This window comes from Rhopalosiphum maidis, chromosome 2 (genome assembly GCF_003676215.2).
Source record: "Rhopalosiphum maidis isolate BTI-1 chromosome 2, ASM367621v3, whole genome shotgun sequence".
NCBI lineage: Eukaryota > Metazoa > Arthropoda > Insecta > Hemiptera > Aphididae > Rhopalosiphum > Rhopalosiphum maidis.
Window position 1 is genome coordinate 90,751,185 of NC_040878.1, and position 57,606 is coordinate 90,808,790.

General features: G+C 25.0%; 3 protein-coding genes across 3 annotated transcripts in view; 2 read left to right on the forward strand and 1 right to left on the reverse strand.

The window, feature by feature from the left end:
- LOC113554460 overlaps positions 1 to 771 on the reverse strand; it is a 10,966-nt gene extending 10,195 nt beyond the window's left edge. Inside the window, exon 1 of the mRNA XM_026958330.1 lies at positions 506 to 771. Within this exon, the coding sequence (XP_026814131.1) occupies positions 506 to 771 (266 nt within the window). The remainder of the gene's footprint in view (positions 1 to 505) is intronic.
- A 3,407-nt stretch (positions 772 to 4,178) lies between these two features.
- LOC113554391 lies at positions 4,179 to 5,737 on the forward strand. Its single transcript, XM_026958213.1, has 2 exons — positions 4,179 to 4,350; positions 5,073 to 5,737. The coding sequence occupies exons 1-2, from the start codon at positions 4,179 to 4,181 to the stop codon at positions 5,735 to 5,737; spliced, it is 837 nt and encodes a 278-aa protein (XP_026814014.1).
- A 6,276-nt stretch (positions 5,738 to 12,013) lies between these two features.
- On the forward strand, positions 12,014 to 55,238 carry LOC113554086 (corticotropin-releasing factor-binding protein). The gene is made up of 7 exons (XM_026957773.1): positions 12,014 to 12,134; positions 44,063 to 44,138; positions 44,341 to 44,501; positions 48,130 to 48,340; positions 53,844 to 54,025; positions 54,287 to 54,389; positions 54,871 to 55,238. The coding sequence occupies exons 1-7, from the start codon at positions 12,069 to 12,071 to the stop codon at positions 55,005 to 55,007; spliced, it is 936 nt and encodes a 311-aa protein (XP_026813574.1). The 5' UTR covers positions 12,014 to 12,068; the 3' UTR covers positions 55,008 to 55,238.
- Positions 55,239 to 57,606: the final 2,368 nt, after the last annotated feature.

The window sequence follows — 57,606 nt, forward strand, 5'->3', positions numbered from 1 at the left end:
CTATATAAGTAAAAAAATAGAGAATTTATTATTCCGTCAGTAGCAGATTTATAACTCGTTGCTATACTCAGACGTGTGACGTTATTACGCAGTATTGATTACTTAGTTTTGCCAAAAATAGCAATTTGTTGAGAACTCTAACATGATACTAATTTTATCAAAAACCACATAAACATAAAAAAAGAAATACAACGTATCTACAATACAATTTGTGTTGAATTTCTAATCCATAGAAATGTCCTGAATGGAACTTTTGTAGACCTTTTAGTTGCCAAGAAAAGAAATCTTTTTCTTTGTTATGGGAGTGGTTGTATTGATTACTACGAAATTAGTTAAAACATATTTTAACTACTTCAGTGCCGTTGTGAGGTCTATGGTAGTATAATACTAGTATATAGTGTAATTAACTATTTAACTGTATAAGTACACGCGTTGTTATTATTATAATATATTATCAAGTATAGGTAGGTTATATATAATCACACAGGGTGATTAATAAACTTACTTGGACGATCTGTCGGTCGTTGTGGTGGTTTTGACCAGACGCACGCCGTCGGCTATTTGCAAACGGTTTGATTGTTCCAACATCCTAAAGGTCCTGGCTATATTTTCAGCCATACAATGTGACCACTTGACTGCACCGCAATCATGTAACCAATTTGATCGTTGAATTGACATCTGATCAAGCTGTCCAGTGGCTGTTGCCACTTCTGCTGCCATTGCTGCCACCGACGCCACTAGCAGTATAGTAGTTGCTTGTAACGAATTCATCTTTCGTGTACGGTCACTGTGCTTCAACCGGCCGTATTTAAATAGTATGCACATGATGATAGACGATGATCGCGATTTTAATGCGAATAATCACCGCCGTGACGAACGCAGTTTATTTAATTTACTTTCCATAATCGTTGTGTCTATGCATACTACTTTATAATTAGTAGCTACTAAACCTAACCTAACCGGGTTGAAGATTTTTCCCATTATCGTTTCCGGTTCGATTGTTTATCAGCCCGTGGAAAATTATTGACTGAGTTCAAGTATTTTATATGCGGACTTTGTGTCACACACACACCGTATTTACGAACCAATATTATATATATATATATTTGTTATTACTGTTATCAGCACAATTATCACCGTTCGGTTACAATTGTCTAGAAAATAATACATTGGTAAAAATCAGAAGACTTGAGGGGCATAGCTAAAAAACAACTGAAATATTTTCCTACATGAATATTTTCCAAAATGTATACTGAAAAAGTACTACCTACACAGAATATGTTTTTAGTAAAAGTGATAAATATTTGTTCAAAAATATTATTTATTGTACCTAACCTCACGGTTAAGTAGAGTATTTTTTATTTTATCATTTATTTGTAATAATTAAAAATCCAATAAAAAAGATTTTTGATGAGCTTAATGTTTTTAATCATAAAAAGTCAATAAAAAAATTATTTAAAAGAATATAACACAAACATTATTTTTATTCGTCGAAATAAAAATGTTCTTTGTTTTCGTAACGAATAGAATAAAGTTACATTTTTTTTTTTTTAGTGTTTTAACGAATTAACTAGCTTGTCATTTTATTTTATCGATTTATAAATAAGCAACATCGAAAAGCACAGTTTTCAAGCTCCAATTTCTCTTTTTTACACATAAATTAAGAATCTATTAAACTGTAGAATATAAAACTAATAAAATGTACCTAATCATTATTATAATATTATCTATATTGCCCAATTAAAAATTGACATACTTAAATACCTATAGAGATTACTTAACAAAGTTATAAAATTATCAACAGTGTGGTATTAAGTATTGGCTACTATAGTAACCTTTATACCATAATAATATAATATACGAAATAATAGATTTAATTATATAATTTAATGTAAATAGAATATCATCATATAATATTTTGTAGAAAAAATTGATGATAGTATTTACTACTTATATTTGTTAACGAAAAACGTGACTAACGGATTACCACGGCAGGGATAAAAGGTACTCAGATTCTGTAATGGTGCTTACCGTATAAAGTGTAATATTATAAAACCTAAACTAAAAAGTAATAAATATTATTAAATTATACATTAATTTAAATTACATTTATGTTGACTGTTTTCAAAATGATTTTATCAAATGTTTGATTAATGTAATTCTATTTATTATATTATTTGTTTTTAATTGTTCAGGCTCTAAGTGAAACTTCAATTATTTGGTAGTATAATCCAGTGTTTCACAACTACTGTTCCATGGAACCTAAGGGTTTTGTCAGTCGGTGTCAAGGGTTCCGTAAGAAATTTGGGAAAATATATATTAATTAATAATATTTTCGATTTGAATTATGATTTGAACATAGAAAAGCTACACAAATTATATAGAGTTCCACAAAACGTTCAAGCTCTTGCAAAGGTTCCGTGAGTAAAAGAAGTTGGAAAACACTGGACTATAATTTATAAGGGTTCAATCTGTTATGATCCCTAGTAATTACACTTAAGTATATTGTTATTAAGTTGCTAAACATGGAAGATATATTATATTTTTGCTATAGTTCTGGCTATTTTCATAAGTAACATTTAAATTATTAAATTAATAAAAATTTCATGTCATTTTTATTCAACTCACAATTAAGTTATAAATTCTAAAACTATTTGTAATAAAGATAAAAAGTGTAACATAATTATATTATAATGTCGAGATTCAGGCGATGTCATCATTGTACGAGGGCTAAAGTCACTTGATAACATGTCGTTGTTTTTTGTCACGCGGAAAAAAAATTAGATCGGGTTGACAAAGAGAATGGTCGGCTATCAGGCAGCACCAAGTCTGAATAGTTGATAGTTTCTAATAATATTAAAAAAAAAATACACATACTTTAGATATATTACTATTCATATTATTTTTATTTTTGTTTTGTCTAAAACCAGGAATAATATAGTATTTGGGTACAACAATGTAGTGAGAATTTTTTTTTATTAACATATTTATCGCAAAATGTATTACTATTAGATCAACTTTGGACGGCACCGTCATATGCCGTCGTAGTATATACGAGTAGTAAAGACATTGAATAGTACAGAGAAATTTAATAAAACTAGTAATATTAATTATTATACTTGGAGATTTCAGTATATCATTTATTTTAGTATACTTACTACGTAGTTAACATTCATCCTTTTGAATTTACTGTTACAGTAAACTATGTGGATCCACTAGACCAGTGGCGTATTTAGGAGGGGGATATGGGGGGATAGATTCTACCTTGGTATTTATTTACTAGTAGATTTAATAATTTCATACGTATACTACAGAAATACAGAATTATATTATTGAAAGCGCTACATTTTATTATAATACTGTAGTGTAGTAGCTGCATTGAGGAGGCCCTGAGACTCTTAAGTTCGGAGCACTGGCTGGTACATTATTTTTTACTGTTTTTGTCCTAGATATAAATTTGTATATTTATCAATAGATACCACATATTGCATTCTCGTGGTTTTTTCCATTTTATAAAAAAATGAATTACCTATGAATAATAAATCTCCAAAACAAAATAATATAGATTTATATATTTATGTATAGGTACTTATTGATAACAAGTATAAAGTAATACTTTATATAAATGTTTAACATTTTTGAGAAATTGTGGTGATGATAAGTGTACCCCTCCTGTCCAGAAAATTATATGTTTGCCATCATATAACCCTCCCTAAACAAAATCTTAAATACGCCAGTACACTAGACTGGTTACACCAATCGTAGTTTTTATAGTATTGTGGTGCCTTACTACGATTCTATTCATTATTTTTATTATAAATTTAATGAAAATAATAGTATTATAGTTTACATAATATATATAGATATTCGTATTTGTATATTATACAAAATATAATATAATATGTAGCGATAGAAAAAAGTAAAAATGTACAAATAATTTATTCAGAAGATTGTGGGTGTAAAAACTATATAAATCTCGTGGTCACAATCGTATATTATATATTTCTTAATAATAGAACATTCAAATATATTATTTAATATTTAATACTTAAACTAAATAATTAAAATTTTTGGATCGACTAAAACCTCCTATACACTTTCTTGAGTATAGTTTTGATTGAATATTATATTTGTTATACTAATATATTAAAATTGTATTGTTTTTTTACAGTTGTAAAATGTTTTCTCTAGCTAAATTAGCGTACTGCGTTTGCGACGACGATGATAGAACATTTTATAATAATTTAGAGACATTAATAATCGATATTCAACCTTGCTGTATCGATGTATTGAGATACCTAAAGAATGAGACAAGATCAAATGTTATGGATGTTGATTTTTACTCTGACGGTAAATTCAAAGACAACGTAGGTAAACGATATGGACTGAACGAATATAAAGGCTAACAAACTTTTATAAGTCACCCTATTTACTCTTATTTATATAAAATCCAACCATTTTTACTTATTTTTCGTATAAAATTTAAATACCACCCTAGTAAATCCCTTAATCCGATCCTGCACATACGATATCGATTGATCGTTGTGGCAAATATTAATAATGCTCGTGAAGGGGATGAGGATTTTGAGCTTCACAAGTATTTATACAAATAATAGTCGAAGAACTTTGGAAGGCTTTTCCTAAATATTTTATTTAATATATTTATTATAACACCTCAATATTATTTACGACTGATAATAATCCCTTTGAGAGGATTCTAATACTGGCAAATGAGTCAGGACTTGATTTCTTTTATTTCCAAATATACATTCTATATTACGAATTAACCGGTTATATAGTTTGTTAAATTTTCATTGAATTTTAGGTTCATAGATATATTGTTAATGTAGTTATTATTAAAAAAATATTTTATTGCAATATTTGCTGTTTTATCTTTTTTATTGGGTATATCTATAGTATTCTATATTTGATCTAATGTTGATGTTTATCTTAATAAAATAAATGAATTAATAGTCGAATGTCATTAATACATAATACTACTTCATATTGCAAATTTCTGTCGATCTCGTTTCAAGCTATATCGTCCAACAGCGATCACAAATATGGTACAGCCGACTCAATGAATGAAAAGGCCGCTGCCAGTGGACATTTGGAGTGCTTGGCGTTCGCCGAAAGCCGCGGGTTTCCATGGACGCAAACCATATGTGCTCAGGCGGCTGCTAATGGACGGCTCGAGTGCCTTAAGTACGCACGCGACCAGGGCTGTCCGTGGGATGTGTTGGTGTGTGAGTACGCCGCAGCCAACGGCCATTTGGAGTGCCTGCGGTATGCGCGGGAACAGGGCTGTCCGTGGGATGAGATCGTGTGCGAGAAAGCGGCTGGCCGTGGCCAACTCGAGTGTCTGGTGTACCTCCAGGATAATGGGTGTCCATGGGACGCGTCCACGTGTGAGGCGGCCGCGGCCGGTGGGCACATTGACGTTCTGCGGTATGCACGTGACCACGGCTGCCCATGGGACTCATTCACGTGCCGAGAAGCTGCAGCCAATGGCCACCTAACGTGCTTGGCATATGCCCACGAAAACGGCTGTCTATGGGATAGCACGACGTGCGAAGCGGCCGCAGCTGGTGGCCATCTTCATTGTCTGATGTACGCTCACGATAACGGTTGCTTGTGGGACATAACTACGTGTGACGAGGCCGCGTCAAACGGACACGACTCATGTCTGGAATATGCACTAGAAAACGGTTGCCAGTGGGATGGATGCATTCCATGAATAATATGAATAACATGAATACCACCATTGTTAGATTATATTTTATTATAATTTATTATTATCGTGAGTACCCAGGTACGATAGCTTATAATTTATTGAGAAACAAATACTATGTGTAAAAATTCTTAATAATTGTATTTGTTTATTAGGTATTTTTAGTCATTTCGCTGGGCTCTTTGTCTTCAGAAAATCTCGTTATTATCATTGTACCAGTGATGTGTGGAACTTGAAGTTTTCTGTGATTACGAATTGATTAATCTGGTCATGAACTCTGAAAATATTCTAGACAATAGTTTAGAATTTGGATTTTGATAGAAGTGTGAAACTATTTATTATTATAAATAATAATGTTAAATTTTGGTTATCGTAACTACTATTCGACTAATTTATTACTTAATTTTAAATTTAAATCCATAAAGCTTAAAAAAGTCATAAAATTTAAACTATTAACTATTAATAAAAATGCTTTTTTTTATTTGATATCATATGTGGTGTATAAATAATGAAATTATTCAAATTTTGTCTTAATTAATTATAACTGTTTTGCCTGTCCTACCATTTGCCCCTTTGAATCTTAAATATGTCACTAATTAAATTAATTATTTTATACTTTTCTTTTTTACTCGTGTAACAAATATCCTATATTTCTATGGTTTAAATTAAATTATTTTTGATTTAAATATAAGGTTTATTTAAAATGTAAAATGTATACTAATGAATTATCCTGTTTCTTATTATAGATGAACATACTGCTCACAGTGTTTTTTAAAACATTTAATATTTATAATTCTACTCGTTTCAAATCATATAAATTTCTAATAGTTTATTCAATGAAATAAATTTAAATGTAAAAATTATAAGAATCGAAATGTCCACATTACGATTATGTTATGTAGACTTAAAATAGTAAAATATCGATTATGTTATACGTTTTTATATCGTTCCGATGACCACGCTTTCACACTCATTGTGTATATAATATTTATATATGGGTTAGATCTAAGATCACAGGTTTTGGGTAGCAGATATTCGTTTACAGCGAGGGTATTACACGAGTATATTAAATATTAATACTTGACCATGGACAGTTATTCCATTCGATAATCTGCATTGGGTTATATCTTCTTTAAGTGTGAAAAAGCTATTTAGCTGGAGAAAAAGTGGCTGAAATAAAAAGAATGGTGATGTTTGCGGTGATGATACCAATTTGCATAGGATATAGAGGTTATAATATATGACACTGACCTATGTCACATTGTGGAGTAAAGAGTACGGGCTTACATAATACACACATGGCTCGAGTGGCTGCCGAGCTTCCCAATATTAACTAGGAATTGGTCATGTCTCCGTGACAAAGTGATAAGTGGTACAGTCCCAGAGCTGTTTGGTTCGTTTGCCGTTTTCTTCCTTAAGTTGAAAGGACACAATTAGCTATCGTGTCATACACATGGATATTATCAATGATGTTCTATAATAAAATTGAGAGGTCAGGAAGTGTAGGTGCGTAACGCGCGTCAAGGGCACTGTGGTACAAACCAAGTATACACTGACGTGATAGGTACTTTTTCGCATCGTTTCGACTATAAGTTAGTACCTTTAATTCAGCATTGGTTTCGCTTGAGTTGAAGGGAGTAGGAAAAGCTGAACTTACGAGTAAAATAGTTCACGATAAACGGTGATCGTGGTGCACATGGTTCGTGGAGGGATGGGTACAGTTATTATAACCATGATAATAAGTATTACAATATATATGGCAACTATATGCTATCAACTTTGTAAATGAAAACCCTGAAGTATTTTTTTTTTTTTAAATGTCAATTAAATACTAAATAGGCGACTATATTTTTAATATTAAGCACGATATGAGTTCGATTGCCGAACATTTGACTATCTAAAGTTCATGACAATATTATTATTGCATAAATATATACTAAATGCACCATTAAGTAAATAATATTAGTTACAATTATTATTGAATAAATTTGCACTACATATAATATAAAAAGTGATGTATTTTATTAACCCGGTTGTATTTAGTATATTATTTATATTATTATAAATAAGCTACACCCCCTGCAAGATCTAAGACATGTGATTTGTTATATTATATTATGAAAACTTACTAATCCTTAAATCCACTATTTATTTACTAACACTATTAACTTGTCTACTAAATTAAAGTATACTTACATATTTTACTTACTAAAATTACTAGTATAAGCATATAAAAAAGACCGTTTAATAAATGTTGTAAGCAATGGTATGATTTTTGGATACAAAAAATATATTTAATCACATTGTGGAAGTTTAAAATAATATTGTGAAAAAAGAAAGCGTCCGCAATCATGTTTCACTTATCAGACCATCACACACCCTTTTCCCCTTTGTAAGTACTACTGGATTCATCTACAGTGACGACCACAATGAATGATGATTGTGGCGGTTTTGAACCTCCACGTAGTCACTCGACTAGCTCTCGGAGCTAATACAAGGTACGTGATTGTAGGGGTAACGTCAACCTTTTCTATCAAAGCTTAAGATTAATAAAAAAAAAATAAAAACACACACATAATATATGTATATATAAATAAATGTAATTTAATGTAAATAATTTTTTCAATAATTTAAAAGAACCTATCTATACTGAAAAAAAATAGAAACATCAAAAAATTTAACTATTAGAAACTTTAATATCTTTAAATAAATACATATTTTATGAAATAAATAATTAACTTAACATTACTAACATTAAATAAAAGTACACTTGCTAATATTATTTCTAGATTTATAATAAATGAGAATCGTCTCTTCTAGTTAATACTTTTTAGTATACTATCATTTTGTGGAAAATGTGCGTAATTTTGCGAATTAATAAAAATGTTAAAATAAGTAAAATTATTTTTTAAAAAAAATAGTCGATAATCATTGAAAATTAGTCACCAAAATGATCGTATACTAAAAAGTTATGTACTAAAGTACAATGTTATTTTTAAGTTGAATTTATTATATTTTATTTATTATTATATCTACTTTTTTTTCCAGAAACATTTTGAAAATCACCTTTGTTTAATATTCTTTATTTTATAAAAATATAGATACGCTATTTAAAATAATATTGAAAATTGTGTTTCTTGAATTTTCAATTTTTGCGGAATTTCACCAACATGCCAATCTGTTTTTTAATTTGTTAAAAAGCTGATTGTCCGTAAAAACTGAAAATTAATCCACAAAATAACGCAAATTTTCCGCAAAATGATAGTATACTAAAAAGTAATGCGTATAGTTTTTTAAATTTGTGCAGTTTTTTTGATTTGTTAAAAACTTAGGTGTCCGCAAATATTCAAAATTAATCCGCAAAATTACGCTGATTATCTGCAAAAAGCTCGACGAAGCATGGCTAACTTCTTTTTGGTGATAATTAGGGTAGAGGCGATTTTCAAATTTCAAAATTCGTGTTTACAAATACTTACAAATTGCATATGACAATTTGGCACAGTCAAAGTTCAAAAAGCTCGACAAAGAACGGTCAACTTTCTTTTGGGAATATCTTTTGGGGATATGTAAGGGAGGGGACGACTTACAAATTTCAAATTCGTCCTCACAAATACTTACAAATTGTGCATGACGATTTGGCATAGTCAAAAACTTTGAAATGATGAAACGGCTAAGTTTCGTGAAATTTAGCCGTGATTTTAACTTTTGTGGATAATTGAAAACGGCTGAAATTACAAATTTCTAATTTGTGCTTACAAATACTTACAAATAACTTACAAATTATTGAGAAAATTCGGAAAAAAAATTTTCACATTGGGTGGCTAACTTTATGGAGTTGGAATAATGACTTTGATTTCTAATTGATAGCCTTTACTTTTAGGGAAAATGTATTATTTATTTATATTACTATTAAATAATAGTATAACATTTGTATACTTACTCTATGACAGAGATAGCGACACACAACACACACACACACACACTCTTTTAGTGATACACGTGATTATAAAAAAACAATATCATTCGTAGGAATTGTAAGTTTAATAAAAAAAAAGTTACCTAATTATTTAACACGTAGGGAAAATAATTTTTTTTATTTGACACACCGCACGATTACAAAAATATTCGCCATCTTTGATCCATGGTACACACTGTAAATTTAATTAATTGTTTGTCAATATTATCGTAGATATATTATATTATATTGTATAATAAATATTATAATAGTTAAAAATAGGGTAATTAGGTTTGTGAAATGAATAATTTAAAATAAGGCTAGATAGTTGATATGAATTCTGTACATAATGTTGGATATTTAGTTTCAATTCCATACGATAAACATTTTTTGAATTATAAAAAATCTCACAGAAAATGTTAGTTTTCATTTAAATATTTAATTTTAAATTTATATAAAAATAATTAAACTTAACTGCAAAAATCTTCATATTTATATAAAAATGGCGACGCTAAAATGGTTTGAATTGTAAATAATCGGACAGAGTGCGCAAGAGATTTGAAGAAAACGGTAAACGCCCATCATTTTTGTGATAATCGACGAAAAATATTATGGTTAATATTTTATATAGGTAAAGCATAAACTATTAATGCATGAACATCAGTTACTTCGATCATGGTAAACAGTTAGCCGCCGAAATAGTGGTATAAATTCATTGACCGTGGTCCATAATCTATATTTTATATTCCATTTGTCAATATATTATAATGGTGTAAATATTTTTGTCATGGGTCAGTAATTAGTTTTAGAAAACATGGTAGTCATAGCCATTTTATACACATCCATCATGCAGTTCGATCTGATATTAATATTTATTAAATAATTTTTATGCCGTCTTTCACAAGTGCATATATATTATGTAATATACCATAATGGGGGTGTGCAGTGCTTGGAAATTCCAGTAGAAGAGACTCGTATGTAAGCATATTATAAATGCGATTTTCAACGTTTCGTTATAATATCTGATCACTTATATCCCGAGGATGATGGGCAAAGGTGGTACATTAAGGTGAGACGCACATTATTTCACCTTTTATCCATATGTGTTTTACAGAACCTAATTAAAAGAAGTACAAATGTTTAATGTACCACCAAATATTCCACGATTTAAAGAAATGTTCTTATGTTTCTACGACTGTTATTAGCATTATTTATAATTTGTTATATTTAAAATTTATATTTTAATATTATTTAATAAATGTCTGCATAAATACTTAGCTGAATTTGCAATTTTGAATTTAAATCTCGATTAAGTAATTACATCATTTGCTATATATTATGATGGTTTTTAGAATAATTTAAAAATATAATTAAGAATATGATAATGATAAATAATACTTATTATTATGGATTACCGTATTTTTGTTTATTGCATTACCTACATATTATTTATATATAATATTTTACACATTATAGGTTTGTAAAATCCAAGTAAAATCTTTATGAAGTAGTCGCGTAATCAATTCTTCGTAAACTAAGCAGTAAGCAATACTATTCTAACGTGTAATATTATTTACAAAAATATTATCAGCGAAATTCGTGAAATTGGTGCATTATTGTTATTAATCAATTACTCTTACAGAAACTGTTAGTTTACGTGTTATTGTGGTGATACTATAATATAATATCATAATACTATATAGTTAACAAATAATATAAATTTGTTTAGTAAAAAAACCACTACATATGAGTATATGACCGCGAGTGAAACACCAAACATTGTTTATTTAATATATTTTACTACTCAGTGATTACCTATCTTATACTAATTAAAGTCAAATACTTAGGCGCATTCAAAGTGTTCACATCTCGGTGATAACATATTTTTCTAAACCTTCCTTATATATTATAATTTATATACTCAGATAATTTCACATATTAATAATTAAATATAATTATAAAATTAGACAAGTGTCTATATTTCAAAGTCTCGATTTAAAAAACTATTTTCTCCTTAGCTTCAACAAATACATTCCTGAGTTGGTATATATATATGTACATATAGGAATGTATTAAATACAAATAATAACACGTCGTAAATTTAATAATAATGTACGATAGTAATATATAAATAATAATATACTAATATAGATAATTTTATATTATTGTAATATTATTGTGTGTAGTACTATCGTTGCAACTAGGTTCTGCGCCCGCTTGCGGTCACCTCCTTTGCGTCATCCAAGAGGGGTTGCTGCTTGGGGGTGGATGGTGGTGGTGGTGTCGGTTGTATAAAAGGGTAGTCGGCATTTGGACACTGTCATTTGTACTGAAACCACGTATCGCGGGACACGCCGTCGGGAACCACACGTTTTTATCACCATGAACCATCTGTTGCTGATCGTTGCCGTCCCAGTACTCGCTACCGCATTCGCCGCTCACGTTCAAGTACGTGTATTAATAATAGTATGATAAAATGATAAAATGAAATTTGAAAAAGAAGCTGTAATATTATATTTGTTTGTTTTTTCATTATAACGTGGTGTGAAAATTATCGATCTTTATTTATTTTTTGTCATTAAAATCATGATGTTATTTTGGTCATATTAAAAAATATAAAACATATAACAGGGATTTATCGCGATTATTGTTTTCATATTATTATCTATAAGGCTTCATTTTCAATTGAATCTTATAAAATGTATTATATACCTATATAATAATTCACCAGCTTAATTTAATATTTTCCGATTTTAAAGGTATGACAACATAATTAAATAATTTACTTAAAATTTATAATACAATAAATAAATAAATAATGATTAATGGCATATACAAATGTATGTTATATGGAATATAGACTACTTAATATTTAATTTAAGTATTGGATTTACATAAATAATACGATTTTGCAGATAGTTTTGTTAAACTTTTTAAATTATTTCATGGACGTTTTAGGTGTTAAAATATTTTATTTTATTAACAATTTTGAGTAACCTTATATTATATGTTTTGGTTATAGAAGGAATAGAGAAAGTATTTGATTTTATAGTTTAAATTGCAGAAACATGTCCAATTGTACATATCAATAAAGTGTTAATGAAAAATAAAATATTAACTATTAGTGCTTTAAAATGTTATTTTAAGTAAAGTAGTTTTATTTATTTCTTAGTAAATGTTCTAAATTAATTTTAAGTAATTAAAAATTACACAAAATAATATATTTATGTTGATTATTTTTAGCATAAGATTGTAAGTTCAATAAGTTTATTTCTATATAACAGAAAATTACATTTTCACTTTTGAAAAATTGGTCTTTAAAACCTAATATAAAATAAATCATATTATTGCAGATTATTTTATGTTTTTAACTTTTTTTTTTTTTTTTGAGTCCAATCAGGATTATTAAAATGGTAAAAATTGATCAATGTCTTACCGTATAGATTTAAAATTAGCTTAATGAGGAACCTAATTATACTACGCGTTATCTAAATTAGTTTTAATTTATGATTTTTGAAATATTCTTTAAATTTTCTTAATAAATAATTACGTACGGCGTTAAAATCTAATATTAATGCTATTTTTAATTATTAATAATGTTTTGTTCTATTTGTAATACAGTAGGTTTAACTAATTTTAACAACAATGTCACAGAATATAATATTACATTGTATTACAAAAATTATTAAAATTATTATGCAATGTATTGTTATGATTAACATATAGCCAATACCATTATACATTAGAATGAAGTTAATAAATTCATACCATACATTGCTTGAAATTAGAGTAAAAATTTTGAAAATTTATTTGAGTATAAAAAATAATAATATACTTTATAACGAGAACAATTTTCTAGTTCTTACCATTAATCTTTTTTAAATTACAACATTGTATTTTCTTAAAGTGTTATTTGTTTGAATATCTAATAATATTATAGTTTGGACTTCAAAAACTTATAAAATATTTTTTTTGCTGAATTAGTTTTTCGTAATATTTTTTTCCTAATTATTTTTAAAAATACGAAGAATTTTATACTTTTAAATTCACTAGATCGAATTAGCTACCCCGGAAAGTATAAGAAATTTATTTTTCCAAAAAAAGCTTAAATATGAGAAAGTATAATTATTTCCCAAGTCTTCAAGGTATTTAGTTTAGATAAATAATAATAATATCCATTTAACCATATTATTTGTTAAAATCATTTTTTAGGCAATTAAAATTTTATCACTAAACTTTCTTTTATTATGTTATTATTTAATTGTTGACATAAATTTTAATACATTATTGATGTGTAGGTCTATATCGTTATAAAAAGGTGAAAAGCATTTATTAGGTTTACATTTATTATAGTGTTCATTGGATGATAATGTAAGATGCATATCTATTTAATTTGCTATCAAATATAAAAAGTTAATAATAAAATACAAATTTATTTTTAAATTATGATTGATTTTAAAAAAAAATGTTTTTAATTTTTAGTTCAATTCAAGTATAGAAAACAATTTGATTCATTGATGTGTTCAGCGTGCAGTTAAGAGGGCGTCACACCCGCATGTGTTGCTTCGTCTTACAAGTACGTAACATAGCAAATTTACACTCTACAAAATTAGAGTGAATCAACCTATTATGAAACTTGATGATAAGAAAATTATCTGTGTTTGTGTGTTGGTTTTTTACGATAGTTAAATTTTTTAGCAAGTTATGCGTATATAACATAACGTAAATTAAAAATGCTCGTAACTCACTTAAAAACTTAATAATCGTAAAAACCAACACACAAATACAGATAATGTTCTTACCATCAAGTTTCATAATAGATCGGTTCACTCTAATTTTTAAACTAAAGGAGCTAAACGTGATCTGCTGGTTATAAATTTGCTATGTTACATTCTTGTAAGACGGAGATAACACATGCGGGTGTTGCGGCCTCTTAATGCTAGTTTCATTGTCTATAATATGTGCGGACTTGTGGTGCTGAATTACTGACTACTTATAATTTATTTGACTGTTGTAGTAGTCAACTGTTGAAGCTAGGTACCTATATAAAATAACTAATAGGGGCACATAGATTATTTAAAATAGCCCATATAATAATATTATACTATAAAAGTAGATATGTTTATTGTATGTATTATATTACATCGCTATCAATTTGTTTTGTAAATTACTAATAAATAATAACTAATAATCAGACTAATTAGTATTTTTGAAAAAGTACTTTTATAAGTATTATAATATAGATAAAGACATTTTTTGGATGTATTCAATTATTTTCTTATACTTACTTTTAGCTTTACTTTAACAAGTTTTGTACAATTGATGCGGTACATACACTACGTATAACATATATATCTATGTAAAGAATATACTGAATTATATTGCGATTGAAAATTAACTGATAAGGGGAGAGATGACGGATTTCCAAGCACTCCTTCAAACCAGAAATTGTAAGATTTATTACTATGGCAAAATAATAATCTGAAGAATAATTAGTCCTTTTGAAAACTTGTTTGACGCACATCTTTAATAATAAATTGTAAAGATAAATAAAATAAATAGTCACATTTATACAACATGATATATTATTATATTATAACAAATTTATCAGGAAAAATATAATCATATTATTCAAAAGTGCTGATTGTATTATGGTGCAAATCAGAAACATAATATAACACGGTTGATAAAATATAAATGTAATATAATATTATGCTATATAAATTTTACAATAAGTACATCTTATACGTTTTTTCAAACTATTAACAAAATGTATTTGTCTTGTAATGGATGGACTATTGAAAAGTATTTAAAATACTAGCTATTTCAATTATTAATTATAAATGAAAATGTACAGGTAGGATATAAGTATCTCCTTATTTCTTCTAAGTTAATTTTAATTTCTTTCAGTGGTAATCACATCGTATTTTATGAGACATTTTCTAATCAAAAAACATAATTTTGTCGTGTAACGTTAAAAAGAAATCATACAGGCAGTGGCGTAAATTGGGTCCAATTTCTGGTGGTGCAGTGGCTTTTTCTCAACTTATAATTGTTTCCAACACACCAATAATCCAACTTCCTAAGTAAAATCCTTCCCCATAAACTATAATATATTTTTCCATAATATATTTCTTTAAATAATAAATATATTTTTAATTATTTTAGCAGTAAAGCCTTTATTATTATAATACAATAAATTCCCGTTACAACGAATACTAATACAACAAAAAATCCCGTTATAACGAAAGTCATAGAAATCCTCTGCCGAAAAGCGGGGTTTATAAAGAGCTTATTCGAATATTTGTTACAACGAAATTTCCGTTATAACGAAAATAAATTCGGTCCCCCGGAGTTCGTTGTAACGGAATTTTACTGTATTAATAAAAAAAGTCAAAAATGTTTTTTATTTATTTTAAGTTGAGACGACGTCCTCTTTCCACAGATTATAGATATTATTCTTTTCTTCGAGCTGCAAAGTAGCTAAACTGCTAAACTACTAAGCCTTTCTTGTCTCATAGTTGTTCTAAGATAACTTTTTAACCTCTTTACACAAGAAAAAGATCTTTCGCAACCTGCTGTATTAGTAGGTATTGTTTAAAATATTTTTAATGTCTCTAAAATTAATAGAAACTTTTTTGAATGTAATTTTGTTTTATGTATTCTATTTTGATTCTAATTTGTCAGGTACTGAATTATTGCCATATTTTTGATTTTACTATTTTAGAAGATAGATAGAATAATAATTTAACTGATAATGTCTAATCCCTAATACATACACGAAAATTACAATTTTGTACCTGTTTATATATTATTATACATTTTAATGATTTGCTGGTGGTGCAAAAACATACCTTTGTACCACCACATTTAAAATGTGGTTGTGCCAGTGCTGAATTTGCACCACCCAGTTTACGCCACTGCATACAGGGTTTGACTTGTAATTTGTCACTCCTGCAAAACATATTTATCATGTATACATTTTCATCTTAATAAATATTGTGTTTTTATTTCTTAATCATTATAATATTATAACTGAAAAAAAAGATTTAAGTTTATAAAAGAAAGTTAAAAAAAAATTAAAATTTTCGCATACAGTAAATATTTTTACACTGTGATTGATCTATAATATTAAATAGTAAAATAAGGTATTTTATACTTAATATTGCCGGTCAAACATTGTATGATTACCGCAATAAGAAATGAAAATGGACTATGAAAGTACTTGCACTAATTTATTTTTTATTAAATTAATAAATAAATTAAGATAATTGTTAATAAACAATTATTATCGATGTACCGGATACCTATTAGTAATAAAAAAAAAATCAATAATTGTACTTTATGTAAGATTTGAAAAACTTTTTTTTTAATTTGAAATATTATATTGATTAAGTATATATAAAAGTAATTTTTATTGTAATGCTCCAATAGGTAAATTTAAAATAAAGCTTTTGTGTTTATTTTGTTTGATCTTAGTTTGAATTCCAATTATTTAACTTAGTATCTCTAAAATTAATTATCTTGTTGTTACCTATTGTAAATGACGGGAGATAAAACAAAAATAAGAATTTCAAGATTGCAAGTACACAATATAACAATATTTAATAAAAATAAAATAAGCTATTATGGTATCTTAAATATATATTGAACATTTATAATAATAGCCTCATGTAAATTATCTTTATGATTAAGGGTTTCAAAGTTTGAAGGTATTTAAGATAATTACTAAATATATGTAAGAGCATTTAGTTTACACATATTTAAAGAATATAAATAATAATGAATTACTTTATCAGATTTGTAGTTAATTCAATTATTTAAACTTTTAAATTTCTATAAAAAAAAAAAAAAACAGAATATTTGAATTTAACTGATAATGTTTTTAAAATTAAAATATTGTCTCTGTGAATCTCTTTTTTAGTGGTTAGTTAAATGTATTCAAAATGTAAATATAATCTCTCAGAAAGTTAAGAATTGGATAAAAGGTACTTCATAGAAGTGCAAACAATGTTAAGGAATTTCAGCCATTGAGACTTTGACTGATCTACACTTAGAAGTGTTTTGCCAATATAATTATTTACTATTGCATTAAAATGTATTACAACACTTTAATATTTTATTTTATTTTTATTTTATTTCATTATTATATTTACGCCTAACGGCAATTACAAAATATATCAATATGTGCAGTATATACATTAGAAGTGATTAAAAATAAATATTTATTTAGATTATCAAAGTATACAATACACGATTATATTTTTCAAGTTTTTTTAAGTTGTTTAAAAATAAATACAATTATATTATTAGTATGATTTTTAAAATTTTTTTTTTTTGTTATTAGTTTATTACATAGAATGAAATATTACATACTTGTAAATTTATTACATATTCTACCCCTAAATTCAAATCTATTTGCTTATTGTTTATTATCAAAACGCTTTTACGCCTATAAAAAGTTTTTCCAAACTTAAAATTTATTTTTTTTTTGTGTGTAACTTACAATTTTCTTGCAACTATCCAATCTGAATAGAGCTTACACATAAAACTTTTTTTAAAGCTTTAATCGCTTTAAAAAGAGTTTTTCGAAAAACAATCATCACTATTAAACCAATAGTTTTAATCGTAATCTCAAATATTGTTGAGCATATAATATATGGCATGGTTTTCTTACGAATATGTGTAAAATACAAATATTTTCTCGAATTGAATATAAACGCGTTAAAAATAACACAGACGTTAAGATGCCTTTAACTATATAAAATATATACATATTTCTTTTGTGAAAAAGTAAATCTAATAACTTTTTGTTGCAAGAAATAGACAGTATTTAGACTTAAATTTGATTAAAAAAATTGTGTAATCAAGTTATATTTTATCCAAGTGTTTTAAACAAATGAAAAAATTATTTGTATGCAACATATAGGTATTTCTCTTTGTCCTTATATTTAAGCTAATTTATTCTGCAATGGCTATAACGCCTCAGCCACTACTGTTAATAAACCATTATTTGTGAATATCATAGTATTATTATATGAATAGGTAACTACATCTAGATTGTTATGTGTTTATTTTTTTATTTGTTATTTGTTTTAAATAAGAAAAACAATTTAAATTAGTATTGTGAGATGTGTCCCTAAAATATTTCGTAATAATATTTATGAATTAAATAATTAGGTTAGGTTAGGTAAATACACCATAAACATATTATAAAAAATACTGATTTGGCTTCACGTAAAAAAAATTGTATTATTCTTACTATAACGTGTTAATTTAATGCCGTTTATAAGATATAATTTTTCTTTTGTTAGTTTTAATATAATTATTGCTACAATAACCGGAAACAATACGTTGTTAAAATAGACGTTATAAAAATGATTTTATTATATGGAGATCTTTTGTTTATGTTGAGAAACTTTTCAAATTAATAAAGTAAATAAGAAACACACGTCATGTCTTACGCATTACGCTAACAAAAGGGCAAACCAGAAATTCTTACAATTCTCAGTAAAATATTTACCTGGGGTATGAATATTTTGCTTATTATTAAAAAATAATTCTAGTGAAATATAATATGTTGTAAAAATAGTATCATTAATTTAAACATTTTATTGTATCAAAATTATTTAGCATTATGCATAATATTAAATTTAATTAAAATGTTAGCATTTAATAATCATTTGATATAGTAAAGAATTTAATTTTAAGTGATAGGAATCTAAAATAAATCAAAAAATATAGTTTATTAAAATAATATATCCATCGTCATTTTTGATTTTATTAACTTGATTAGTTCCGCTTATTTTTTATTCCAACGAATTACCAATTGTTAAGCCAAAATTAAAAATAATAAATACATTCCTAATCCTTCTATACTGCTACACTTTTTGAATTATTTAAATGGTTTGAGTTAATGTTCTATTATTGTGTGTTAAAGCGTTGAACTTACCTTAGATGTGAACGTTTATAAATATTATCATAAGTGCTCATAATTGGATTTATCTATAGTAGTTCAACATATTATACGATCTGTCATGAGCATGTTTCTCAGCAGTATTGAATAAATAATTTTATTGATATTTGTATATAGGTTGTTATTATTTTATTTTAATCAAAAATAAGCCTAAAATTATAGTATTGAAATTCGCGGAATTATAAAATAAATGAAAAATGGACATTCAAAAAAAAAAAAAGAAAATAATAATAATAAAAATGCGTTTGAAGTAATTGTCAAATAATGTAGCAGCTAATCAATATCCTTGTATCACTCGTTTACGCTTTGAAGACTGTAGTATGTTGTGTGTGTACATAATACTAGGTATATTATAATAAATGTATAATGTATATCCAGTAATCTTTTATATTACTATAATTTATTATTATTGACCCTTATTGGGGTTATTTTCGAAGATTATTATTAATTAATTATTCTGGATTTGGTTTTTTCATTAGTATTGTGGTAATGTGGAATCATTTATCCTTGTTGTTTCTAGCACTTTCCAAGTAACACATTTTTCTATTTGTAGAGAATAGTAAGTTATTGGGATCTTTAAATGGTAAACCTATTTAACTATAATTTTAAAATTAATACTGATCATATTCAAATATGTTTGTAAATATTTATGTATACATGTATGTAAGTAATAGTTGATACGAGTATATAGTAGATTTATAATTTTTCAAAGTTTATATTGTCTGAACATACCTAAAACATTGATGTACTATTCTATGGCTAATTCTAATAAGGTTTAATGTATAAACATAATACATTACGTTATGTATGATTTTATGTTATTTTATATATCTCTACTTGTGCCCATATTTATAAATATGACTATTTGTGAAATTTGTATGCCCACTTAATTTGTTTCAAAGAAAATTAAATATTTTCTATTTTTTTTTCACAATTATAGTTGATTGTATATAACAAATATTGATGACGGTATTTTGAAGAGAGCAATTCGATTAATGAACGTTGGGTTGTTCCTGGGAAACCTGAATGTTTGCTGACCAAAACGATCGTGTTTACTAGTTGAGCTATAATTATTTTAAATTTAACTCATCCGGCTAAACAATGAGTTTTCTCGTCACATCTATTAACAGTTTTAATTGAATTGACATTTTTTTTTTATATATAATCGTAATAATTATTTTATGACTATAAAGTATAATAATAATGTAACATACGTACTTGAAAGCTATAAGAAATTAAATAAATTATGTGAATAACAATTAATTTTATGTGACAGTTATTTTTTATGTACATGCCACATAATATAGACAATATAGTAGATACATACTAATACTACACATATAAATATTAATATTTAATAATATTGATAACAATATCATAAATAGTATTTAATTACAGTTACACCTGTGCCAATATAAGATAGTATAATACGCATCCTAATTAATTTGGTAAATTATAAAAATGTTGTGTAATATTTAGGAAAAATATCAGTTACATATTATTTTAATATAATATAGAGTAACTAAATGGCTTATATTTAAATTTAAATGTAAATAAAATGTATATTTTTGTTGTTTGTTCTTTTAAACAATAAGCTTGTTCTTGTCCGCTAATTATTGTTTTAAAGAATCTTATTTTTTAACACCTATTATTGTACTTTAGTAGGGAACAATAGTTTTAGTTTTTAGTTTCATTTATAAACATAATTTAACATTAATAAAATATAGACTTATAATAAAATATATTTTTTAAGAACATATTTTTTTTTATTAAATCAATCATTCAGAGAAATTATTTTTCATTTTTAACGGACAACGATCCAAATTAATCTTTTATGTATTATTTTCAAAAGATCGGACTTTAAAAATATAATGAATATTATACTGTAGTTTCTTATTTAAATTGATTTAAGATTTTCAATGAATAAATTGAGTAGCATCCATAACTATAGTTGAATATTTGATAAAGTAGGTATTGTTAAAATTACTAAAAAGGCTATTTAATTTATTCAAGAAAACATTACTTTTATTAAGATATAACACAATGAGTAATTTATACTTATTCGCTATATAAAATTATTATTTTTACTAAATGTATTATATTAATATTCATAATATACTTAGTATACTTTATTTCTTTTATTTTGTTTAAAATTATTTATACTTTTATATAATATTTTAGTATAAATAGCACAATAAACAATTAGTATTTATTGTGATATTAAAAAATTGTATATTTCCGAAATGTTTGAGTTTAAATAAAAATATTTATTTGTTTTTAAAAATAATTAAAACTATACTACTTTGTTCTTTAAAATTTAAAAGGGAATAAATATTAAAATACTTTATTCGTGCACTAGACTCTAAACGCTCGTATAAGAGTTTTTTTATGATTTTGAATTTTTTTCATCAAAGTGATTGCTCCATAAGTCCATTAATCTTTTAAAATTATTTTTTCTGATTTAGCTTTAGTGTTTGTGTCTATATTTACCGTGTATTTTAAAACTTAAAATATTTAAAACATTTTGGTCAGAAGATTAAAAAATAAATACACCATTATAAGAATATTACTTAATACACAAATTGTATTGTGTTTAAACTTTATTGTTAATTTTTGAATACTTTATATTATGAGATAACCTAATAAACACAGATTAAATAACAATATATTCGTAGGTAACCATTTATAATATTTGTACAAGTATATTTAAATTGTATACTATTTTTCTACCATATCTACCAATTTGATGGTATTTTCGATGCCTCATCAACTTATTAATTTTATACCATTGTGTAATATTTTTATGTATATGTAATATTATACATAATACATAAACACGTAGATTTTAGGTATAAAATTCAAGTATAGGAAACATAGGAAACTACTGATTTTGAGATGAATTACAATGTTCAACCAATAACAATCTATTTTATCAACATATCGGATAATATTTGTGGCTTAAAAATGTTAATATATACGTGATGACGTTTCATAACGTTAATCTCGATCAATACCTACCTTTCTCCCTAATTATTATTCTTTTTTTTATTATTCGTTTTATGAATAATATTATTATTATATCGCTAGATGGTACCTACTTCACTATATTAGTTTGTTGAAGATTTAAAAATCAATGCTAATGTTTTATTTATAAATTGTATAAGTTTATATATAAATTAACATATTAACTTTTTTATTTTTTAGTGAAATCAGACATATAAATAAACTTTGAATGTTTTTAATCGATACGAAAAAAAACTAATAAACTTGGCCGATATGCACTCAGTTTACAAAAAAAAAAAAAAATCAAGATAAAAAATAACGGTTGTGGAAGAAATTTTAGTTGCAAATCGCAGTAAAGAATATTCTATAAAAAATAATATAAAATCTGCATGGTATATTTTTATTTTGACCTGTGTATTAACACTTGTAAGTTATAAGAAACGCTAAACCTATTTACAAAACTTTGTTCTGTTCGATGTTATATATTATTATGGTATTTTTAGTGTTCTAACGCTACAAAATGCGTGGACCGTCTGGTATTAAATGGAATATGGGTACTTTCATGTCCCGAGATGTATTAACACACACACACACACACAATTATACTAATGTACATGCATAATAAGCTACAAGTATAGGGATTTTAAAGGTACAGTCCATTGCTTGAATTCTGTTATGTTATATATTTTATTAATTGGGATAAATAAGATCCTGCTGCCATTTGTCATTTAATACATAATATTCTAATATACTGTAGAGGTAGTTTAAAATTGAATTATTTCTAGTATCATGTCGAAAATATAATAATTAATAATATAATATACTACTTGCTACTATAATTTGTCAGCGAATAACATGAGATTTCGTTAAAACAATTATACACTGTATCATGGATATACCTGTTAATAGATTTTATGAATTTAAATTTGTACGTGTTACATAATTTTAATGTTTATCGTTTATAGTAGATTCTGCCATAAGCGGTTAAATAATTGGCTTTATTATGATGCTACAATCATAAAAAAGACAGAATAACAGATTACAGTAGATCAGATTATATATAATAAGAACATTGTCTGTGTTTGTAATTTAAATTTTTAAGTAAGCAATGAATAATAACCCGGATCTCATAAATAAAACAGTTAACCCTAGACTTCATCTCCTAAGACCACTCTTGAAATTCAAAATTTCACTATCTAATAAACTCACCATATACAAATCAATAATTCAACAAATCAAGATATATAGTATTCAGTTATGAGGTTCTGCGGAGCCCTCTAATATTAAAACACTTAAGGCGCATCAATCCATCTAATTACGATTAATAATGCCTTTTTCTTGGTATTTCACAAACAAAAATCTCCATAAATACTTAAAAATTCTTAACTTTAATCAATTAACCAAACTATATAACTAAAAATTGCATTGTAAATTAAATTCTTGCAGTAACCTATTAATAAAACTGCTACCCTTTTTCTCGCTTTTTGTTAATGTTCATCTAAGACACAAAAGACATAAAAATGTAAGCCATGAGCATGCAAAATATTACAATATGAAAATACTCATAACTTACTTAAAAATTATAATATCGCAAGAATACATAATTTCTTACCTTTGAGTTTAATTATAAGTCAATTCACTCTAATATTAAAGTTAAAAACATTAAATTGATTTTACTGAAGATACATTTTTTGTTATAAGTTTTATTTAACTATATTTTTTCAAGCAGAAAGAATACTTAAAAAATTTTAAAAAGGTTTTTCATTTATGTTATATAATTTTATCATGATTATTGATTACTAATCATTGATTTGTGCCAACTTTTAGATTCTGAGCAGAGAGATGAATGTAATGATCTTACAACCATGTGTGTTGTATAATTAATAACAAATAATAATAAAACAATGTAGTGATAATATAAGAACCGAGAAGAAAAATATTTGAATAGTAACGTTTGTAATAATAAATAGCGTTTTATCTGAATTTAATGTATGGCTAACTAAGAAGGACGACCCTGTTTAACATTGTGGTGTATATTATGTCTTTGTGAATTGTACGTAGTAAATTAACCTGTTAAATTGATAGAGTTTTGATGTAGCTTTAAATAAATTTAAGGCTACATTCAATAAATTGAGTATTTAAGTCTTTATGTAGAATAAGTTGTTTTATAATCCAAGGGTGTTTGCGATTATTCTAAGTATTTTATTTTGAAAGATTTTTATTTTTTTAATGTGAGAAGATGTGCATTTTTATCAGATCGAGCAAGCGTAGGTGAGTTGTGGGAGTAATTGTGGGAGTAGGATTTATTTGTGTTTTTAAAGAAAGCATTTTTTATATAAAGTAGATGTTTTATTTAGAACAGGATATAACATTGAAAGGCGCTTGTACTCTCGTCGTAGTTTAGTTGAAATATGGGGCTTTCACTCGAGCCTTTTGTCTAATGTTACACCGACGTATATTACTAACGCTGCCAAGGTATATTTTAGTTACCAAATTTTAATTACGTGTAAGTAGGGTAGCGATGTAAGCTAAGTATAACTTGCGGTATATATTTAAGAAAGTCATTTTTTGTATTTTCAAATTATATCCCCAATCCTAAAATATCATAGATATTGCTATTAAATGTATTATATAAAAAATAAGTAATACAAAGCCATTTTTATTATTGAATATTGTTTGAATAAATATTAAACTATTTAAAAACATAAGTTTTTTTTATATTAAGATTTGAATTTTTTTTTTTAACCCAAGAATTTAATACAAGTACCGCTTTTATTATATGTAATTATAATTTACTATAATTGTAAGTACAAAAATGTTTTTTAATTGATTAAAGTTTGAATTAAGTAGTTTTTTTTTATGATATTGTAGTTTTTTGGATTTGTTTTATTAATGTGTTCGTGTTTGGAACCATTTGAGTGTATCGTTTTTGAGTAACTTTATATTTAAAAAACGTTCTTTAAACTCATGTACAGTAAAATAATTTCGGTTCAGATTAATTTTTTTCGTTTCAAGTTTGTGATAACTTATAATATATAACTATCTAACGTTAAAGTGACTTGAGTGAAGTGAGATGAATCTTCTCAATATTCTGTAACTATATCCTATTTGGTTTATTATTATTTTTATTTGTTTTGTCTTTGTTGATGAAAGTTTGAAACTTAAATTGTTTCTTAATATTTTATTCGTACTTGACTGGCTGCAGTTAATAATCATAAGTTTGTAGTTTATTAATATATAAGACATATATACATATATTTTTTTAAACAAAACACATTGTTATATCTACTACCTTTAAACAGAGCTTGTGTTGGTAGTAGAATGTTACATGTTATAAACTTAAATTACATATATTACAGTAAAATATTGATTATACATCAGTGTAAAGGAAAAAATAAATAAAAAATAAAAAATAGAAATTACTTAAATTAGAAATTAGATCTTATAGTTTTTTTTTATATATATAATGAAAGGCATAGAATTGAAAAAGTAGATTCTAAATAGTCAACGAATCTGTCCAATATTTTTATTAGTGTAATTTAGATGTTGTAAGTTCTATTACGTTTTAAATATATATTATTGTTTATACTTTATAGTTTATAGGAATCTTTTTAACAATAAGTGTTTGTGAATTTTTTGTAAAGTAAATTAATAGGTAGTACGCTAAAATATTTAGAATTTAGTTTAGTTAGCCTAACTGTTTGCGCACGTAAATATTGAGCCATCTGTTTGCGAGTTGCAAAAATTGTTAATGTATATTATAAATAAAATTGGGCTTAAAATGCTTTCTTGGGGGACACTATAGTTAATTCTAATTAATCCTAGTTCATTTTCTAAAACGTAATTTTCATAAACATTTGCATTCTGTCGTTTAAATAACTCGAGAATCGGTTATAGCTACGATTGTTTATTTCAAAAATTGGTAAAATGTTTAACAGAATTTTTTGGTCGACAAATGCTTTAGTTTTTAGTAAAATCTTGGAAAATTCTCAAAGTTTTATCACCAATATCCAATGCTTTATACATGTATATATATATACTTAGAAGTACTATAAATTGTATCCACAGTGCCTATACTTGACCTAAATTCAAATTGATTATTTGAAAGAAGATGATATTTTTCAAGAAACAAGTCTTGATTTCACAATATTTTTTAATATTTTTGAAAAATTATATGACATTGAAATTTGTTTATAATTACTTATACTTACTTTGTTTCCTTTTTGAAAAGAGATTTAACTATTGCTAATTTAAATTACGTTGTAAAAATACCTTCAGATAAACTATGCGCGTGCTAGAGGGCCAGATATAAATTATGAAATAGTTTTTTAGTAGTTTGATTGATAATTTATTAAAGCCTGCAGCAGTATATACATATATATATATAATATAATTTCGATGATCAGCTGTTCTATCTTTAACATAAAATAGTATGAAATTCACGAATGCAGCGTCTGACTTTTATAAAAATTATAATAAGGATACGGTAAAATATGTTTGAAAATTATCCGGGCTACTCAAATCCCTGCACATCTCTTCTTAAAACACTAACTTTGTATATTATAATATCACAGGCGTTTAATTATCTTATTTACAAATAGGTACTTGTTTGTTCTACATAATTTTAGTTTGTTAATTTTAGCCAATAAAAAATTGACATAGCTTAAGATTTCTTTAAAAAGTATTTATTAATAGTTTAGCTGATACACCCTCTTTCTACTCCACTAATAATTTTAAAATTATTCAGCTTTACACTTGTCTATGTGTTCCATCACTTGTATGTTGATGCCAGCCGTGTTACAAATTATAGTGATCGTCCGCTTGTGTCTGGCTAATAACTTTAACAGCCAGATTCCTGCCTAGCTTATAGCTATTGCTACTTCATTGAATTATATTAATATATATTTTATATTTAATCAGTATTATTGGGACTTGACAGTTATAAACAATAACATGTATGTATTACGTCGTATTATATGAAGTTAAACATTTTTAAAAATAGTACAAATTATAAATGTTTAACGGTGCGCTTTTACAACTTTTTTTGGAACAGAAAACGTTAAAGATGTACATTGCACAATAAATGGATTATGTCCTATACAAACGGTTTCTTGAAAATGTCTTATTATATATATATACATATATACACACAAACATCAGCACCACGGTGTATTTTATAATGCAATATAAAACCTAAAGAATACAAAGAACTTTTACTTTCACATCGAAATAGCGACAAAAAACAATAATAGGATTTTTATTTTCTATATATTGAGGTGGGGGAGTCTACTTAAGTTAAGGGAACAAAGTTCTCGCCTTAGGAAATAAGCAATGTGTTTGTATTGTTAGAAAAACTACATCGTAGAAAAAAATATAAAGACATGAAGCAACCAATAAAAGTATGAGCTACGTACTATTAATATGTAGCTATTTGTATAATATACTGTTAAAATAAATACGCGATTTTTGTAAATAGTCATCGAATCCATTACACGACCTTATTATTGGTACTATGGTTTACTTTTGTATTATAATAGGAAAAATGTATATATTATATTAAACAATTTATTTTGGATTCTCGTCATTATTGTTATTTTATAACAATGATGATCGTTATATTCTTTGGTATATCGTCTTTCTTATTATTTTATTAAATATAGTAACTGTTAGGTATCTATAAGGCTTGGTAAAATCAAAAATAAATAGTATGATTAATTTAATTTGAGTGAATATTAGTAATATTATTTTTATAAGTAATAAAATAAAATAGGTATTTTAGTATTTTACAAAATACAGTAACGCTATAAGTAGGAGAACACAGGGCAAAGCCGACTAAAAAAAAAAAAAATACCTTTTCAATTATTGAGGATCTAAAGATATACTTAGGTAATATATTTGCACAGTTGTATCAAGTAACTTCTTGTTTACAATATTCAGTTACAATGCAGTAAATATCGATCATATTTGTAATTTAATAAGTCGTTAACATTTTTTTAAACATTTTATCAGGTTTTCCCAGATACCGGGACAAAATTGATTTGTAATGGATACCAATACATGGTATAAGCCATAAGGTTAGGTTAATAATTATTAAAAAAAAATATAGATTATCAAGTTTTGTTTCAAATGATAAACTCAAATATTTATAAATAATTATTGTATTGTAATTATAGTATAAAATGTTTTATAAATTGCCTATATATTTAAGACATAATTAATTTAATATACAATCGATTTCACTCCATCGGTTTTTCCTGAAGCATATTATTTACGAAATTGTTGATTAATCATATAATATTATAGATAAATATTGTTTAGTGAGTGAATAATCTTTACAAGTTGTAGATTCATACTAGACGTGTATGATACTTGTAATATAATTTTATCATATTAAAATTAAAAATTAAAAATATAGAAATAGGCATAGTAATAATTATCATTAAAATGTTCGTTATTATATAATAATTCAAACCAAAAAGTTCCATTTAATGTAAGCAGTGTTAACAGCGTGTTTTATGATAAGGAATAAAATAAATCTAAAACTAATAATTTTCATCCATTGAATAATGCGTAATAAGCATTTTACCCTGTGTTCTTCTTACTTAAAATAATAGTTAGACATTTATCTTTACATCTTTTAACTATACATATTAATGTATTTACTATACCTACCTATCATATTGTGAAGTATTAATTTTTATTTAATTTGTAATCCTATAAGCTATAAGAACGGATTATAAATTGCTCATATTTTTTTTTTATAATTAAAATTTATTAATTAGCTTTTTCGAATAATATAGATTTATTTTATATAATAATAAATAATAAATATAATTAATATTATTTCATTTTATAATATACTTAACATTATTTATTGTTGAAAACAATCTATTTATTTATGGGTTGAACTTTTAATTTTGGAAACGATTGCCATTATCACGGATATTTAATAATATTATATAATTATATTCACTTCACATATCTAAATAATTTAAGTACATCTCCTTATTAAACCATTGCAAGCTAATAACTATGTAGTTGATGAAGAAACAATAAAAAAAAAAATATATTATAATATAAGTACTTCAATTTACTGGTTTACTGATTGTTAAAAATGACAAATATAATACACAGTAGTATTTCTATTTAATGTAACACTGTATATAACGAGTTATTTTATGGAACTATAAGTTGTTTTTATTTAACAAATACATTTCGTGTTATTTTTTGTATAAAAACTTAAAAATAACTATTGTATTCATCTTAAATAGGTATTTAGAAATTAAAATCTCACCAATACGACTTATTAAATAATTGCGATCATTTTTATTGTCAAATTGTAAGAATGGCACAAAAGTATTTTAACAGGATATCAGAAAGTTTTTTGACAACAATGAATAAAAAAATTTAATTTACATAATGAATATAATTTGAATGTATTTATTTTATTGTATTTTAATTAATTAATTAATATTATAAATACATATTATTATATATCATTATTTAAATACATTCCATACACTATAAATGAATTTTTAGTGAAAAAAATATTAATTATTTTTAACAAATATTTTCAAAGAATCTTCAAGTTCGTTAACTAAAGATTCCACTGTATATGTTTTTAATGTTTGCTAACTGAATACAGTAGCATTTATGGGTACTAATAAGTGATTTGATTAAATTATTTATGTAAAATAGTATATAGGTATATTTATCATAATTTGAAAGTATGGAATTCACAACTAAAAGAACAGATAACATATTGAAACATAATTTCTTTTGTGGAATAATTCATATTTTTTGACTCACGATACTGCAGTGTTAATAATTATCATTTTAATAGGTGTACAACATATTACTCTGAGACATTTACCGTCAGAAAACAACAGATTTGAGTAAACTTTTGCATAAATAAATTCAAACAGTAAAAGCATAACATTAAACTCAAATTTTAACGGTAGATAACTTTTTTTACAATCGGATGAAACGAACTTAATGTACTTATTTTAAATGATTTCTAACTTGTATTTTTGTTTAATATTATGTGTATTTGAAGATATTCAAATTGGTTTTATATATGATAACATTTTCCAATTATTTTAAATTCTTTTTGAGTTATTTAGTAACTGGTACAAAAACATTTAAAATACATAAGTACAATTTTTTTTCTATATTATACTTGTGGAGTTAGATTTGTAACAAAACTCGTCAAAATTGAAAAATTGTAAATTATTTGTTGTTTGAAATTCATGAAAACTTTTAATTTTGTACATAAGTTTTGAAAATGTAATACAGATTCTTCACGAATAGTTTGTACTGAAACCATAAAACATAAAAAACGTATAAAAAACATTATATATATTATAGATATATTAAGTTAGAATTTGGAATACTTACTTATTTAAACAATTAATAATGATGTTAAATATTTTGTTATAACTTAAAATTAAACACTATCTATTTATTGTAATTTAAAACTTTTACATAATAATTATATTATATTATTTTGAATTTTATTTTATGTAATAACATTATTAATTTGTTTTAAGACCGTTTTCGCTCAGAATCTTTTTTCGTATACAATGATATATCATCGATTTTCAATTTAAAACAGCTATAATAGTGATCCACTCGACACCTAATAGTGTACATAGTAGAACTTATAAAATTTTCCTAGGTCTTTTGATACTTATTAACTTAACTAATTTTCAAATATTTAAATAAACATATATTATATATAGTCTTAACGTAAAAATAAATATTATAATTTATAATTCATTTATTACATTATTAATCTTCGAAAAAATTTTTGCAATGGGTAAAATTAATAACTTTTTTGGTAATTATTAATTATTGGTTACATAATATATATAATATTAGTCGATAGTTTTAGCTGCACATTCATTTTACATATTTTATGTGTTGGTTTACTGCTTTATTTAATTAAATCTTAAAATTGAATAATACATTTTTTTTTGCCAATATATTTTGAATTATTTATTTTTATTTTTATTTGGTAGTCGGTTGACATAAAATCTAATCAGTAATAAAAAATCACATTTATGTTTAAAGATTTGTTGTGATATACCATTTACAGTACACTACTTATAACGATATCCGTAAATAACACCTTTGTCTATGAAATAAGAAGGTCAAAAATTATTGAGCCCATTTTATTGAGCAGTATTTCATGGTTATACTTTAAAGACTAAGCCTTAATATATTTTATTTTTATCTGAAACTTTTTTTATATATAATGCGTAGAATATACATTTTGTTTCAAAAGTTTTTCATGTTTTAACTCATACGGACGAAATAATATAAAATCCATTTTGATTTCAGTTTTATTGCATGTTGGTATAAATATTGATTTTAGTATACTATAGACTCCTAAATTGTATAACGTTATTCCTATAACATGAGATATCTGTATACTTACGTATTTAATATAATTTATAATTATTAAACTAATACAATTAAAATATATCTATAATACAAATGCAGTTAAATCAGCGCATGTTAAACGTTTCATGTATAGTGTATATCTGAATAATAATAAAGGTATAGACAGGCAGAGACTACTAAAAGTATAAGTTGATGAGCATGAAAACAATTAATCACGAATTAATACACATTTATTTCTCAAGAATTCTTAATGAAGATGTTTTCAATTTATGTAACGTTGTATACATAATTATTTATATGATTTATTATAAATTATCATGTTAATATAATCGATCTTTTGAAGTTTCATTAGCCTATTTATACTTGTTACTAGATAAATTACGTTACTGCGTTAGGTTAGGCCTAATAGAATCATATAGACACTATCCATTATTGTCAAGAATAAAAACAATTTTTCATTACGTATATTAATAAAATATTCACTTCTCTTTGAAATAAAAATGCAAATCTCAGACAACAGCAATTAGTTGCCGATCTCTTTAAGTTTATAAATTACACAAATTCCTGCACTTTCTTTAAAATTTTAATAAACTTCTTATTTTTTATTCAAAATTTATAATATTTGATTACTTGATGTTATCCAGATTATAGACGTACATTTTGATTATATATACTATTTTAGATTTTTTGGTGCAAGTATAAACTAATTATGAAGAACTTTTTATTTAATTTCAAAGTTTTGTCATAAAGCAACATTTTTTCATAAATATTTAAATTATCTATAATTATATCAAGAGTCAAAATATTTTTAAAATCATATAATTTAAATGTGAAAATTTCAAGTATTTAAGATTAATGATTATTCGTTTTATAATTATTATTACAAAATAAGAATTTTTTTTTAATATTTTTAAAAATTCCAATTTTTTTCTACTTTGTTTTTTTTATTTTTCAGTTGTTAAGAAAAATACTGCCAATGTTTTACTTTTGACTCCCCTCCCTAAAGTATGAACTAGATTTATATTCCTACCAAAAAATAAATTTAAGTTTAAAATTAAATCTTTTTTTAAAAGTGTTTTCAGGCACAAAAACACATATCATAGAAAAATCAATATATTCACCAATCCACTTGTAATCTAAAACTAATAACGAAAAGCTAATTTTCAAAATTGGAATAACATTGTAAACTTTCTTTACACTTGATGATGTATATCAATGTATTAAATACAATTTTAAATACTTCTTTAAATACTTACAACATATCTCTAATCTAGTATACGAATGGCATAGTACAGTTATTAAGATTTAAGAAGACCTTTATTGTTATTTTTAATTTTTGATTAAAATATTAAAACTAGAAAATGTAATGTATATTCTTCTCTTCATATTGGCTTTTAACATTATTGCCGTATTATAAGTTGTTTATTATGTTTAAAGTAAAAGAGTTCAGAATTTAAATTTTTATCCTCCACTCTTTGGCTCTTTAACGCACCAAATATTGTTTTTAAATAACTTAATTATAATTTTTATTTATTACAATAATTTGTAATCTCACAATTTAATCAAACGTAATACTATATAATAATTAATGAATTAGATCTTGTTAATGTTTTCGATATAAACACTTTGAATCATGAGTCTGGGTTAATACTCAATATATAACGAAATTAATATTAAATTACCTTTAAAACTTATATTAATAAATTTAAAATCAATACGATGTACTAATATAAAATATTGAACTATTTTGTTTAAAATTCAATTTGTGTAATTAATTATATTGTGTGTTTAAATTATTATTATTATTATTTGATAATATTGCTTGAAGTCTAAAATTTATAATAAAATATATGTATTCATTTTTAATTTTTATCATTAAATATTTGTACTTTGTGATAGATCTAAAACGGTAAAATTTAAATTATAATTACCTAGAGATATTTCTATTTTATTAGTTTTTCCAAGCATTTAAAACTTTCTTAAATATTTATTTGATTTAATTTTAAACCTGTTTGGTTAATATTTGTAACCACCTTAAAATATTCCAATGGTTGCGTACATATTTATATTATATAAAATCATTCAATTTCTTTCCTTCAGATATATTTACAAGTGAAAAATTGAATAAAAGTTGTTTGATATCATTCATTGACATATTTTATATATATTTACTTATAATTTTTATATGTTCACGCAGTTGTTGGTTATCATTCGTTCCTTATTTTTGAAAACAGAACCACTTCTCATCAAGAGTTTACAACATTTGAGGTGTCTTATTTATTCCACTTCAAAATATCAATTTAATAGGTATTAATTTCATCAATATAACCACATATCTATAAACTGACTTGCAATTCGTTACTTTCCAAAGTAATTGATTGATGAAACTTTATTTCCTTACCTTTTTATAATTTTCGTATATAAAATACAAATACATAAATTTCTAAATATAATTTGAATATGTATTTATTATTTATTCAAAGTATATAAAACTACAAATATTACATTTGTCCTGTGTTCTTAATTCTATAATATCCAAATTAAAAAACATAACTTAATAAATAAAGAGTATAATACATTTTTTTTGTATTAAATAAAAATACAAAATTGTACTCTTGTTTATGTTTTATTTTCTGATTTTAATTAGAAGTAACCTAACCTATAAATTATTTATTTTAATTACGAATTTGTAAGTATTAATTAACTACCTACAAAAGGAAACATGTCTTGCATATAATGAAAAAAGTACGTAAGTCATAATTCGTACAAAAATTGTAATACAATATTAGTTATATTTTTTTGTCTTTAAAATTAATTTAAATTTAAATATTATTTTTATTATTATTGTACATTGTAAATTTGTAGTCATAAACCATAATACCTACCAAGAACTAAGAATAATAAGCATTCTTATTACAGAGTCTATTGTTGCAGCTCATATTGATATACCATTTTGCTATTATACGTTTTCCTAAAAGATATGTGGTGTATAAATGTATAATGTATATTATGTATTATAAATATAATTTTGAAAACTATTATAACTAGATGAAATAGCACATTTAAAAAAAAATGTTTAGCTAGTTTTATTTTCTGTCAATTTGTAATTAAGTAAGCAGTATACGATATACCTATATGTTGTACTAAAAAATTGTTTAGGTGTTAATTACCTGTATAAATACTTCAATGCTTCATTCAGTAGCTAGGGCTTCAGCCCCCCTCCAAATCTCAAATGCTATTTGCGCCTATGGTGATGCAGCGAAAAAGCAATCGATTTTACAATACATTTTATAATTGTATATGTAAAACCTCTTCACACATAAGAATTTCACTAGTTTAATTTAAAATATTTATTATTCGTAAATTAAAACTGACGTTATAATAATTAATTAGCTAAAATGTTTTTTATTTATTTTATTTTCTTAAAATTACAGTATAAAATTATTATTTATTGTATAATAATCGATTTTAGAATGTCAAAGTAATTTTTTTGTTGGATTTTTTAGTTTTAATACTATGACAAGTTATAAGTTTACAATTTAGATGTTTCATAAATATTGATTTTTTTGATGATTATACCGCTCAAATTTTTATTTAATAGTAATTTATATAAATAAAAAATGTAATACCTACCTATATTATATTATAGAGTTGTGAATTATGATATTATATTCTGCTTGACTATATTATTAGATATGATTTCTATTATTAATGATAATAGACGTCCAATTACTCATAATCACGATCACATTATATATCCAACTTCGTCCATGTTGACAAAGTAACGTCTTTAGTTATACACGGTTGTTTATTTTCAATTAATTCTGACCACGTTCTACTCCAATATATTATACTACTGCGCATGTTGATATAAACAATTTACAGAAGTTGTTTATTTGTGAAAAGCTACCTTATAAATCTTTACATTATTAATTATCTCAATTTACTAAAAGGCTAGATATTGATGTTGAACGAACTAGCAGTAGCCTGAAATAACACGGTTTATACATTTATATTTGTACATTTTAACACATAATAATATACAATACAAATTTATAAAAGGTAGTTCTTGTGTTTTTTTTTTTTTTTTTTTTTTTTTTATTGCAATCCAAAAATGTAATGCCTACAATCTATTTTCATAAAAATGTTTTAAATATTATTTAAATAAATTACATCTAAAAGCTTATAGTAATTATTATATCTTGTAATATATCAATACTATCAATTACTTTAAAATGCATAATATTATACGTAGTAATGTGCAATGTAGAAATTGTAAATATACAGTATAGTCAGTATAGATACCAGGTATACGCGAAACATATAAAAGTAAAAGTAGTAAGATAATAAGAAAAAAAGATCCTAACAAGTTGTGAAAAATGTCATACATGGTGATTTATTGTAAAATGTATATAAGTGTTTAAACAACCTCACAAACTTGAAATATTAACGGTTTAGACATTATGGCGAACGAAAGTAGGTACTATATCAATTAAAATTATGTCTGTAAAGTGTTTTAGAAGAATTTATTTGAGATCACATTTAGTATACATTGTATATAATATGGTATTATAGTAATACTAACAGCAAGCAACACAGGATTGCCTGGTTTGAGGAGAATAAACATGTGATCTGGACCATACTATAGCAGAATTGTAGAAAAACATAATATTATAAAAATATTATTTTGTGGTTGACTTTTAAAATGTTTACAAATTGTATTTGAATTAGCTGAAATGAACATATTTAGAAAAAGTATAAAGTATAGTATATTAAGAGTATTCGTAGTCTATATAATCAATTCTAGGCTTTGAGTGGAATGAAAAAAATATTGATTGTACAAGTGTTTTTTTTTTATAATTTTATTTTAGTTGGTTTCTTGTAGTTATTTTTGATCAGAACTCGATAATTTCAAATACTTCTACATAAAGGTTTCCCAAGTGTGAAGAATAATCATTCAAAATTGCAAAAACATTATTATGTTTTTAATTTGGTATTTTAGTTTGGAAAAAAATAATTTTATTGAAACTTGGAATTTTTTCATTATTTATTTTAATTCAATATTTACAAATAGTAGATAGTTAACAACATATAGATATTATTTTTAATAAATCATTTTAGCTTTATAGATTTTGTAAGTGTATATTTAAATTTTAAAAAAATATGATTTTTTCAGAAGAGATAAATTTTATCATGTTATTTAAATTATATATCAAATATATATAATTCTAAAAATAAAAAAAAATAATATTTTTGGTGTGAAAGTTTAATGTTTTAAAACATTAATAAATTATGCACATCAGGCAGAATAATTTTTTTCAAAAGCAACTATATGTATACTATTATTTTTAGGCTTATAATAGAAATAACCAAACTATTCATAGCTGGAAATGAAGGAAGAGAAACGAGTTAGTAGTTTGGCACATCCGGTCACTGTATCCTATTTAGATTTTATTATTGTTGCACAAACTTATATATTTTCTATTGTACAATTTCAAACAATTTTTTTTGTAAGAATTATTTTCTTTGTTATAATTTAAACATATGATTTTTATTAATTTTAATATAAGCATTTTTTTTCTTATGGAAATAATTAAAATAGTTTGTTGCTACATTATCAAAAAAAATTAGAAGTATCTAAATAAAATATAAAATAAAATTTTTTTTTTATAACTACAATACTTTAAAGTCACATACCATAATATTTAATACCAACGATAAAAAAAATATTCAATTGATAATAATTATTAATTAACATTAATTATTGAACCCAATAACTAGACGTTTTATTATTCCAAGACTCTCTAAAAATATCGCGCTCATTATTGAATAGATACAAAATTACTAATATAATTATGCAAGGACCGTATTGTGAACTTAATGCTTTTGAGTTTTTAACTTAACCGATTGAATTAAATAAAAAAAAAAACAAATTGATTTCAACATAATTTAAATTAAAGCATCATCATTCCAACATTATCTGAATTTTACTTCAAGTAAAAGTGAAAATATTTCTTAAAAATCAATGAATCACAATAATACAATATTACTATATATTTATATCAATCATAAACTAATCACGTTTAAAATGTTTAAATATAATATTATAAATAATCTAATTAGTTATTGGTAGTAAATATTATAATATGTAAAAAATAATCGTTTGCGCATTGTAATTACCAATCAAAACTAAAATTTATAAAAAGTTTAATATATGTCGTTAAATTAAAACATAAATGTTATAGCTAAACTCTATAGTATTCTTAATATTGCAGTGAGACTCATAATTTTAATGTTATTTTTATAGAGTAAGTTACGTCTAGTTAAATGTATTACTTCAACTTACTTAATACAACAGTTTTAATGACAAACATTGTATTTAACACCAGTAATTTATATTTCGGTAGGTAAATGAATTTATGTTCTGTACTGGCACACTACGTGTATGTATATACATGTAGTTCCATAAATGTAATTGTACAAATATTATGATAATATCAAGTTTTTTATTCGGAACAATTTTTAGTTTGAATAATTAAGTTACTGTACATAGTAGTATTAAGTTTTTAAATTTGTTTTTATTTATAATTTTAATCTTACCACTATGAGAGTACGAGAAAAAAATGAAAAAACAAAATTGAAAAATCCACTACGTGTCACGTATTGGTCAACATAAAAATTAATTAAATTAAAAATCAATTGAATAAGCGTAAGTATTGTTTGATAGAAAATCGGATAAATATTTGCTTTAGATAGTTTCCAACAATTACGTTTTCTAATTCTTATTCCATTATATTTTCTAAGTATATGTAAATGTACCCTACGCAATTTCAACAACATTAAAATTATTCGGCGAAACAAGAAGACAATTAATTTATACTTAATTTATATTTTGTGTGTAAGGGACATATTTCGATTAACCCTGTTGCAGAGTATTGTTTTGTTGATTGCGTCTTGATTAATCAATATATGCTAATAGAACACTCCCAATACCATCAATAATAATTTCCATTTGTTTCGTGCATGCGCATACAGTAGTACATCAGCATTGGATTCATCCCAAGTTTAACCAAACGCTTTCAAGAGTCAAGTATACTCATATGTATTTATATTGTTTTTTCGTTCATACGTTATTTAGTTTCAAGGAGCCTGTCAAACTATGCAAACGTTATACTGTTTCATTAGCCTGTACTCTATATAATGATGTAAGTAAAATAAAATATAAAAATGTGTGAAAAATTGCCCCATACTTGGTGAAACTCAAGAACATATTCTATCCTACGTGACTAATCTTCACCAGTTAGAAAATAATATTTAGTGCGAGATTAAAATTTGGTAGTTTATACAGAACTTAAAGTACCGACATTTCACGTGAGATGAATGTCATTATTTGTATGAAAAACAAACTGATTTTTTTTTTTAATAATTGGTATTATTAAAAGATTATTATTACTTTTTTAAAACTATAATAACACTACAATTATTTTAATCGCTAAAAATATCGAAAAACGACCATTGGAATGTAATATGATCAAATTGTGTTTTTGATTGTACAACTTTTAGATAATTTTAAAAATAACTTTTAAAAAATAAACGCTAAGAAATTAATATTATTATCTAGATTTATTTATAGTAGTAATATTCCCTATCAATTATTCAAAAATGTTTTTCATTTAAATTTTTAAATTATTTGATTTTGCTTGTGTACTAAGTTGTAATTGAAATGACGAAATAAATTTTATTTCGTTATCTAATTGCGTTTAATTCTAAGTGCAAACAAAATTGTAATCTGCGACTAACAAAAATAAATACAATGTGATAGACCTGGATAATATTTCTTCTTGGTAAAAATTACCATTATTTATCTTTTTATTCTATATCGTTAAATTAAGTAAGCTCTCTAGAACAAATTAAAAACATTGATTCAAATTTTCATGCTCACTAAAATGTATTATATTTATAAAATAATTTGTTAAATCTACTATTTAGTTATGTGCAATAATATCATTTGTCTATTGAATAATTATGAAACTTTAAAGTTGTTATTTACTATTCTAATGATATAGTATTATTGTTAGGTATTGTGGAACTTAGACACTAGAGAATATAAGATAAATAAATAAATAGTTAATAACATTTATTTGTCGAGAACCCTAAACACTGTCTTTGAAACTTCACTCAAACCATGTGGGAATATATTGCGTGGATAAAACCACCGACAATATCCATTAAATTTATGCTGAAACCGTATGTGTAAATGTTAATACTATATTATGTTGATTATCTTTGCGTTGAGAAGTAATGGTATTGCTAACATAACGATACCATCACCTACTCAACACTTGTCAAATATCTGCGGGAACTATTTCGGTACATACAATATTGAAAAGTCTCGCTGTATGCACCTTCATATTATTAAACTGACAATATTATTATCTTATTACTTTACTTTATACGATAATATAATATGTATATTATAATATGATATCATAACTTATCGATATTCAAAATATTATATGTATGGAGGTACAAACTAAATGCATCGTAAGGTCAATGATATATTAAACATTTTAACTCTTAAGTATAATATAATAATAGATACATTAAAAATATTTAAATTTTATTTAAACATAATTACTATATTGTATTAGTCATATGTCCGCACTAAGAACTTGTATACAATATACGTTATGAACTTAATTTGTCTGTCTTAACGGTAACTGAAAATACCTACACTAATGCAAATGTTCGTTTTTTTGTCTCAAATTATGCGAATATATTTATTCTATTGAACATTTACGTGATGTACAGCCAAATAAATTATATGGTATAAAGCGTAGCAAACTGTAAGTTTGTCACCGAATATTTTCCAATTCATTTTTTCTCGAAACACGAATTTCGCGTATTTTCTTATATCCAATAGTCTCGATTTTCTAAATGCAATTTAAAATGTAAAACTGTATACAACATTCGTATTCTTTAGAACAATAAGCAAATAATATTTATTTCTTCGAAAACTGTGACTAATTTTGTTTACAGCAGTGGTTCTCAAACTTGTTTATTCACGCGCGGAACGCTTATGTTCTTAAAAAAAATGCTCAGAGCCCAAAAAATAAGGAATTTCTATTTTACAAAAATAATTCATAAAAGATATGTAAATTTTAAATGATTTACTTTTTTTATACTTATATTAAAAATATTTAATTAATTTAATCGGAAAAAACATTATTTTAGTAATTTATAAATTTTAATATTTAATGATTATGATGATACATTTTTCTTCATTTGTTTTTAATGAGGATAATGCCGGTATGATGTTGATTTATTAAGCTAACGATCCGTTTTAGTTTTAATTTACACAAAAAAAAAAAAAATAATAATAATAAAAAAAAATGTTAACAATAAAAATAATTGATGGTAAAATAGTACACACGTAATAATACGGCATAAACACACCCAAATAATAATAATTACATCAGCGATAACCGATGAGTTACGACTTATAATTAAAAACAGAAGTTATCAGTACCTCATAGATTATAAATGAGTAAGCTTAATTATTATCGTATATGTAAAAAGAACGAAAATCCCGCGCTATATCTTATTTAGTTATTAATTAAGACACAAAATCTGCAGATTTATAAATAATTTAGTGTTAGAAAGTTTTCAAATAATATTAAACATAAATATAAAAATGTTACTAAGAAATATAATAATATTTGAATTAAATTAACACTAATATGCCCAGAAGCCATGGACCCCTGGAGCTCCGCAGAGCACAGTTTGAGAACCGCTGGTATATAACACGACTAATTGAATAAAATACATTTCTTTCAGTTAGTATAAAAAACAAAGATTAATAAAGATTGAAAAACAATTAAATAAGTATAAACTAAAAAATATGGTTGATGGAGTCGATAGGTATATAACCGGGTTTAAGATAGTTAGAACCGGATGAGATACAATCATATATTTATGTATATTATACCTACTCAGTACTCATATATGAGAACCAGGCCGAATTATACAAAATAAGCTCAAAAACGTTACAACAAGCACATCTGAGTTTAATACGCCTAACCTAGGTTTGAAGGGTCGTACAAAATCTATGTACAAAAATGTTACATGCGTTATCGTCTCATTAATAATATTGTTTATAAAACGTATATAATGCGCTTTATTTTTGTGGTATTGATAAATCGTTTATACATTACACTTTGTCCATCTTGACACATAATTATTAATATGAGTAAAAACCGAGAGCGATATCATAGTGTTAGGACGTTAGGTAATATTGTCTAGTTTTTATTTATTCTTTCTTGTCAATATTCTTTACTTTTTAAGTGTTTACAATAAAACGTAAGTACGGCTTTTTTATAGGTATTATGTAAATTTGACACACTATAGTAAAATGCTTATATCCTATTTATACAAATGGGTATATAAATACATGCATCGTTTACATCCATGACCCGTCCATTCCATCGGTTATTCGATTAAAGTACAAAAATATAGGTTAAAATAAAAAAAATAACAACTATAGGTAACGGTGAATTGTACACGTGACACATCATATCTTTACTGTTATTAAGTGACAAAAATGGTGATAGATATAAACGGTTTTATGCATATTATAGATTATTCACTATTATTTATTACAATACTATGCGTATTGTATTAATACAGTGATACAAATAGTACGAACTAAATAATGCACGTAGTTTTAATATGCTGATATAAATTATTTTTCCAGGTTTATCGTGTAACGTTTGTTCAAACACTAGAAATCTAATATTTTAAAATTATTTATTTTGTCCAAAAATCGAAAAAATTTTTTTTAAATAAAACTGCACAAAAATGCGTAGTATGATATCAATTTAAGAGTTAAATGCTTATAACAAATAACTTTTTATTTAGCTATTTAGTATTGATAAATTTAGCTTTGTAAGATATTTAGGTGTACATTTTAATATTATTAAATAATTTGTATAATATTTTGAAACAATGTAAAATAATTATATTATTTTTATGTTATATTCTTGATAATAATATATTTATTTACTATTGTAATTACACGAAATTTCATCTCCAGTACAGCTGTTGGCTTCGGAAATGATTTAATAAAAATTTGTTGATCGCTATACATCTTGTAAATTGTTATTATTATGTAATCTAATATTCGTACAAAATATATTTTTTAATTTTAATTGAAAATCTTATTTGCTACTATATATTATATACATATATACACTTTAACTATCATTGATTTTTTGACGATGTGTTTTAAGTCCGTAAACCGTAATGTTAATTTACTCCATATATAAATGATATAATTGTGCGCAGTCGCCCGGCACTACTACATTTTAGGACAATCTTCAAATGATTAAGGGAATAGGCAGGGTCGCATAATTTGAAATATGAGTGTCTTCATTTACACTATATATATAAATTGCAGATACGCCTTCACGTCGTCATGTACGCAAGCTTATTATGATGATTTATGATATGGCTGTATAATGTGCAATTACATTATTCGATGCAATTATAGATGTATCAAAATTATAAATACTATTAAATATGCAATGTATTATATTTAATTAATACTATTATTGTTATATAGGTATTTTAAACGAACTACCCAATTACAAAATATAAAAAAATTAAATTAAAATTAAAAAAAAACAATAGTCACTAACAATAACCCGAAAATAACGAGATTTTTTAACTTAATTGCACCTAAATAGAGATTTGTTGACGATATTTTCTCAATACCTATAAAATAGACTTTATTATTCTACGTTCACTATTCTAGTAGCGTTATAGTTACTTAATTTATACTAAATTGCCGTTTTAATTAGTATGGCATAATTAGAGAACCGATATAAGACATATCGGTAGAAAAGGAGACGATGTACTATTAGGCATTAGTATAACATTAGTTATAAGTTAAAACTATAAATCAATATTTATTTGTTTGTTATTTCGCTATTAGTATCCCCGACAGACTTCACCACTACTGTACCCAGTACAGAACAAACGGATCCGAACACAAGAGAAAATCATTACAGGTAAAGCATATTATAATATGTACATATATAGTATTATTTATATAATCTTACAATCGTGGTTGTTCGGGTGTATTCACGAGGAATTGCGAAGGAGATGATGTTGATGTATAGATAACGATGATGTGATGATGATCAATTCATGATCGTATGCTTACAATGATCACGACGATGGTTGATGACGTGTTTGTGTTTCCTTATATAGATTGTATGACCGTGTGGTCCGAAGAGGGCCATCTATACTACAAATCGCCGACCAACGATCCGACCGTGTGCGGCATTTACATAATAGCGAAACCCGAGCAGACGGTCCACGTTTACTTCGATTACGTAGACGTACCTTGCAATACTGGTGGTTTAATAGCGGTAAGTGTTAGTGACGTTTGTGTGTAAGTGTATGTTAGGTAAGTCTACGTGAATACAATAATAATTACGTAGTAAGTAAACAAGCGTGTAATACATATTTATATACATTTCATACGTTGTAATAATGTATTTTCAAAATATATTATACAAATAATGCAATTTTAAAAACGATAGCTATACATATATTATTATTATTATTATTATTATTATTATTATTATCACTATTATTAGTTCATAATATAAATCATTATTAATTATATAAATTATTTATAAATACCTACTCTAAATCAACAATGACTACAATTTATTATAGGTTATGATATCACAAAAATTCTGAATATTTCACTAATTCTGTTTATTATAATGGTAAATGGTGAATTTGTGTGTTGTTAAAACATTCTGCATGTTACTATTTTTACCCTATGATAGCAAATATAGCTGTAATATAACCTAACAATCAGCAATATCTATTACATATGATTATTGCCAACGACGACTGAAACTACAAAATACACGTTAAAATATAATACCTATAAAATGTGTATATACGTTTATTATACAAAATATATTTATATATATTTTGATATTTGATCATTATAATGTATTCAACGAGATATTAGAAATAGAAAACATCCCTCATCTCTAACAGATATAAAAAAAGCCTTCCTCAAATAATATAATTTATAAGTGATTGGATGAAACTCACGACCCAATCAAATTCTATAACTTAGATACAAATTATTATGCTATAATATTACTATAGAATAATTCAAATACATCCATGTATATTCAGAGTTTTAAATAATATATATGCGTGTTTAAATATTTACCTAATATAAATTATATTGATAATTTAATTTACATTCATATTTATTTTGTAGACAGTTTTTTCTATAATTCTCTGGAAATATATTACAATGATCATATGCATAGTCATAGTGTAGTCACTACACTAAACTTTAGTGTACACATTATTTTCTAATAAGAATATGTATAATTAATTCGAGTAATTTAAATAAAATATTTTTAAATAATTTATAGACACCGATGTAAATTGTTTTAAATGTCACTTATTTTTCATTAATAATGATTTTTCATAATTATAGCAATACTTATGTGATAATTATATTTAATTTAATGTTCGTAATATTTTTATTCTTAAAAACCTACTTTCCTTTGAGTATATAAGTATATATATATATATTGCTTATATAATATATACAAATAATTTAAATTATCATAGACGCAATATGCATAAATAATATACCTAATATTATATTATAATGAATCTTAATATTAACTTTTTTTTATGTTTGAAAAAGTTATAATTACAAAAGATTGACTTTTTAAAGTAATTTAAACTTGAATAATTATAATAACTGAACTTAATAATTTTATTAATAATGTATAAATAATATGATTTCATTAATTACTTATTTTAATAAGTTTAACAATACATAACTTATTTATATAAAAAAATATGGTCATTCTATTTAGTATATCTGATAAGTGTATTGTACATAAGAACGTAAATACCATCATTCTAATTTTACTTATAAATGGCATATATTTCTTAACAAAAATGTACCATATATTATTACCTATAAATCTATAAGTGACCACCTTAATAAAAGACTCACATGGGATATAAAATCACTGTGGACTGCAGCTAAAATATCAAAAATCAGTATCTTTCAGTACTTCTAATTAATGTTCTTGATATACGCCGTTATACATGCCTCACTTTACACATAAATATAAAAAATTCAAAAATCCCTGCGCTAGCGTCATACTATTATAAACAATAAACATTTTCATAATAGTACTTAATTTTAATTATCCTAATCACAGTTAATGAATATAATCTTGCGCCACTCTCACTGATAAACTATCTCGTCGGTTTAAGCGTAAATACCATAGAGCATGTTTAAATTATATATCCATCATTACTAAGCAAATTAGTAAATTTTAAGTATAATATCATTAATGAACAATAAACTCTCCTTTCATTCAAGCCGCTCTGTAGTTTTTTTTTATCTTTTTTTATTTGCATTACATATTGTATTAATTTTATACAAATTTTAATTATTCATACTCTAATAAAAAATATATAAATACACTGTACTGACTCAAAAGTGTTAGTGACACGGTTATTACAACGCTTTGATGAGAAGCACCTTTTTTGATTTTAAAGTAATGATTTATTTATTTTTATCAAAATGTCAAAACCAGAACACCGTCATACACATATCATATTCATTATAATAATTTATATTTTAATCGTTATTATGTGTTAAATAGTATAGTAGACATGTATATTAATTTATATTTTGATTTTGATTTTGAACGAGAAGCTATTAAAGTAATTAGTTTATTTACTGAAAAACCTTTTTTATCATTAAATGTGTTATAAACATTTCATGTTCGTATTTATCATTTTTACATATTTTTAATTAGACTTAAAATATATAAGCGGATAAAATGTTGAAAATAATACATTTTCATTTATTTTTTATGAACATATGTATAAGCTATTAAAACAACATAGCTCAGAATTTTTGTCAAAATATATATGTATTATACTGATTTATGATGTACCAAAGTGACACAATACACCTCCTCAGTGCACATACAACCATGCGCATGTCTACAAATAAGATCATCTAATTGAAATTTATCAGGTTTTATAGATAATGCTTTGTTTTTTTTTGTTTTTCAAAATTTTTTTTATTTCTTACAGCTTCTATTAGGCTGCTTCTTTATATTGCATATTATTAATATACACAAATATGATTTATATTATACATAATATAATTACTAATAAAATAATAAAACAATGGAAATGAAAAATTTATTTTAGAAAATTAATTTAGTACAATACTACAATTTAGTATTCATATAATAAAATGTAATAATCGCTTTTTTTGATTTAAGTTAGTGTTATTTTAAAAATTAAATATTATCTAAACATTAAAATAAATATTCTTTAATTTTAAATAAATTCTACATAATTTATGTACATGCGTCTATATATATGATAATTATAATTTTTTATAGCAAATGGGTATACCTAATTAATGTGTAATAATATTAAAGCGGTATATTTATTGTAAATGTGGACAAAACATAATCATTAAATTAGTATAATTACTATTTATTATATTTTATTAATTTAATTTTCTTATCGCTTAATATACGATGTCCAAACTGTTCAGTAGTAAATAATAAGTACTGCTGAGTGCTGACAATGCTGTACTAAAACAGTTTGTTTAGTAAGTCTTTCAGTTTCAATGTTTTGGTTTGATGTATACTGGTTTGACTTATGATGTCAGTTATATTATGATATATATATAATATTTAGTGTAAGTGGCTGGAAAATTTTCCAATCACACACTGAAATTAAATTTGAATAGTCATATATATCTCATAGACCATGTGGTCATGAATGAATGGGCGTATTCATGGTATTTTTTTATAGTTAATACTATTACTTATTTTAAATCAAGTGAATATTGATATAATATTATTATAATTTATACACTATACATACATAATCTAACATTTATATATTACACGTGTATTCAAAGTCTATGATATGAACTATTTATACTTTCCTATGTGTGTATAGTTTGTAGACGGATGGGAACTCAACGGACAGTTGTTTCCCAATGAACAAGATCACCCGAAATCGATAAACGAGCGTTTCTTCGAGATGTGTGGCACAAAAAAACACAAACAAGTATTTAAATCGTCGCAAAATGCTGCTTTGATACAATTCAGAGTTCCACGTAGAGGCAACGGATTTAGCTTTTACGTATCGTTCATCGACAACCCTACCCGTATGTATAATAATATATTATATAATAATTATTAATTAACAATACTTTATGTAGGTAGGTTGATTTTTTTTATCGTGTACTTGGTGATTATACTGTTAAATGTTTAAGTATATTATAAAATATATCTTGAGAATTTTATTTTTTACATTCGAGAGTAAAAATAATTAAATTATGAAACATGTAGATTGTACGTACAAAATATTTTCTTTGGGTTATTTTTATTTTTCATTCTTGTGCCCTTTTATAAGTAAAAACAATTTATTTGTGAAGGTGTAGTGTAAACAGTGTTTAATTATACACTAAAGGTATTTAAATTTCAGGAAATGTTTAATTCAATTATTTACATTAAACATTTAATGAATAATGTCTGTTGTTGTAATTTAATAATAATAAACATCATTCATTGATGATAAGATGAAATGATTTTGTCTTTATTTCGACCAAGAAAATGTACATTTTTAGTCATTAATAATGAAAGAAAAACAATGATAAATTATTATTTTCACTTAATAAAATGTATTGGTAGTCAGGTAAAATTTATTGATTCTGCGTATAAGTTATTGTATAAAATATTAAGGGGCGCCACACCTGTGACTTTACCGACACCTGATTCGCCGACACACACATATTTAGTTCATACACATTATAGTGATCGGTCAATATATCTCCGCAAAAATATCTATAATTTAAAATATCTCCAGTACAAAATATCTCGTATTAAAAATATCTTAAATGCAAATTTCTCCCATGAAAACATTTTAATATTTAAAAATATGTTAATTTTAAAGTAATATGTTATTATTATTAATTATTATAAGTACACAATAAATTATTCATTATAATATAATCGACTGTATTTATAATACAGTAATTTTTACGTGTATTCAATAATATTTGCCACAAAAACAGAAAATAAAATGTAACAATTATAAATAAGTATGTTACATGACACTTATATGTATACGTACGGACTTTGCTGTTGACCAATGCATTAATAACGCACACATACAAACACTCATATAGTTGTAAGGCCAAGCCACTGAATGTATAGGTAGTCAGTCGATTGTATATCTTAGACATAAAGGATTGCAGGACTCCGTACGACTAGGTTAAGGTCATTTTTAGTATAGAAGATAATTACTGTGAGTAGCATTATTTATAAGTATTTAGTATATGATAAAATTTAATAATACCTGAAACAGAATCCTAGTTATTTATATTACATTAAAGATTCTTACATTCTACCCCTGGCTACAAAAACTATATCTATGGAATCTTACGACTCTCCTTGGATATTTCATATTTAACTGGTCATTCCCCGACTACGTTACCTATAGACGGAGGCGTCAAAGCTTGTAATAATTACAGTTGTACAACAAAATACGTGGATTTTGTTTCAGTTTTTATTAATTTATAATTTTAAGTAATTTAAATTTTTTCACATTTCTGAAATATTTAAAGGGAATTGCCCAGAATCTTAAATTTTAATATATATTGATTTGATTTTTTATTCATTTATTTATTTATTACATCACCCAATCGTCCACAATCTTGAATTATAATTTGATATATATTATCAAATTTTAATATTAATTTCGTGATAAGTTTTTATTTTCTGTTTTTGTGACAAATATTATTGTTTACACGTAAAAATCACTGTATTATAAATATAGTCAATTATATACAATGAATAATTTATTGTGTACTTTTAATAATTAATAATAATAACATATTATGATTACAATAACATATTTTTAAATATTAAAATATTTTTATGGGAGAAATTTTCATTAAAGATATTTTTAACACGAAATATTTTGTACTGGAGATATTTTTGATTAGAGATATTTTGACCTGGAACCACACATTATACATTATGATAATTAATAATACAACTGTAATGTATTTTGTACACTATTCGATAAATACAATAGAAAAATGATCATAATTTAATTATTTAAATTAAATATGTAGTTACATAGGTATTATAATATTATAATAATATTTATTTTTGGTATACAGAGTGTGTCGGGGTGTCATTTTTATATAATATTATGTGTATGTTTATAAATATTAATATTAATATAGTGCAATATGAAATATAATAATTACTTAACTTTCATTATTATCTATGCTTATATTCAATTATTTAAAAATTAGTTTCAAATAATTAATTTCCATTGCATTAAAAATTAGTTTATTTACATTTAATTATTTCTATACGTATTTCTAAATAAATTATTTATAGAATATTCCGAATATTGATGTTTTAATTGTTTTGTTACATCTATTAAGCTATATTCTAGCTACACTTATGTATGCAATTCATTTTTAATTTAAAAAATGAACATTAATAATAAGGTAAATGAGGTACAAAAAGGCAAAAAAAAAATTAGTACTGAAGAAACAATGAAGTCAAACAATAGTTTTCTGGTTAAAATATAATTTGTTTTTAAAAAACTGATAACTAAATTTATAGCTGCATAATCACACAGATATGTCACTGTCTCTGTTTATGTTTTCAATAATACAACGTATTACATGATATATGATTTTAGAGACCTCGAAATACAACCCCAGAAATATGGTACAAAGTACAAACCTTATGTGTAGTTTAGTTCAATCGTTATCGTAAGCAACTGACACAATATAATATTATATATTTACATGCTTAAACCCTTTCAAATTACCTATATGTGCTTGTACATATAGATGCGTATATATTACACCGTTATCAAATAATATTCCATTTGTAAAATTTAGTTAAGCTCGCACAGTCCGGACACCGTCAAATTACGGTTGACATAATTTAATGGTAACACGGACGTGCATCGTTTGCCTGCGATTACAATACGATTATAATTCTCACGTCAGCTGAATACGAATAACTAATAAGTAGAATAAGTATACGTTTTAGCGCGTCTTCTGCAGTGTCATCCACACATCGAAATAACAAACATTTCTTTATAAGGCGAATTTTTCTTTGACACTACAAAATCATATGTTATTCTGATGTGCCTGATACCTGACTATAAATACTTATTTTTTGTATGAAAAATGGTTTTAAAAATAATTATATACATATAATATTATACAATTACCTACCTATTTGTATTTATAAACAAAATAATTAAATTTGAATAAATATTCCATTTTTAATTACTAGCTCAGAATCTAAATGAATACCCATATAAGAAGGAAAGTGGCCTATGTAGGTATATTATAAATTATGCAAATGAAAATGCTATCGAATTATTTTTTAAATTAATTTTCACGGCGGTTCAGTAATTTTCTGTATAAGTCTTAAAATATTTTAAAAAATGCGTGTCTGTAGAAGTAAAATTTATAAATTAACGTTCCAAGTTCCAATAAATACATTTGCATTATCGATTAGACGTTTCTATTAACCTACGTTATAAGCCTTGGTGAACAATTATTTTTCCAAACGAGTATTTATATTATTATAAGGTATAAGCAGGCTGTTCATGAGAGCATTTGTCGCTCAATATTTTATTGTTTTAAAAGAATAATGTAATGGTACCTATAATACCCGTATACATTATGCAAGTCTCGTAGAGGTATTCAAATTAATGTATTTTGATTCTTGAATAGTCAATGGGGGAGATTTAATACCACATGCCAGTGTATGTTTATTAATTATTAAATATTATAATATTTTGCAATATGTACAATGAAATTATATCATTTTATTTAGTAATATATTAAAGCACTTTTATATCATTATGTAATATGTACAAACATAAAAAATACATGAATATTAGTTGATGAACGAGTGAAGAGCTTAAGTTAATAGTGTTATTTGAGAGTTAACAAAAATACTGAAATGTTGAAAATGATAATTTCATGAAATTCTTTGCTAAATAAGTAAGTTTAACTAATAAAATATTAAATATGGAACTATTAAATGAATGATTAAAGTTGTCTAAAAACACTATATGGGATATATTTAAAAATAGATTTCAAATTACATGAATAACTTGATCAGCAATCAATTATCAAATAAAATAAAAATAAAATTATGTATTTACATAATAAATATAAAATCATTGATGCATTAATTACTAAAATACGACCAATATATATAATATATTATTTAAACAAAAATAAATGTATGTAAAACAACTGTGAAAAATATAAAAATAATCACATGTTAAATTTTGCTTCTTCATAGCATTAAATAGTTTCTTGGAATCTTATAAAAATATAAAATTTAAGTTCTAAAATTAATCTATTTTCCTGATTTTGATGAGTTAAACGATTAAATTAAATTAAATGTTTATACGTGTAATAATATATGATGTCAATACTTAAATAGTGTTCTTGGAAATCATATGCAGGTAAAAACGTCATTCTATAATTTAAAATTTCTATAATTTTTTGCTTTAACGTCGAGTTATACGGAGAATAATTTTCGAATAAAATATGACGAAGACACTCGATTATTATTATTTCCTTTATGGTAAACATCGTAATATCCTAATATCCGGAGGAACTATACTCTACCATAAGCAAAAATAATGTAATCTCGATTTATTAAATAGGTACTATAATATATATATATAAGCATTCGGGGTTATTGGATAAGTGACGCGATAGATCGATTAAGTTTGGTGTTTGAAAAGGATATCTACGCACTCAAAGAAAATTAATATAATTTCCTGGTTGGTTATAGTAGTCTTTGTCTCGTCAATTGCAAAAAAAAAAACAAATGAACAAATTAACAAAAAAAAAACTACAAACCTCAGTGGCCTATTCAACAAAAACAATCAATCACGTTAAAGCAAAAACACACTTGCGTAATCGTATTAATAAGATATTAATGTGAGAAATTCAGAAATGTGTATAGTAGCATACAACTAAGTATCTTATCAACATTTTTGGTTGAATGTGAAATGTATGTGAATCTATCTATATGAATGTATGTTGAACACATACACATCACATATAACGGAATTTCATTTAATAACAATAAATTTAATCTTATATATTTATTTTTTATCCATTGTAGTTATTATAGACATTATATAGTAATGATTTCGCTAAAATATTTGTACACGGGATTCCTGGAGAAGGACTACTATAATCAATGTTTATTAATAGTTGATTATAAAATTATAGGTTGCTTTTAAGTTTTTAACACGCGTTGTTGTTTTTAAGACGTTTTAAATTAATAAATATTTAAATATGATGGCTCTGGAAATGTTCTGTTAGATTTGCAGTACGTGTAGAGTTTGTATAATATTTGACTTCGTTACAATAAATTTAGATGTAATAATTTATATAAATACTAGAACATTAAATTGGCTTTTTTTTTCTAATAATTGTTGTTGGCACTCTAAGTAAGTGACAATTGAGAATCCACGTCTCTGAAAAAATTCCTCACCGCTTTCATTCTATACGAATTTTTTTTTTAAATGGAATAATAATTTTTTTTTTTGCTGCGAAAACGATTACCATAGTTATCAATAATTCGTTGTTTTAGCTTGCAACATACTCATGGCTGATATTAGTGAAGTGCACACGTTGAGGAATTATGGAAAACCAGTAAACTGCAGTTTGACGATGTTGTATCCGGCCCAGGTGAAAATCTTGGCGTTGGGTGTTGGTCTCGGACATGAACAAAAAAGGACACTAACGGAACGTGAAACCGGCACGATTCACAAGGTATATAATATGTATTATAATGTAATCATCATTATGCCAATACATATGAATCATTTGTACGTGCTTACTGTTATATTACGTGTCGATGTATTTAGCACAAAAGGAGTAGACTCTTAAACTATAAATGTATATATAATATTATACGCAATTATATATATATATATATATACTAATATAATTATAATAACGTACCATATAGTTATAGTACAATAAAGCGTATTACTGTAATTTTTGATGATATTAAAATGAAGTAATTAACAGTGTGACAAACGAGGGCTACCGGATTTTGTTCAAGTTGGCGGCGGAGACGGTTTAGCCCAGTTGTCTATGGTTGATTCAATTTGCGGCACAAACTCCGAACCAGGTCAGTAAGACAACACAACTTATTATCATTAAACTTAATATTATTAAACAAATTAATATATTTTATTGCGTAATATAATAACGGGTAACATTGGAATCGATTGAGTACTCATTATGTATAAAACAAATTGTACGTCTATTTTGTCTATTTTTTCGTAGTCTCGTAGTTTATAATTAAATCATGTCTACAATATTATTTAATAAATAGTGGAATCATAGCAGCAACTAAGGTGAAAATTCTCCGGCGAGGTTTTAGTCTTAATAAAAATTCATAATTAAATTAAACTATATAATGTTTAAAACTATAATAAATCAACGAAAAAAAAATAGTGAACGGGTGGAGAAGAAAATATCATTTCAATTTCGCAATCTATACTTATATGCACTAAAATTGCCTATATCAGGAGCCGTGTCAGAATTTTATAATTCGTATTATTAGTATAATATTACAAGTATTGTGTAACGCTGATTTTTTTCTATAGAAAACGCCGTGGAGACGATTATGTGTGGAGTGACCACGGTGAGACTGGTATCAAGTGGACAATTTCACAATGCCGTCACAGTGGCTGTGACACCACCCGACGTCGAAGCTACGCCGTCATTAGTGTGCGAGCAGTAGAAGCAGTCGTGTAACAAGCAAACGAATAAAAAAAATTACTCAGAAAACCCCTCATCACCGATAAAATACATATTATAATAATAAATTATTTGTTTTTGCCTTTATATCATGTCTCCAATATCCAATAGAAAATATTATGAAACGCTTAAAATAATTAGCGTTCAAAATTTTTCTTTTTTTCGTTTTGTATATTCGTACTTAATATATACATTTACACATCAAACATTTACATTAATAGATACATACATACATATAGCGGCGTGGTATTTGTATTACATATAATATTCAATCCTATATATTTACATTTCTTAATCTTTTTTAAATAATGTCTATCTATATTATAAATTAATACCTTAGTATACCATCATCATCGATTACATCTTTTTTAAAACTTAGAAAGATGCTATTCAAATTTATATTATTCTTTTGCGTCACGCCGCTGCTGAAAACATACCCATAGAAACTAATTATACATGGTAATACTGTAGACATGTGAATATAAACTCTTAATCATATAGCTAATAATTGATTGATTGATGATAGCATAATATAAGTTTAATAATTTCATATTATGTATAATACAATATTATGTAATATTATTATTGATATCGACATAATCATGTTTGCATATTATTATTGATATCGATGTAATCATGTTTACTGTGTACTTGAAATAAATATATCGTAATATATGTATACAAAGATGCGGGAACCGATAATTATATGTAATCGTATTTACAGTTATCTTTTTTTAGGATAGTGCACTCATTGTCTTAACCAAAATATTCAAATTGTACTCGGGGTCAGAAATGGTAATGTTTGGATTGCATTTGATTCAATTTTTTAATAGAACAATAGAATATATTATACACGTTGATTGTAATTAAAAATTGCTCAATCTAAGTAGAGTAAATAATTTTAAAATGAAAGTAAAAAATCAGGGCGAGTCCAATAAACTGTGGATTTTACAATTATTACAAATAAACATTCTGAAACAAGAATTATTTTGATTATAATTTATAGTTTCTGAAAACATCTATTCATTATATTATATTATTATTTATAAGTTTTTAAAATATAACTTATTTTAATTTTATTATTTTTAATTGTAGCTATAAGAAACTAATACAATACAAATAATACATTTCACATACCATACAAATTATTCTTTCATCAGTAGATTGTTAGTAAATAAGTTTTTTTATTGATCTGAACGAGGGCAATCTGAACTTTTTCAACTTGAGTGCAATTTGAATGCTGCCTATTTTAAAACCGAGTGCAATTCGCCTATTATACAGTTTAACACTCGTGGCGTACGAATAGAATTCACCTTAATCCGTATTGAACAGGCCAATTTCAAAAAAATTATTATATCTAAATGAATTTGTATTATATATAGAAAGTATTAATAAAAATAACGTCCGAGTTTAATAATTATACATAATAACTCTCATCATTCAATTTAATTGTATTTTTTTCAATTTTATTCGTTATTATTCTAACAGGAGACATGGTTAACAATTAAAAATAATTAGAACAGGTAATCCCTCTGCTGTACATTAGTCAATAGGTGTTGAGTGTACCTCGTAATTAAATAAGTCATTGTAGGGTTTATGATTGAACTCAGTGACAAATTATTGCATACAAAATCATTCTAAGCAAATACGGGTTGTCAGTCTATATTATTGTTTTCCTTTATTGTTTTATATACACCATATGTACCGCATAGGTATAATTAATAAGAGTATTAGCTAAAATAGAAAAAAATAAATACATAAATAATCTTGATAAAAGTAGTCACCCAGTGATGACACTTTTAAGTGAATGTTTTAAATTTATTTTTATATAAATTTGTTTTTTTCTTAGATTAGATTAAAAGATCTCTACACTAATTGCATTTTAACTGCCTTAGAAGATTAATGTTAGGAGCCCCTACATATTGTAATATTATAAATGTATTATTTTAGTATAGTATTGTGCATGTATTTGTGGATGTAGAATTTCCATGAACGGATCGCCCAGTGGGGACTGAGCCTAAAGAACGTGCTGATTCAACCCTTTTGTGGCTCGCTCGGCCCTCGACTGAGCGACGCGGGCAGTGGTATTTCACAAGTGTCCGTGAGCGGAACCTCTTTGGCAGAGCATCTTTTAAGTTTTAATAAATTTTACTTTTATTAAATAACTAGATATTTGTCACTTCCCGTTATAATCTGCACACTCCACCGTTATTTTATTATATTTAAATATAATTAGGTTGTGCAGTGTTCTAAGAGCGTGCACAATATTATCATGAATAACATTTGTTGAAAAGCTTAAATTAAAGGTTTTGGAATGAGATACTTGACAATTGTGGAGTCTTTTATAATATGATATTGCTTCTTACAGTTTTATTTTTTAAATCTATGTGGAGGGTATGTTTTGATACATATGAGAGGGAGTTCGATAATTTCCTTAATACAATTTTTTTAAAGGTTCTAATTCGATTTATATTTGGTTTTTTAGTATTTCCCCGAAGTTAGAGGCAATAATTCCAAATGTGTTTGATGAGGGATTTATACATTAGTAGTTTCATATTTAGATTTTTGTGTTTATTATTAAC

Coding starts and splice junctions, on each gene's coding strand:
- LOC113554391 (XM_026958213.1), top strand. CDS start 4,179: ATGTTTTCTCTAGCTAAATTAGCGTACTGCGTTTGCGACGACGATGAT. Junction 4,351..5,072: donor TGTTGATTTTTACTCTGACG/GTAAATTCAAAG, acceptor AATATGGTACAG/CCGACTCAATGAATGAAAAG.
- LOC113554086 (XM_026957773.1), top strand. CDS start 12,069: ATGAACCATCTGTTGCTGATCGTTGCCGTCCCAGTACTCGCTACCGCA. Junction 12,135..44,062: donor CATTCGCCGCTCACGTTCAA/GTACGTGTATTA, acceptor TTTCGCTATTAG/TATCCCCGACAGACTTCACC. Junction 54,026..54,286: donor AAACCGGCACGATTCACAAG/GTATATAATATG, acceptor AGTAATTAACAG/TGTGACAAACGAGGGCTACC.